The sequence below is a fragment of the Pelophylax lessonae genome (assembly GCF_965119305.1).
Source record: "Pelophylax lessonae genome assembly, chromosome: 4".
Taxonomy (NCBI): Eukaryota; Metazoa; Chordata; class Amphibia; order Anura; family Ranidae; genus Pelophylax; species Pelophylax lessonae.
The window spans coordinates 650205964-650268435 of NC_138771.1; the positions used below are offsets into that span (position 1 = coordinate 650205964).

At 44.7% G+C, this 62472-nt stretch overlaps 1 protein-coding gene across 1 annotated transcript; it reads left to right on the forward strand.

The window, feature by feature from the left end:
• The first annotated feature begins 32354 nt into the window (after positions 1-32354).
• On the forward strand, positions 32355-57862 carry ENO3 (enolase 3). The gene is made up of 12 exons (XM_082255524.1): positions 32355-32418; positions 35751-35840; positions 44505-44600; positions 46912-46970; positions 48996-49065; positions 49345-49478; positions 52973-53195; positions 54854-55051; positions 55149-55350; positions 55789-55897; positions 56889-56947; positions 57074-57862. The coding sequence occupies exons 2-12, from the start codon at positions 35756-35758 to the stop codon at positions 57141-57143; spliced, it is 1305 nt and encodes a 434-aa protein (XP_082111650.1). The 5' UTR covers positions 32355-32418; positions 35751-35755; the 3' UTR covers positions 57144-57862.
• The last annotated feature ends 4610 nt before the right edge of the window (positions 57863-62472 follow it).

Genomic DNA, 62472 nt, shown 5'->3' on the forward strand with positions numbered 1-62472 from the left:
TCACTTTCTGCTATATAACATTCCCAATAAAAGAAATTAGTGCCGGTTCACATTTGTGCGATGCGGGAACGCTGCGAATATGCAGCGTGATCCCGGATCGCATCCGCACCTCTGGCAGTTCACACTGCCATATGCGATACGCAGGGGGTGCCAATTAAATGTTAATGACACTCCCAGTTGCGATCGCATATCGCAGTGCGATCTGCAAGTTCACACAGAATCGGATCGCACAAGTATGAACCACCATGCGATCCGATTCTGCTGTGGATAAAAAAAGCCTCCTGTGCGAGTTTAGTGCGGATGCGGTGCGAATTCAGCCATACAAAGTGTATGGCTGAAATTTGCACCGCACATGAGATCGCATGTAATTTAAGAGCTGTGCGCTCCGAATTATATGCGATCTCCACGATCGAACTAATGTGAACCGGGGCTAAAAAATCATCATTTTTCATCATTTTAGAACAATTTGTTTTCTGCTACATATTTTTGACAAAAAAAAATCGCAATAAGCGTATTTTGATTGGTTTGCGCAAAAGTTATCACGTCTACAAACTAGGGGAAAGATTTATGTCATTTTTATTTATTTATTTATTTATTTCTACTAGTAATGGCGGCGATCAGTGATTTTTTTTTTTTTTGCGGGATTGCGACATTGCGGCAGGACAGATCGGACTCCTAACTGACATTTTTTACACTTTTGGGGGGACCGGTGACATTACTACAGTAATCAGTGCTAAAAATATGCACTGTTACTGTAATAATGACACTGGCAAGGAAGGGGTTAACTTAACACAGTGGTAATCAAAGGGTTAAGCGTGAGCCTAGGGGAGTGTTTTCTAACTGTGGGGGGGAGGGACTTGTGAAATGATCATAGAGATCTGTGTTCCTATATAGAAGGATCACAGGCGCTCTGTGATCATTCCAGAGAGAAGAACGGTCGGCTGTGTTTACAATAGGAGACTGTCCTTCTCTCTCAGCGGGGAGCAATCATGAGTGGCCGGCGGCAATCAGTGCCCGCCGGTCCCATGCATCGGCTTCCCCGCTGCCTCGTGGGGGACAGGAGCGCAGCCGAGCCAGCCTGTCGCAGTATATATGCGGTGGGCGGTCAGCAAGTCGTTAACCGCTTAAATACCGGGCACTATCACCTCACTCCTGCTCAGGCCATTTTTCAGACTTCACCAATATCACACTTTGAATGACAATTGCGCGGTCATGCTACACTGTATCCATATGACACTTTTAGCATTTTGTTCACACAAATAAAGATTTATTTTTTGATAGTATTTAATCCCTGCTGGGTTTTTATTTTTTGCTAAAGTACCAAAAAAAAAGACTGAAAATTTTGAAAAAACAAAAATCAAGTTTTTCCTTGTTTTCAGTTAAAAATTTGCAAATAAATAATTGTTCTTCATAATATTAGGCCAAAATGTAATCTGCTACATTTCTTTGATGAAAATAACCAAAATCAGTGTACAGGGCATCTGGAAAGTATTCGCAGCGCTTCACTTTTTCCACATTTTGTGATGTTACAGCCTTATTCCAAAATGGATTCAATTTATTATATTCCTCGAAATTCTACAAACAATTCCCCATAATGACAATGTGAAAGAAGTTTGTTTGAAATCTTTGCAAATTTATTTAAAATAAAAAACAGAAAATCCCATGTACATAAGTATTCACACCCTTTGATACTCAAACTTGGGCTCAGGTGCATCTTGTTTCCACTGATCATATATGAGATGTTTCTACAACTTGATTGGAGTCCACCTGTGGTAAATTCAGTTGATTGGACATGATTTGGAAAGGCACACACCTGTCTATATAAGGTCCCACGGTTAACAGTGCATGTCAGAGCACAAACCAAGCCATGAAGACCAAGGAATTGTCTGTAGACCTCCGAGACAGGATTGTATGGAGGCACAAATCTGGGAAAGGGTACAGAAAAGTTTCTGCAGCAATGGTCCCAATGAGCACAGTGGCCTCCATCATCCGTAAATAGAAGAGGTTTGGAACCACCAAGACTCTTCCTAGTGTGGGCCACCCAGCCAAACTGAACAATCGGGGGAGAAGGGCCTTAGCCAGGGAGGTGACCAAGAACCCCGATAGTCACTCTGAAAGAGATCCAGTGTTTCTCTGTGGATAAAAGAGAACTTTCCAGAAGAACAACCATCTCTGCAGCACTCCACCAATCAGGCCTGTATGGTAGAGTGGCCAGACGGAAGCCACTACTCATTAAAAGGCACATGACAGCCCCCCTGGAGTTTGCCAAAAGGCACCTGAAGGACTCTCAGACCATGAGAATCAAAATTCTCTGGTCTGATGAAACAAAGATTGAACTCTTTGGCCTGAATGGCAGGCATCATGTCTGGAGGAAACCAGGCACTGCTCATCAACTGGCCAATACCATCCCTACTGTGAAGCATGGTGGTGGCAGCATCATGCTGTGGGGATGTTTTTCAGTGGCAGGAGCTGGGAGACTAGTCAGGATCGAGGGAAAGATGAATGCAGCAATGTACAGAAACATCCTTGATGAAAACCTGATCCAGAGTGCTCTGGACCTCAGACTGGGACGAAGGTTCATCTTGGAACAGGACAACGACCTTAAGCACACAGCCAAGATAACAAAGGAGTGGCTACGGGACAACTCTGTGAATGTCCATGAGTGGCCCAGCCAGAGCCCAGACTTGAACCTGACTGAACATCTCTGGAGAGATCTGAAAATGGCTGTGCACCCACACTCCCCATCCAACCTGATGGAGCTTGAGAGGTCCTACAAAGAAGAATGGGAGAAACTGCCCAAAAATAGGTGTGCCAAGCTTGTAGCATCATACTCAAAAAGACTTGAGGCTGTAATTGGTGCCAAAGGTCCTTCAACAAAGTATTGAGCAAAGGGTGTGAATACTTCTGTCCATGGGATTTTTTTCATTTTTTATTTTTAATAAATTTCCAAGGATTTTAAACTTCTTTCACGTTGTCATTATGGGGGATTGTTTGTAGAATTTTGAGGAAAATAATGAATTTAATCCATTTTGGAATAAGGCTGTAACATAAAATGTGGAAAAAGTGAAACGCTGTGAATACTTTCCAGATGTATTATTTAGTCTGTAGGAAGGTTATGGAGTCTACAAAATATGGGATATATCTGAAAATCGATCAATCCTGGTGTACTGATGGCTTATCTAATTTCTTGAGGCCAGGACTGGAAAAAATACCCCCCAAATGACCCCTTTTTTGGAAAGTAGACAGTCCAATGTATTTAGTAAGAGGCATGGCGGGTTTTTTGAAGTTGTAATTTATATGTCACAATTTTTTTTTTTGGAAAATGAAGTAATTAAAAATGTTTTTTTTTTTCCCCCACAAATTTTTTAACATTTTTTACATACTGTCACCAGCGCAGTACAGCATTATAATATAACGGGTGTGATGGGGATCAGGGACACTGACTGGTGACAGTATGTAAAAAAAAAATCATTTTTTTCTCAATTTTTTATTTTTTTTTCTTTATTACATTTTTTTTTTTTTTTTTTTACACACTAACAGTAACACTGTACTACTCTGGGGAGGTGATCAGGATTGTAATATGTGTGATGAGCTTTCAGGATATACGTATAGAGATTGTACAATCTGATTGTGAACTGTATGGCCAGTCTAAAGCTCACCACATACCTTGCAATCACTCTGTGCAATCTCCTTTTGCTCAGTCTAGAATGTAGGAGATTGTAAAGTCAGATTGTAGTGTGTATGGTGACCTGTAAATCTGTAAGATGAAGACCTACCTAATCTATCCAATCAATCTGTCTCTGATCAGACTGGCCCTGGCACTACATAGTTGTTGGCAGATCTAAAGGATGTAGCACCCTCCTAGGTAGGTGCTAGAGAGTGAGTATAGTTTTGGCTCTGTCAGCCTATCAGAGGGGCAGTAGGGAAATCTATATTGCTTTCTGCCTACCAGAGAGCAGGATCTGTGAGTTTGGTCTGCCCATGTGAGGACTCCAGCGTTGCCACAATCCCCATAGGAAAGCATTGAATAATGCTTTCCTATAGGGAGATCTAATGCGCGTGCGCGGCCATTGCCGCGCATGCGCATTAGGTCTCCCCCGCCGACGTCAGCCAGCGGGGAGACCTAATGCGCATGCGCGGCAAAGGAGAGTAAGCGGAGCCTAACCCAGCACTGAGGTAAGTCACTGAAGGGGTTTTAACCCCTTCAGCGACTTGGGATGGGAGGTGGTAGGGAGAGGAGCACTACGGGGTCCTGCAGTGGCAGTAAAACTAATATGTTTTCCAGGGGACGGCAATTTTTATTTTGCCTAGGGCGGCAAAAATCCTTGCACTGGCCCTGATCGTGAGTAAAGGGGATCGTGTCTAGGGGCCTGACCTGAGGGGGGCCACCCGGTGTAGGATAGTCAGAGGATGGGTGTCAGCAGTGTCGAGTAAAAGGGGGTACTAGGGGTACTAGGAGGGTATCCCGAAGATAATTCATCCTAACAAGTCATCTACACAGAGACTTAATCTTAAATTCATCTAAGTGGCAAGGTGAATCAGCAGCCTGGCTGCATCTCCAGACAGGAGTCCTCATCTATTGTGAATAGTTAAATCTGGAGAATCCCACGCTTCCCTTCTCCCATCCCGAATTTAAATAAAACTACAAAAAAAAAACTACATCCCCTAGACCAGTGAGGGCGAACCTTGGCACCCAGATGTTTTGGAACTACATTTCCCATGATGCTCTTGCATTCTGTAGTATAGTTGAACATCATGGGAAATGAAGTTACAAAACATCTGGGGTGCCAAGGTTCGCCATCACTGCGACTGTTCATTGACTGAGCCAGAGAGTAAAGAGTTAAATTGTACATACTGCAGTTGCTATCGGTAACCCCGGGGGACCCCAGAGTGTATTATCCAGCAGCCCTCAAGGGGGCAGTGCTACAAGGAGATTGTACAATCAGATTGTAACTTATACAGAGAGCTTTGAATCTACCAACGCCTATGTAATGCAAGGGTCTTTCTGATTGGATCTGGATTATATGGATAGATTGGGTAGGTCCTCTTATTACAGACTATTGGTAAACCTGAAGCTGATTGTACAAAGATTGAAGGGTCAGATTGTAAAGTGTATGGTGACCCTAAAGGAGATTGTACAATCAGATTGTAGCGTAAGTGCTGAGCTTCATGGCTACCAATAACTATGTAACGCCTTCCTGATCAGATACAGATTGATTGGATCTGGTAGCTCCTTATATTACATAGTTTTGGTAAATCTAAAGTTGATTGTACACGGATTGTACGGTCAGACTATAAAGCATTGACTGTCAGGCTGGCCATACATTATACAATTTTCCTTTAGATTTACCAAAAATTATTTGTATAATGTATGGCCAGCCTAAGGCACCGTGCCAACCTAAGCGTTCCATGAATCGCTCATTTTCACCTATTGTAACATGTTGGCCGGGTGGAGACCCTATTATCAATGAAGTCAAATAATGCCCTCCCAGGATGGCGCAGGCCCCGTGGCGTGATCTGTTACCCGCTATGTCCACTGAACACGGCCGATGACTGATCAGTGTACCGGCCTGCTGTCAGCACCATGTGATCCCTCTGACCAATCACAGCAGGTCACATGACAGTTGTACACAATGGATGGCTTCCTTTCATGCCATTCATTGTGTACTATTGGGATGAGCTCTGTGATTGGTGACCGTGATCACATGGTACAGGCAGGGCCAATCACAGCTATCACAATAGTGAACACTGAATGTACAGTATCAATTTCCGTAAAACTGGTTGCTTATAACAGTGAAATTCACAGTTATAAGCAAAAAAAAATAGCAAAAAAAAAATAGATACCAAACATGTCAAAATCGCGCATGCTCGTGGAATGGCGACAAACCTTGGTACTTAAAAATCTCCATAGGCCATGCTTTAACATTTTTTACACGTTACCAGTTTAAAGTTACAGAGCAGGTACAGGGCTAGAGATATTGCTCACATGTGTGGTTTGAACACTGTTTACATATGTGGGCGCGACTTGTGTATGCGTTCACTTTTGCGTGCGAGCTCGGAGCGACGGGGAGCTTTACATTTTTTTAATTTTTTTTTATTTTACCTTTTTATTTTTTATTTTTACACTGTCCCTTTTAAAAAAAAATGTGACCACTTTTATTCCTATAACAAGGAATGTAAACTTCCTTTGTATTAGAAATAAGCAGGACAGGACCTCTTTAATGTGAGATCTGGGGTCAAAAAGACCTCACATCTCACATCTACACTAAAAAACAAAACAAAAAAAAGTAAATTTTTTTCATCATGAAGAAAATGGCCCCTTTATGGCCTTTGGGAGGAAGCGACATATGATGTTGCTCCGGTCCTCCAAGGCCATAGAGTGGAGTGGGGGCCAGCTTGCCCTCACTCGACTTCCTGCCTAGCAGGGTAGAGGACTGGATCGTTTTCCCCTCTACCAACAGCTCCGGTAGGCGGGGAAAACTACCGGGAAGCGGCAGGAGGAGGGAGGGGGTGAGGGGACCACTCCCACTGCCCATAAAGGTGATCCCGTGGCAAATCTGCCGCTGGGACCACTTTTATGAGAAACAGGACCGCCCGCACTGTAAGAAAATACAGGGGTTATGGTAGCTATCTGCTGTCATAACCCTGATATTTAACGCCAAAGTAGCAACGTATAACTGCAGTGGGCGGTCTGGAAGTGGTTAAAAGGGCTCAGGGGTCATCACCGACCACCAAGCAGGTATTAGACAGCTAGAAGCAGTAGATGCTCATAAAATAAAGTGGTTGATGCCGACGCGTTTCAAAGTCCATAGCTGCTTCATCAGGGAAACCATAAAGGGGTCATCTACAAATTTTAATGCCAAATTTGTATAATCTGCACAACCAGGGGGGACCAACCACATACAACCCCCTAAAAGAGACATGGGCATCAGACCACCCGGGGGGGGGGGAGGCCACGTGTAGCCACACCCCGGCCAAGGAGTATCAAACTGAATTACAGACAGCCGCATCCTTTCATTGTGTTACCCCACTTCTTATCACATAGCCCTTACAATCCTGTGACTAGTGTTTTTTTCTTCTTCTATGGTTTCTTTTGGGATGTGTACATGTATTCTCCAAGACTTGTGTATTATTGACATTTAGGAAATACATGGGTGTCACACACCTCGTGTCCTCATTGGAAGATTTTCCTTCTATTCCTGTTTTGGTGACAACCCAAAATGTTGGATTTTCTTTCAGTGATAACGGTCACCAGGACAAATCGAGAGGGTGAATCTTCGTAACGGGGGGCACAGACGTCAATAAAAACCTGACAAGGGTTCTAATCCCTCCACGCTCTATCCAAAATTCAAAAAAGAAAGTTCTACCTTTATACTTTTAGTTACAATTTAATTCACAACTTCTTCACACACAAAAAAATATCTTTGCATCTGATGGCTTATTAAAGTAACCTGATCATGAATAGAAGACCTCCGTAAGTTAGCCTCAGGAAAATGGCGAAATGCGTTGGAGGGGCGTGGCCTGGAAGGAGCTAGGCTGAGGCTGCTTTCAACCGGAATGACTGTTTGGTGTGATCCTTATGGACCTTGCTTTGTGCACTGGTCCGAATCATTTGGTGGAGGGGGGATTATGGTGTGGAGTTGTTTTTCAGGGGTTGGGGTTGGCCCCTTAGTTCCAGTGAAGGGAACTCTTAAGGCGTCAGCATACCAAGACATTTTGGACAATTTCATGCTCCCAACTTTGTGGGAACAGTTCGTGGATGGCCCCTTCCTGTTCCAACATGACTGCGCACCAGTGCACAAAGCAAGGTCTATAAAGACATGGATGAGGGAGTTTGGGGTGGAGGAACTTGACTGGCCTGCACAGAGTCCTGACCTCAACCCGATAGAACACCCTTGGGATGAATAAGAGCAAAGACTGCAAGCCAGGCCTTCTCATCCAACATACTGTAAGTGCTTGACCTCACAAATATGCTTCTAGAAGAATGATCCAACATTCCCATATACCCCTTATTATACTCCTTATAAAAACCCCTTATATGACCCCTTAATATACCCCTTTTATGACTCCTCATATGACCTCTTACATACAGTTGTGCTCATAAGTTTACACACCCTGGCAGAATTTATGATTTCTTGGCCATTTTTCAGAGAATATGAATGATAACACAAAAACTTTTCTTTCACTCATCGTTAGTGTTTGGTTGAAACCATTTGTTACCAATCAATGGTTTTTACTCTTTTAAAATCATAATGACATCAGAAACTACCCAAATAAAACTGATCAAAAGTTTACATACCCTGGTGATTTTGCCCTGATAACATGCACACAAGTTGACACAAAGAGGTTTGAATCAGGGCCATCTTTCTGAATGGGCACGCTGGGCAGTTGCCTGGGGGTCCCATGCAGGTAGCAATTTCCCCTGAACTGACCCCCCCCTGGTTTAATTTACCTGGTGGCTGGGCCGCAAGACCAGTGTGTTTCTCTGCCAGCCGCTTTTGTCTGCGCTAGACTGGTTGGTAGGATGGCCAGCCGACTGGCATCTAGCAACCGGTGACGTCCCAAGGACAAAAGCAAAGCCAAGGAGAGGACCCAGCATGCAGAGTGGAGTAGAATCTTCCTCATCCTCATCCTCACCCTCACCTATTGCAGAATGTCTGGCTCCACCCACCTCCTCCCTTCATCTGCACTGTGTGACCGCTGCAGAAGGGAAATTGCCTGACTTCTGCTTATATGGTCTACATCCTAAAAACAAAATCATATGGATCTCTCTCTTTTGCTCTCTCTCTTGTTCTTTCTTTCATCCTTTCTTTTTCCATCCCTCTTTCTCTATAACTCTTTCCCTCTCCCTCCATCCCTCTTTCTTTTTCTCTCCCTCCATCCAACTTTCTTTTTTTCTCACTCCATCCCTCTTTCTTTTTCTCTCCCTCCATCACACTTTCTTTTGTTCTTTCTTTCATCCTTTCTTTCTCCATCCCCCTTTCTCTATTACTCTCTTTCTCTCTCCCGCCATCCCCCTTTCTTTTTCTCTCCCTCCATCCTTTTCCCTCCATCCGTCTCTCTCCTTCCCTCTTTCTTTCTCTCTCTCGCCCTCCATCCCTCTTTCTTTTTCTCTCCCTCCATCCCTCTTTCTCTATTACTCTCTTTCCTTCCCCCTCCATCCGTATTTCTTTCTCTCTCTCTCCACCCATCTCTCTTTCTCTCTCCCTCCATCCCTCTTTCTTTTTCTCTCCCTCCATCTTTCTCCCTCCATCCGTCTCTCTCCTTCCCTCTTTCTTTCTCTCTCTCGCCCTCCATCCCTCTTTCTTTTTCTCTCCCTCCATCCCTCTTTCTCTATTACTCTCCCCCATCCCTCTTTCTCTATTACTCTCCCCCTCCATCCGTCTTTCTATCTCTCTCCCTTCATTCGTCTCTCTTTCTCTCTCCCTCCATCCCTCTTTCTTTTTCTCTCCCTCCATCCTTCTCCCTCTATCCCTCTTTCTTTTTCTCTCCCTCCATCCCACTTTCTTTTTCTCTCACTCCATCCCTCTTTCTTTTTCTCTCCCTCCATCCCACTTTCTTTTGTTCTTTCTTTCATCCTTTCTTTCTCCATCCCTCTTTCTCTATTACTCCCTTTCCCTCCACCTCCATCCATCTTTCTTTCTCTCTCCCTCCATCTCCCTTTCTTTTTCTCTTCCTCCATCCTTCTCCCTCCACCCGTCTCTCTCCTTCCCTCTTTCTTTCTCTCTCTCGCCCTCCATCCCTCTTTCTTTTTCTCTCCCTCCATCCCTCTTTCTCTATTACTCTCTTTCCCTCCCCCTCCATCCGTCTTTCTATCTCTTTCCCTCCATCCATCTCTCTTTCTCTCTCCCTCCATCCCTCTTTCTTTTTCTCTCCCTCCATCCTTCTCCCTCCATCCCTCTTTCTTTCTCTCTCTCGCCCTCCATCCCACTTTCTCTTTCTCTCCCTCCATCCCTCTTTCTCTATTACTCTCTTTCCCTCCCCCTCCATCCGTCTTTCTTTCTCACTCCCTCCATCCGTCTCTCTTTCTCTCTCCCTCCATCCCTCTTTTTTTTCTCTCCCTCCCTCCATCCTTCTCCCTCCATCCGTCTCTCTCCTTCCCTCTTTCTTTCTCTCTCTCACCCTCCATCCCTCTTTCTTTTTCTCTCCCTCCATCCCTCTTTCATTCTCTTTCTCTCTCTCTCTCCATCCATCCCTCATTCTCTCTTCCTCCACCCCTCCAAAGTATCGCAGATTTAATAAATAATTCATAGTGCTTTCGTACTGCGCCATTTCAGTCTGTAATTTCTTGTTTTTCAAGCTCGTGTTATACTGTCCAAACATTGTGTTAATGTTTAAACACTGATTTTGTTGGAGGTACCAATAAATATTGCCTTATCGATAATTTGCATTTTTATTCTCGTGGGTGATAGTGTAGGTGGGGCCCCAGTGCACTGCCTTGCCCAGGGGCCTATAATGCTCTTAAGATGGCACTAGTTTGAATGGCTATTCAAGGTATCCATCCTCACCTGTGATCTGGTGCTTGTAATTAGTGTGTGTGTATAAAAGGTCAATGAGTTTCTGGACTCCTGACAGACCCTTGCATCTTTCATCCAGTGCTTCACTGACGTTTCTGGATTCGGAGTCATGGGGAAAGCAAAAGAATTGTCAAAGGATCTGCGGGAAAAGGTAGTTGAACTGTATAAAACAGGAAAGGGATATAAAAAGTTATTCAAAGAATTGAGAATGCTAATCAGCAGTGTTCAAACTCTAATCAAGAAGTGGAAAATCAGGGGTTCTGTTGAAACCAAACCACGGTCAGGTAGACCAACTAACGTTTTAGCCACAACTGCCAGGAAAATTGTTCAGGATGCAAAGAAAAACCCACAAATATCTTCAGGTGAAATACAGGACTCTCTGCAAACATGTAGTGTGGCTGTTTCAAGATGTACAATAAGGAGGCACTTGAAGAAAGATGGGCTGCATGGTTGAGTTGCCAGAAGAAAGCCATTACTACGCAAAGGCCACAAAGTATCCCGCTTACAATACACCAAACAGCACAGAGACAAGCCTCAAACCTTCTGCCACAAAGTCATATGGAGCGATGAGACCAAAATTTAGTTTTTTGGCCACAACCATAAACTCTACATTTGGAGAGGAGTCAAAAAGACCTATGATGAAAGGTAAACCATTCCTACTGTGAAACACGGAGGTGGATCGCTGATGTTTTGGGGATGTGTGAGCTACAAAGGCACAGGAAATTTGGTCAGTATTGATGCCAAGATGAATGCAGTATGTTATCAAAAAATACCGGAGGAAAATTTACATTCAACAGCTCGGAAGCTGGGCATGGGACGTAGTTGGACATTCCAACATGACAATGATCCTAAACACAAGGCCAAGTCCACCTGACATTGGCTACAGAAGAATAAAGTGAAGGTTCTGGAGTGGACATCTCAGTCTCCTGACCTCAATATCATTGATCCACTCTGGGGAGATCTCAAACGTGCCATTCATGCAAGACAGCCCAAGAGTTTACAGGAACTGGAGGCTTTATGCCAGCAAGAATGGGCAGCTTTACCATCTGAGAAGATAAAGAGCCTCATCCACAAATACCACAAAAGACTTCAAGCTGTCATTGATGTTGAAGGGGGCAATACCCGGTATTAAGAACTGGGGTGTGTAAACTTTTGATCAGGGTCATTTGGGTAGTTTCTGTTGTCATTATGATTTATAAGGAGTAAACACAGTTGTTTGGTAATAAATGGCTTCAGCCAAACACTAACCATGGGTGAAAGATAAGTTTTTGTGTTATCATTCATATTCTTGGAAAAATGGCCAAAAAATCATAAATTCTGCCAGGGTGTGTAAACCTATGAGCACGACTGTATGACCCCTTATATGACCCCTTAATATACCCCCTTATTTAATCCCTTATATACAGTATCTCTTATATAAGTCCTCATATGACCCCTTAATATACCACTTATAAAACCCCTTATATAATTCCTTATTATAATCCTTATATAACTCCTCATATGACCCCATACATAATCCATCAACTGACCACTTTTTATACCCCTATATACAGTTACTCCTCATATGACCCATTATTATACTCCTTATATTACCCTTTCTCCAACCCCTTATTATACCTCTTATATGACCCCTCACATGACCCCTTATTATACCCCTTATATGACCCCCTATTATACTTTATTATCCCATTATATGACCCCGCAAAAATGCAACGTTTGAATGCAGTGCCTGAAAAAAAAAAATGCTTCAGAATCACCAGAAGTTCACTGTGCTCAGGTATGAATGCAGGCTACAGGGAGTGCCGCAATCTTCTGGGTTCTGATGAGTGGCTTCCCCTCTGCAAACTGACCTGGGGGGGGGGGGCGCTTTTTTTTGGCACCATTGCTATTTATAGAGCACCTTGTATTTTTACAATTAATACAAGGTATTCTCTAATTAGAGAAGAGGGGCTGTGACATCACAAATGCCTCAGCATTAGCACAGCTGTTGCACATAACCACCATAATTTGTGTAATATGTGCATTTCCTATGATCATCAGCTCCATCTAGTGGCGATAATGCAGTATTTTTCTAAAATATTTTAATCAGGAAGGTATTGCATAATTGCCACTAGAGGGAGCTGACCCTGTCAGGTTTAACCTGTTTTCTAGGGCTCGGTCAGGGTGGCTTCCCCTTAGTTCTGTCCTGGGGCAAGGTTTTACCCTACAGGAAGTGAGGAGAAATCTCTAACACCAACACATTTTGGCTTGATGTAGACATGAATACTTACCTCTCCAGGGGGCAGGGATTTGTTACTTCAATCTCTTCAAGAGCTGCCTACATCCTCTGGCAGAGTCTTCAGCATCCAACATCTCTGGGAGTGTCAAATGCCTGAGCCTTCCCACCACATGACAAAGGCAGAGACATTCAAAAATAGGACACGAGCAACAGAAATAGCACTGCCAGAGAATATTCAACCAGAGTGTGCATCTGGAGAATCTGCAAAGATTATTTGTAATTCAAACAAACAACTGAAGAACTTAATAATATTATTCTTATTTATAGCATAAAACTAATTTTGTAGTAATAGTTATCATTATTATTATTTGATTTAATAATTTTTTATTATTATTTATATCATTACAATTATTTTGCATTATTATTATTAATCTAGTTTTTTTTTTTTTTTTAATAATTGGTGTTATTAATATGCATATCATTACAATTATGTTTTATTATTATTATTGTTATTATATTATTATTATTTGTTTGAATAATATCATTTATAATACTTTTGTATTATTATTGTTATTAATTTTAATAATTTGTATTATTATATCATTACAATTATTTTGTATTATTACTGTATTTATTATTATTATTATTATTATTATGATTATGATTTGTTTTAATAATTTGTATTAATATTATTTATATAATTTCATTTATTTGTTATTATTATTGTTATTGTATTATTATAATTGTTTTAATAATTTGTATTAATATTATTGTTATTTATATAATTATAATAATTTTGTATTAATATTGTTACTAGTTTTTATAATTTATGTTAATATTATTATTTATATTATTACAATTACTTTGTATTATTATTGTAACCATATGACCAATTTCAATTGCTGTTAATTGTTCTTGATCCATTACTGTCGGTGTTATGTAATGTATTCAACCAATTTAACCTATTTTCAACTTGCTTTTATCCATTAATAAAGTTGTGTGTATTTTTTATACAAATGTGTGTGCTCACTTTTGCCATGCCCGATCCATTAAAGTCCTCCGCATGTTAATCCGCTGTAGTATTAGGTCCCATACACAGTGAGATTTCTTTTCTTTTTTGTATTATTATTGTAGTTATTATTTGTTTTTAAAAAAAATTGTATTATTATTATTTATATAATTACAATTATTTTTTTATTATGATTGTTATTGTATTATTATTATTATTATTATTATTATTATTTGTTTAAATAATTTGTATTCATATTATTGTTATTTATATCATTACAATAATGTTGTATTATTATTGCTGTTATTGTTATTAGTTCTAATAATTTGTGTTAATATTATTATTATTTATATCATTACAATTGTTTTGTATTATTATTGTAGTTATTATTATTTGTTTTAATAATTTGTATTATTATTATTCATATCATTACAATTATTTTGTATTATTAATGTTATTGTATTATTATTATTTGTTAGAATAATTTTTAATAATATTATCATTATTTATATAATTAAAATGATTTTGTTTTATTATTGTTGTTCTTATTATTAGTTTTAAAATTTGTATTAATGTCATTATTATTTATATCATATATTTTGTATTGTTGTTGTTATTATTATTATTCTTATTATTATTATTAATATGAATATTATTAGATTTCAATTTCTTGTCTGTCAAAAAAAAAGCATTATAAAGAGGCATTTAAAACAGCTCAGCCACACTAAGGGGTAATTCACAAGGCAGTGACTGTTGTGTGTTGCAGTCTGGCGGGACCACCGTGGTGCCGATGCGCTGATCTCTGCACATCACTATCAGAATAGAGGTACTCACCGAGGCCGAGATGCCGAGAGCGGTTCGCTGTTGCGACTAAGCGCACTCCGCCCCTCTGGAGGTGATACAGAGGGTGGATGGCACAAAGAGGCACAAGCTACCAGCAGGCAGGGTAGAGCTTGCGTGGAGGTCCTGTAGACCTGGAGCAGAGACTGATCAGGATCCAGCAGTAGAAGTCCGGAGCAGGCTGAGGGTCAAACACAGGTAAGCAGACAATCCAGGTCACAGGCTGAGGGTCAAGGCACTGGAGATAGGAGACAAGACTAGGTCACAAGCAGAAGGTCAAGGCACAGGAGACTGAAGGTAAATCCGGGTCGCAGGCAGAGGGTCAAACACAGGTAAGCAAAAGCAAAGTCCGTAAAACAAGCCAAGGTCGGGTCCAGGAGAAGAGCAGAGCAGGTCAGGGTCAATCCGGGTCACAGCAGGTAAACGATCACACAGGAAACAGGAACTCAGGTACAGGAAGCTGAAAGACAAACCAGCAATTCCTCTGAGCACTTGCTCAGCTTTTATAGGCAGCCAGGAAGTCATGTGGAAGTCATGTGGTGCTTGTCATGTGATGACCAGTCTGCAGCTGAAGGTTTCTCTGACAGTGCCCCCCCCCGAGGGGCGGCCTCCGGACGCCCAAACTGGACATCAACTCCGGGTGATTCACATGAAAAGCTCGGATCAAGCGAGGGGCGTGTATGTTTCTTGAGGGTTCCCAAGAGTTGTTTTCAGGTGGGTACCCCTTCCACTTGATTAGGTATTGGAGAAGTCTACCCCTCTTCCTGCAGTTCAGTATGGCTTCAACCTCAAATTCGTTTTCTCCATCCACCTGGACCGGTGGAGGAGGCGGCTCCTCTCTTCCCTGGAAGGGGCTAGGAATCACTGGTTTTAGTAAGGATGCATGAAAAACAGAATGAATCCTGTAAGAGCTGGGTAAGGCCAATTCAAAGGCCACAGGGTTAACCATCCTCTTGATTTTGAACGGCCCTATGAACTTTGGGCCCAACTTCCGTGAGGGAAAAGGTAATTTGAGGTTAGCTGAAGATAACCAAACTTCCTCACCGACCTTGAAAACCGGGTTCTCCTTCCTTCCCCTGTTGTAGTACTTCTTATAGTCATCCTGGGCCTTTTGCATGGTTTCCTGAATCCTTTGAAAGTTCTGTTGGATGGAGGCTATGCGATCTTGGACAGCAGGAACAGATAATTCAGGGGTAGCATTTGGAAGGAAAGAAGGGTGAAACCCAAAGTTAGACCAGAAGGGCGTTTGGTTGGTGGCTGAATGAACTGAATTATTATACGCGAACTCCGCGTAGGGTAGCAGAGAGGACCAGTCATCCTGGGAGCCAGAAGAGAAACAGCGGAGATACTGCTCCAGAGTTTGGTTCGTTCTCTCTGTTTGGCCATTGCTTTGAGGGTGATACGCAGAGGAGAGACAGACCTTTATTTGTAGTGCTTTACAAAGCTCTTTCCAAAATTTGGAGGTGAACTGAACCCCTCTGTCAGAAACAACACTGTCAGGTACTCCATGTAGCCTTATTATTTCTTTGATAAAAATGTTAGCTGTCTCCAAAGCAGAGGGGGTGCCCACCATGGGCAAGAAGTGTGCCATTTTGGAAAGGCGGTCGACAACAACCAGAATGGAGGTGAAACCTTCCGAGGGAGGAAGATCAACAATGAAGTCCATAGAAACTTCAGCCCATGGGCGTTCTGGAATGGGTAAAGGTCTAAGTAATCCCCAAGATTTGGTGTTAGTCACTTTACTGCGCTGGCAAGAAATACAAGAGAGAACATACTTTTTACAGTCCTGCCTCCAACCAGGCCACCAAAAAGAACGGGCAACCAATTCCAAAGTCTTTTGAGTCCCAAAGTGACCAGCCAGTTTATGGTCATGAAGCAACTTTAACGTCATGGGTCTAGCCTCCGGTGGGACAAAAATTCTTCCTTGGGACCAGAACAAGTCATCTCGTTTCTCCAAGGAGGATATTTCTGGGTCAGTACAATGGCTGGATGCCAACCTGATGGTGGTCATAAGATCAGTGTCTGTGAGCAGAAGGAAGTTTTGTGGAGATAAGATGGTGCTAGGTTCCGTTGACTGGAGAGATTCAGGGAACATCCGGGAGAGTGCGTCTGCTTTCCCATTCTTGAGGCCAGGTCTATAAGAGATATGAAAGTTGAACCTAGAAAAGAAGAGGGCCCACCGGGCTTGCCTGGGTCTTAAGCGTTTGGCTGTCCTGAGGTATTCTAGGTTTTTATGATCGGTGAAGATCATGATAGAATGGGAAGCACCCTCCAACAGATATCTCCACTCCTCCAAAGCGAACTTGATGGCCAACAGCTCCCGGTCTCCCACATCATAATTCCTTTCCGGGGAACTTAGTTTCCGAGATGCGAAAGCTACAGGATGGAGGAGAGCCTTGGGGCCCTGTCTCTGGGAGAGGATGGCTCCAGTGGCAGTTTCCGAGGCGTCTACCTCCAACACAAATGGCAGGGCTGGATCCGGATGCCGTAGGATTGGTGCAGAGGTGAACAGGGCTTTGAGCTTGGTAAAAGCTTCCTGGGCCTCTTGGGACCACTGAAAACGACTGTGTTGGCGGGTTAGTTGGGTGATGGGTGCAACAATGGATGAGAAGCCAACGATAAACCTCCGGTAAAAATTAGCGAATCCGATAAACCGCTGTACCCCCTTTTTGTCTACTGGAGCCGGCCACTCCTGAATTGCCTTGACCTTCTGTGGATCCATTGCGACCCCGTTGGTAGAAATGATAAAGCCTAGGAATTGCACAACAGATTTTTCGAATTCGCATTTCTCTGCTTTAAGGTACAATTTGTGTCTCCTGAGAATTGCAAGGACTGTCTTTACATGAACCCGGTGTAGCTCAATGGTGGCAGAAAAAATAAGAATGTCGTCCAGGTAAACAACTAGGAAATTGTCCAGATATTCTCGAAAAATGTCGTTTACCAGGTGCTGAAATGTGGCCGGGGCGTTACACAACCCAAAGGGCATTACCAAATATTCATAATGTCCAAACCTGGACCTGAAGGCAGTCTTCCATTCGTCTCCAGGCCTGATTCGGATGAGGTTATAGGCACCTCGCAGATCCAACTTAGAGAAAATTCGGGCAGACCGGAAACGCTGAAACAACTCTGGGATAAGTGGAAGAGGATAGCGATTTTTTATCGTTATTTTGTTTAGTTCTCTATAGTCTATGCATGGTCTTAGGGAACCATCTTTCTTTTCCACAAAGAAGATGCCGGCTCCGGCCGGTGAAGATGATGGACGAATGAAACCCTTATCCAAGTTCTCATCAATATACGTTTTAAGAGCCGCTAGTTCAGTCTCTGATAGTGGAAAGATGCGGCCAAAGGGTATTTCGGAACCGGGTAGCAAATCAATGGGGCAGTCGTAAGACCGATGAGGTGGTAGGCAATCAGCTTTTTGTTTATCAAAGACATCTCTAAATTCAAGATATACCGGAGGGACGTGCTGGAGATTGTCAGGTGTAGGTGCTACGGTTAAACAGGCGGCTGGAGCTGGAGGAAAGCAATGCTGGGAACAGTAGGGAGAGGAGAAGGAGACTTTCTTCTTGTTCCAATTGATGTCAGGTTCATGTGCCTGTAGCCAGGGGAGCCCCAAAATGATGGGGAACATGGGGGAGAAGATGATGTCAAAGCTTAAAAGCTCCTGATGGCCGGAGTCCGTGGTGACAAGGATGGGCCTTGTCTGTTGTGTGACAACTCCAGAGCGAGGGAGAGACCCATCAGCCAGGTAGACTTGGAGGCCTTGTTCTTTGGTTTGCAGTGGAATGTGTAGTTTTTGGGCCAGTGAAGTGTCTAGAAAACAACTACAGGCTCCGGAATCAATAATTGCTGGTAGATGAACTTCCTTTTCCATTAGCTGTAAGGAGACAGAGAGGGTGACATAAGTCTGGGATAAACCAGGGTTCTGAAAGTTCATGAAAAACTGCAAGCGTGACTTACTGGGTCTCACGGGGCAGGTACGCAGAAAATGTCCAGTTCCCCCACAGTACAGACAGAGATTGGCCTGTCGCCGTCGTTGCTTCTCTTCAGGGGTAAGAGGAGCTCGGACCAATCCAAGCTGCATGGGCTCAGCCTCTGGAGCAGAGGTGACAGGAGTCACTGGAAAGGATGGGTGAACGGGAGAAGGTTTAGGGAGCATCCAACTAGGTCGGGGACCCTGGGAGCGCTCAGAGCGCCGCTCGCGCATGCGCCTGTCTAGCTTGGTAGCGGATTGGATTAAATCCTCCAAAGTGGCAGGGGTTTCAATCCTGGCCAACTCATCTTTCAAAGCTTCTGACAGCCCCTGGCGGTACTGGTATTTAAGAGCGGGTTCGTTCCACCCTGTGTCAGCTGACCATTTTCGAAATTCAGCAGTGTAGTCCTCCACTGGTCTCTTTCCTTGAGACAGGGAGTGTAGCACGGCTTCTGCAGTAGCGGTGCGTTGAGGGTCGTCATATAGTTGAGACATACTTTCAAAGAAAAGGTCCAAAGAATTCAGAAGAGAGCTCCTCTGTTCCATCAGGCTGTGGGCCCAGGCCTGCGGCTCTTCGGTCAACAGGGAGATGACAAATCCCACCTTAACTACTTCGGACGAAAAAGTCCTGGGCTGAAGGGCTAAGTACAAGGAGCATGCATTTTTGAAGGCCCGGAACTTTTTGCGATCGCCTGAAAAACGCTCAGGTGTGGGAACCCTGGGCTCAGGGGTAGCCATGATCACTGTGGGGCTTGATGCAACTTGAGAAGAGGAGGCTCCGCTGGTGGGCGCAGGGGCTGCGGCTGTTGATGCAGGTGACCCTGAAAGTTGCTGGAGACGACCGTCAATCTGGGCATAGCCTTCCTGCAGTTTCTGGACTGCATCAATGAGGGTTGTGACCTGCTGGCACAGGATCTCAAGAGGAGAACGCGCTCTGTCGGCCTCTGACATGGCTGGTTTGTACTATCAGAATAGAGGTACTCACCGAGGCCGAGATGCCGAGAGCGGTTCGCTGTTGCGACTAAGCGCACTCCGCCCCTCTGGAGGTGATACAGAGGGTGGATGGCACAAAGAGGCACAAGCTACCAGCAGGCAGGGTAGAGCTTGCGTGGAGGTCCTGTAGACCTGGAGCAGAGACTGATCAGGATCCAGCAGTAGAAGTCCGGAGCAGGCTGAGGGTCAAACACAGGTAAGCAGACAATCCAGGTCACAGGCTGAGGGTCAAGGCACTGGAGATAGGAGACAAGACTAGGTCACAAGCAGAAGGTCAAGGCACAGGAGACTGAAGGTAAATCCGGGTCGCAGGCAGAGGGTCAAACACAGGTAAGCAAAAGCAAAGTCCGTAAAACAAGCCAAGGTCGGGTCCAGGAGAAGAGCAGAGCAGGTCAGGGTCAATCCGGGTCACAGCAGGTAAACGATCACACAGGAAACAGGAACTCAGGTACAGGAAGCTGAAAGACAAACCAGCAATTCCTCTGAGCACTTGCTCAGCTTTTATAGGCAGCCAGGAAGTCATGTGGAAGTCATGTGGTGCTTGTCATGTGATGACCAGTCTGCAGCTGAAGGTTTCTCTGACAATCACACTGTTCACTTTTCTTTTTTTCAACACACTTTATTGAAATATTACGCAGTGACATTTCATTAGGTTTAATTGGCTGCCATGGGGTACATGGCAGTAGATTGCCTTGGACTGCACTGCTCTGAAAAAAGTAAGGTCTGCCGTACTTTTTTTTCATGGCACCACCAGCACAACACCGCAATGAAGTGGTGGGAACTGGGCACACAGGAGACATTTTGCGTTGTCTTACGGAGAGATTGTGCTAAAATAGCCACCCAATGCAGTCCCATCGCACCTGGTATGAATGGACCCTGTTCGTTTATCCCACCATTTATTGTGAGTAAGAGAACAGACTAGAAGTGGAAGTCCAGACGTTCCAAGGCCATCAGGTCTATAAACCAGCTCACGGGACTGACCTTGAAGGCTTGCCTTGATCTTCTCTATAGTTAACAGATGAAATGTGATACATTCAGTTCTTATTTTGGCCAACAGTACAATAATTCTTGACCTATTCGAAAGGGAGCACTTTTGAACCCGGGCATGTCCATTTGTAGTGAATTTATACTGAAAAGCTTTAAAGCTTTACATTTTACATTTTTGTTCTGGAGTTCGGCCATAGACAGCTCAAAAATCGGCTGGTTCAGTAAGGATCGGTCGAATTTCAATCCGTCTATGGCCGTCTAATAATCAACTTTCTACAAAAAAAAATAATCGGCTTGTCTCGAACAAGAATGTTGTAAAATATTAATTTAATTAAGTTGATCAGTGGATTCCGAGTGAATGCACCCCCCGCTGTCAGAAAACTATACAAGTTCTTCATCCGCCTCGCTTGTGTGCATCCAGTAACCTGTTCAGTTTTTTTGATCAGCCTGCTGGCTGATTGATAAAAATAAAAAAAAGATCCATCTTTGGCCAGAAAAATCCATCCAGGTTATGGAGGTGGTTGGGTTGAAGCCCGGTCTCTGGGGTTTGATGTCTATAAAGTGACAGTGGTGCATTCCCGGAAGTGATGCAGGGAAATGGTGTGTGCGTTGACCATGTTGGTTCCAGCAGTAGGAAGACAATGCTTGTGGGTACTGGCTTTGATGTTGTCAGAAGTTGACCTGTAGTAACAAGGGAGGTTAACTGAGCATGGGACAAGCTTCCTGGGGTGACCAAAGTGGGGACAGTGTGCTGCCGGAGTGCCTTCATAGACTGAATCCATGTATTAATATTATTGTACAGGATTTATATAGCACCAACAGTTTGCACAGCGCTTTACAACATGAGGGCAGACAATACAGTTACAATAGAACTCAATACAGGAGGAATTAGAGGGCCCGGCTTGTTAGAACTTACAATCTAGAGGGGAGCATCAAGTGAAACAAAAGGCAATAACTGTGGGGTATGAGCTGATGGAGAAAATGAAAATACAGTTGTTGGGTGTGGGTGGGATAGGCTTCTCTGAAGAGGAGTGTTTTCAGGGATCGTCTAAAAGCTAATAGAGTCAGAGATAATCAGACAGATTGGGGTAGGGAGTTCCATAGGATGGGAGAGGCTCTGGAAAAGTCCTGAAGGCGAGCATGGGAGGAGGTGACGAGGGAGCTAGAGAGCAGGAGGTCTTGAGAGGAACGAAGAGAAGGATTAGGTTGGTATTCTGAGACTAGGCTAGTGATGTATCTGGGGGCTAAGCTGTGGATGGCTTTGTAAATTGGTATTAGTATTTTGAATTTAATTTGTTGGGTGACCGGGAGTCAGTGGAGGGATTGACAGAGAGGAGTAGCGGACACTAAGCTATTGGTAAGGTGGATGAGTCTGGCAGCAGCATTCATGATGAATTGAAGGACTGAAGGGGGAATAGCCTGTGTAGAGGTAAGCAAATGAGAAGGGAGTTGCAGTAGTCAGGGCGAGAGATGACCAAGGAGTGAACTAGGAGCTTTGTTGTGTCATTGATTAGAAAAGGGCGTAGTTGGAGATATTGCAGAGGTTGAGGCGGCAAGATTTGGACAGTGATTGGACGTGGGGCTTAAAGGAGAGGTCAGTGTCCAGGGCTACACCTAGGACCTTGGCATACGGGGATGGGCTGATAGTTGTGGAGTACGTGGTGCAGGAAAAATTATAAGTTCGGTTTTGGATAGATTGAGTTTGAGGAAGTGGTGTGACCTCCAGACTGATATATCTAATAGTAAATTAGTGATACATGAAGAGACTGAGGGAATGAGCTGAAGGGTAGAGAAATAGATTTGGGTGTCTTCAATGTAGAGATGGTATTGAAAGCTATGGGAGGCTATCAGCCAACCAAGAGAGGAGGTGTAGATTAAAAAACGCCAAGAAGAGAACCTTGGGGGACCCCAACAGCGAAAGGAAGAGGAGAGGAGGAAGTACAATTGTAAAGTAACGCTAAAGGTGCAGTTGGATGAGTAGGAAGAGAACCAGTGAAGAGTACAGTCACGGAGACCAAAGGCGTGGAGTTTGAGGAGGAGGGGGTGGTCAACCGTATCAAAGGCAGCTGGAAAGTTCCAGGAATAGGAGTACAGAATAGTGTCCATTGGTTTTGGCCATTAGTAGATCGGTTTTTAGTTTTAGGAGAGCAGTTTTTGTGGAGTGTTGAGGACGTAATCCTTACTGAAGGGGATCAAGAAAACTATTCTTGGCAAGGTGGTCACTTAGTCGGATGTAGACCAGACGTTCAAGGAGTTTGGATAAAAAGGGGATCAAGGAAATGGGGCGTAGGTTGTTAAGATTAGTTGGGTCCAGTGAGAGCCTTTTTAAGTATGGGGCTGACTAGTGCATGTTTTAGGGAATTGGGGAAGATGCCAGAGGAGAGGGAGAGATTGAAGATGTGGGTTAGAGAGTATAGAAGCAGATACAGTATACTGTATTTTCAGAGGCGTAGAAACAAACACCACATGGCCTGACCATCAGACCTACCTACACTGTATTGTCAAAAGTTTTGGGACGCTCGCCTTTACACGTACATGAAATTTAATGGCATCCCAGTCTTAGTCTGTAGGGTTCAATATTGAGTTGACCCACCCTTTGAAGCTGTTCACAAGGTTTAGGAGTGTGTCTATGGAAATGTTTGACTATTTTGTTTGTGAGGTCAAGCTTTGATGTTGGATCAGAAGGCCTGGCTCGCAGTCTCCGCTCTAAATCATCCCAAAGGTGTTCTATTGGGTTGAGGTCAGGTCTCTGTACAGGCCAGTCAAGTTACTCCACCCCAAACTCACTCATCCATGTCATTATGAACCTTGCTTTCTGCACTGGTCCAAATCATTTGGTGGCGAATGGAATTATGTTGTGGGGTTGTTATTCAGGGGTTGGGCTTGGCCCCTTAGTTCCAGTGAAGGGAACACTTAAGGTGTCAGCATACCAAGACATTTTGGAAATTTAATGCTCCCAACTTTGTGGGAACAGTTTGGGGATGGCCCCTTCCTGTTCCAACATGACTGCCCACCAGTGCACAAAGCAAGGTCCATAAAGACATGGATGAGTGAGTTTGGGGTGGAGGAAATGGACTGGCCTCAACCCAAAAGAACACCTTTGGGATGAATTAGAACGGAGACTGCGAGTCAGGCCATCCAACATCCAGTGCCTGACCTCACAAATGTGCTTCTGGAAGAATGGTCAAACATTCCCATAGACACACTCCTAAACCTTGTGGACAGCCTTTCCAGAAGAGTTGAAGCTGTTATAGCTGCAGACGGTGGGCCAACTCAATATTGGATCCTACAGACTAAGACTGGTATGCCATTAAAAATCATGTGCATGTAAAGGCAGGCGTCCCAATACTTTTGACAATATACGTATGTGAAATTCCCCCCAACCATTTATTCTGGCAGTGGACCTGAGCCAATCAGAGAGCAGGAGGGAGCTTGAGCCAATGGGAGCTTCAGAGGTCAGAGGAATTTCTCTGCAGCAATGGATTGTGGGATATGTAGTCCTTAAAGGGGCACACAATACAAGTTAATGGAAGCTAATGGCTGCAGAACTACAGGCACATGAGTCCCTGCATACAGAGGAGAGATACACTGTTTTTCCCTGGGAAAGCTGAGCTGAGGAAGAAGAGCATGGAGAATGAACAGAGGCAGACCTGTGCTGTGGTCTGTGCCTGGCCAGAGCCTGCAAGGACTAGAAAGTGAGACTAAGCCACAGCAAGAGCTGCTGTGCCTTGAGATCCAAGCTGTTGCTGTATGCCACCACCTCAGAGAGGACCTTATCATGAGGATCTCACCAAGAAGGGCCAATTGCGTGGACTGTGACAACTGTTTGCTAAACAGACTGGACCTGATCTGTTGCGTACCTGGTGAGCGGTGAGTGGAACTATCGAGCTTAAAGGGGTTGTAAAGTCTCATGGTTTTTCACCTTAATGCATTCTATGCATTAGGGGAAAAACCTTCTGTACTTCAGCTGCCACACAGACCCCCCTTTTTCTTACCTGAACCTGATCATTCCTGCAACGAGCACGAGCCCAGCGGCTCCAGCCGCTGTTTCAGTTCCTCATTGAATAGATTGATAGCAGCAGAAGCCATTGGCTCCCACTGCTGTCAATAAAATGCAGTGGCACTGGGGCCGGGCCGAGTCCTGCTGTCAGTGTCAATGGACGCAGCAGCGGGACTCGTGAGCATGCCTGCGCGGGTGCCCCCATGGAAAGCAGCTCTCCATGGGGCCACGCAATGAAGAGGAGGAGCGCCCCAGAAAAGGAGGATCGGGGCTGCTCTGTGCAAAACCCATGCACAAATCAGGTAAGTATACCATGTTTGTTATTTAAAAAAAAAAACCTTTAAAATCACTTTAACCCCTTGTTGCCCTCAGTTAATGCTTACTGAGATTGCCCATATTTAACAGCCCATTGGCCATCTTTTGTGTACAGTCTTAAAGAGACAGCTACTTGTGCACCATCGTCAGAAGGGCCCCAACGAAAGCCGGCCAACATTGACAATTAGTACTTAACAGTCATCTCCAGGAATACTCCATTTGCCAGTAACGCATACACACACACACTAGGGGGCCTGTATGTATAGAGTGTACTCAGGAACATCTATTGCAAAGAAATACAGTGAGCTTTCATTATGACATGCATGCTTTCACAGTTGATGCTATATTATGAATTATGAATACTGTGTGGATTAGTATGGATTAGTGCCTTATTGCAGCGTAAGGTAATGGTCGTAGGTGAGGCTAACCTGTGTACCATTCTAGAGTGGTCGAATATTAATGCTTAGGCTACACAGGTGTGAGTAACCTATAACCAGGTGTTTTGATGTGGACCAGATAGTGTCTTGACAGAGAACCGAGGACCTATCATACCAAGTGGCCCCTGCAGGCATAGCGCTACACTGGCCAAATCATGTCTTCATGGAGCTGGCTTTGTACACAGTCATGCTGAAACAGAAAAGGGCCTTTGCCAAACAGTTACCACAAGTTTGGAATTACACAGTGGTTTAAGGGTTAGCACTTACTGGCTTTTTCTCCTTGAATCCTGACCAGGATACTACCCACATGGAGTTTGCATGTTCTCCCTGTCTCTTGTATTGGTTTTCTCCCACATTCCAAAGGCATGCTGGTAGGTAAAGTCACCCCAGTATGTGTATGTAGGCATGTGAGATATTGTCAGGTACCTGACTGAAGTGATGAGAGGGCTCCCCGTGCAGAGCACCCCTGATGGTGGTGACAGAGGTTGCTGTGCCCCAAGATGCACGGGTTGCCTGCCGGTAATGCTGTCTGAAGAAACCAGATGCGAGGACACCCACGGGTAGAGATGGTGGTAACAGTCAAGGGTAATCTGGAGGTGCTGGTGGATCTTGCCAGTAGAGTAAGCGGAAGCAGGGTAGAAGCCAGGCCAAGGGTCAAACACAGCAGAGTCCAGAGCAGAGACAAGTAGAGTAGTTGAGATCAAGCCGGGGTCAAACACAGTAAATCAATCTGGAGTAGACAGGAGCAGGTCCGAGAAGCAAGCCGGATATAGAGCCAGGAGATAAGCCAGAGCAGGTCAGGGGTAAACTGGGTCGGTAACTGGTAATCCAAACAAAGGTACAAGGCACAGGAACACAGGATACAAGCTGAAGATAATCCAGCAATTTCCGAGAGCCACTGATGTCATTATATAGGCCAGTGAACACTGGGAATTAGCACGCTTTGCGTATGCCAATGCACCGTCGCGTACGCCAATGCGCCATTGCGTGCCTTTCGCTAATGCGCATGCGCGAATTAGCGCTGCCATATTGGGCATTGGCATATTTGCCAGTTCTTCTTGGAGTTCTTCCCTGACAGATATGGACCTTAGATTGTACTCTCCTTTGGGCAGAGGATTGTACTCTCCTTGGGGCAGGGGACTGTACTCTCCTTGGGGCAGGGGATTGTACTCTCCTTGGGGAAGGGGATTATACTCTCCTTGGGACAGGGGATTGTACTCTCCTTGGGGCAGGGGATTGTACTCTCCTTGGGGCAGGGGATTGTACTCTCCTTGGGGCAGGGGATTATACTCTCCTTGGGGCAGGGGACTGTACTCTCCTTGGGGCAGGGGATTGTACTCTCCTTGGGGAAGGGGATTATACTCTCCTTGGGACAGGGGATTGTACTCTCCTTGGGGCAGGGGATTGTACTCTCCTTGGGGCAGGGGACTGTACTCTCCTTGGGGCAGGGGACTGTACTCTCCTTGGGGCAGGGGATTGTACTCTCCTTGGGGCAGGGGATTGTACTCTCCTTGGGGCAGGGGTTTGTACTTTCCTTGGGGCAGGGGATTATACTCTCCTTGGGGCAGGGGATTATACTCTCCTTGGGGCAGGGGATTGTACTCTCCTTGGGGCAGGGGATTGTACTCTCCTTGGGGCAGGGGATTGTACTCTCCTTGGGACAGGGGGCTGATATAAATGTAAAATGTTGTGTGAAATTGAAAACACCTGAACCCCATCATTTGTAGGGGGTCTTCATACTTCTGTCCATATATAATGAATGTTATCTGCTGGAGCTGAACAGCTCTGGCTGTCTTAGATGGGAAACGGGCAAACATTTTAGTTCCAACATTTTTTGGTAAAGATTTAACACTTCTCATGCAAACCACTTCTGTAACTTATACCAGAAAAAAATAAATAAATTTTACACGATTGCTTGTTTAAAGTAGATATGTCATCACATACTGTATATTATTAATTGCATGCTCAATACCATGTCAGTGTAACCCATCCAGGTATGTATTACCTTCTACAGAGATTACACCCCCACAAATGCCTTCATCTGCCTTTCTCTCCAGAAGGACGGAGTCATCTTTGTTCAGGCATCCAGGGTCATCACTTACTTCCAGGACTGAGATCCTGTCTCATAAATGACACAATCATAGAAATCCGGATGTCTGCAGTCTCTCATCTTGTGATCTAGCCAGGTTTATTACCTGCCTGTCCCTGACTGCTATACTTTTTTAAGACACCCAACCAGAACATGCATTCAGACAAATGACATTGGAACATCTGATCTGTACATTTGCTCGAGGTTATTGACTTAAAAGCTGAAGATAGCCAGGCCAGGGATGTAAATGTCATCCATCATCCAACAGTAAGGCATACTGTACATCTTAACAATGGTCATGTGGGCTTTAAGGGTCAATTTAAATTGGCAGGTTTGAAGGGTACTGGGATTCCTTCTACTGTCATGTAAACGTGAACACTGAAAAATTCAACTTGGCTTTTGTTAATTTAGCTCCTGCTGCCCACATTTGCTATGTTCACAGATAAATCTACTGTCTGCTGCCTGACCTGACTTCTACTGAATTAACAAATTCATCTACTATTTGCCACTTGCCCTGACTTCTGCTATGCCCATGGATAGCTCAATTGTCTGCTGCTTGCCCTAACCTCTGCTATGCACAGGGATACCTTAAAGAGGAAGTAAACCCTCCTCAGGAAGTTGTACCTATAGGTAAGCCTATGATAAGGCTTACCTATAGGTACTGTAAATATCTCCTAAACATGTACGGTTTAGGAGATATTTACCTTTAATGCAGCCAGTGACGTCACTGGCGCATGCGCTCTGAAGGAACGGCTGATCGTGCCGTTCCTTCAGAGCCCCGTGCCGTGACCGTCGGCTCCCGCGCGCGTGCGCAGGAGTGACGTCACCGCGGCTCCGGCCAATCAGATGGCCGGATGCCGCGATCCCGGAAGACGGGCGAGTGAACATGTCGCTCGTCATACAGGTAAGAGAGCGGCACGGCGGGGGCTCGTTCTAAGGTAAGTATTTCATAATGAGCTAGTATGCGATGCATACTAGCTCATTATGTCTTTCTCTTGCAGGTTGCAAAAGAAAAAAAAAAACTTTTAACGAGTTTACAACCTCTTTAAAGTGTCTGCTGCCTCATGCCTGCCTGACCTTTGCTACATTAACAGATACCCCTACTGTCTGCTGCCTGCCCTGACTTCTGCTGAATCCACAAGTTCCTCTAATATTTGCCACCTGACCTGACCTCTTCTATGTCCTCAACTGTCTGCTTAGCTCCTGTTGCCCACATTTGCTATGTTTGCAGATACATCGACTGTCTGCTGCCTGACCTGACTTCTACTGAATTAACAAATTAATTTACTATTTGCCACTTGCCCTGACCTCTGCTATGCCCATGGATAGCTCAATTGTCTGCTGCTTGCACTAACCTCTGATATGCACAGGGATACCTTCAAGTGTCTGCTGCCTCCTGCCTGCCTGCCTGACTTTTGCTACATTAACAGATACCCCTACTGTCTGCTACCTGCCCTGACTTCTACTGAATTCACAAATTCCTCTACTATTTGCCACTTGCCCTGACCTCTTCTATGCCCATGGATAGCTCAATTGTCTGCTGCTTGCCCTGACCTATGCAAAGGGATACCTCTAGTGTCTGCTGACTGCCTGGCCTTTGCTACATTAACGGATACCTCTACTGTCTGCCACCTGCCCTGACTTTTACTACATTGAGGGATGCCTCTACTATTTGCCCTCTGCCCTGACCTTTGCTATGTTATCAGATAATTCTACTCTTTTCCATCTGCCCTGACGTTGCTATGTTCATGAACACTTCTACTGTCTGCTGCCTGCCTTGACCTTGGCTGTGTTGACAGATACCTTTACTGTCTACTGTCTGCTCTGACCTTTGCTACATTAACAGATACCTCTACTGTCTGCCCTGACCTTTACTATTTTACCAGATACCTCTACTGTTTGCCACCTGCCCTGACCTTTGGTACATTACCTGGTGCTTCTAATGTCTTCCACCTGCCCTGATCTTGATACGTTTATGGACACTTCTACTCTCTGCCACCTGCCTTGACCTTGGCTATGTTGGCAGATACCTCTACTGCCTGCCGCCTGCCCTTTTCTATGTTTACCGATACCACTACTGTCTGCTGCCTGGCCTGCCCTTTGCTAGGTTAACAGATACCTCTAGAGCAGTGGTTCTTAACCTTGTTGGAGGTACTGAACCCCACCAGTTTCATATGCGCCTTCACCGAACCTTCCTAAATTGGAAAAATAAAATATGATTTTTTCAAATTCAAAACATAGGTATATTTTATTTTAGGTATATATTTATACATAGGTGCACAAAATGAACAAAACCATTGTTTTTTTGATTTTCACACAAAAACATAATGAATATTTACTGCAAATTAGTGTGACTTCTGCTGTTGTCTTTCAGAGACCAGTTCAGAAATGCGCGGCTTTATCTTGGCAAGTGCCACTCTCATGTCATTATCATGTCTCATGTCACCTCACCCTGGCCTGCTGTAAGGGGGGATCTATATGGGGGACGGGACCTCACCTCACCCTGGCCTGCTGTAAGGGGGGAGATCTATATGGGGGACGGGACCTCACCTCACCCTGGCCTGCTGTAAGGGGGGATCTATATGGGGGACCTGCTGCCCCATATAGATCCCCCCTTACAGCAGGCCAGGGTGAGGTCCCCCATATAGATCCCCCCTTACAGCAGGCCAGGGTGAGGTGAGGTCCCGTCCCCCATATAGATCTCCCCCCTTACAGCAGGACAGGGTGAGGTGAGGTCCGGACCCTGGCCTGCTGTAGGGGGGGATCTATATGGGGGACCCCAGAGTGACCTAACCTCACCCTGGCCTGCTGTAAGGGGGGATCTATATGGGGGACCCCAGAGTGACCTAACCTCACCCTGGCCTGCTGTAGGGGGGGGGAATCTATATGGGGGACCTCATCTCACCCTGGCCTACTGTAAGGGGGGATCTATATGGGGGATAATGTCCCCCATATAGATCCCCCCTTACAGCAGGCCAGGGTGAGGTGAGGTCCCGTCCCCCATTTAGATCTCCCCCCTTACAGCAGGCCAGGTTCCCCATAAAATAGATCCCCTTTACATAGTCTTCTCTGTGTTCTCACACAGTCAGTCACTAGACTAGTACAGCCAGTACTACTCTAGTCCTACCTTTTTTTCACCTGTGTCCTGACTCCCGATCACAAGCTAGGTTTTCCTCCTGCAGGCTGCAGCACCACTGTCACCACTGGCTCTCTGGCCTCTCCCCTGCCGGCTTCTTCTGCTGCTGCGGCTGCCTGGCCTGGTGGTTCTCTCCCGCGCTGCGCTGGGCGGCCGCTGCACGGGTTAGTCCCTCCCCCAGACAGTCCCTCTCCGCACCGCACGTCTGGCCTGTCTCCAAACCCCCCCCCCCCCACCACCACTCCACAGTGGGCGACGCCTGCTCCGGCTGGATCGGATTCGGCCAGGAGCCGAGCTGCACAGCCAGCAGTGAGAGTGAGCCAGGGGCAGAGAGAGCTGCGAGTGCGAGCGGAGCGGGAGTGGAAGGACATGCCGAAATTGGAGAAATAGTCCCTGACAGCGAAGTGGTACTAGCGGAGGGTGTGCCGAACCCTTGAGACTGACCCACCGAACCCCTGGGGTTCGATCGAACCCAGGTTAAAAAACACTGCTCTAGAGTCTGTTGTCTGCTCTAACCCTAGGTATGTTCTTGGACTGTTCTACTGTCTGCCGCCTGCCTTGACTATTGCTATGTTCACAGAAAACCTCCACTGTTCCCCACTTGACCTGACATTTGCTACGTTCGCAGATTCTTCCATTGTCTGCTGCCTGCCTTGACCTTTGCTTTGTTCGCAGATAACATTACTGTCCACAACCTGCACCGAGCTTCTACATTCACAGAGATGAGATCACAGTCTGCCGCCAGCTCAGACCTTGGCTAAATCCACAGACTACTCCTGTTGTCTGCCACCTGGTCCTTGCTCTACCGTAGTGTCCTCCGCCATGTTTCCTCCATCAGTGTATGGTACATCTTACCTTTGTTACCTTGGAACTGCTTGCAACTCTACAGCCATCATTTCATTTATTTAGTCCTGGGGACAGCCTAGTACTGGTAGGCCTGCTGACAACAGGCCATTAGCAGGACCAGCGGTGTCAACTAGGGGGGTTGTTCACACAGAGCAATAGAATCCTGGTGTCCACACATGGCACACTGGTACATACTGCTTAGATGTTCACAGCAGGACATGGTAAGACACTGCTTCTGCTCACTCATGCTCACCTACTGAACAGTTTGATTGACACCACTTGTCATCTGTGTTGCTGCTTCCTGACATACAGTAAGTGCAAGCCATCTCAAGGACTCAGTGCGCAATGCATGCAGGGAAATGTAGTTCTCACACCAATGTTATGTGACGATAGGCAATCGCTAGACCAATAGCATAGTGATAAGCACTTCTTGCAACACTGGGGTCCATGGCTCATATGCCACCCAGGACACTGCCTACATGCAGTTTGCATGGGCTCTCCAAAGACATGCTGGTAGATTATTTGGCCCTAGTATGTGTATGTGATAGGGACCTTAGATTGTATGCTCCTTGAGGGCAGGGACTGATATGAATGACCAATATGAGGAGTGAGGAAATAAGCTTAAACAATAATTCAGTTTGAGAGTTTGGTTCTATTTGAAGTGCACAGGAATTGACAAGGACACTGCATTTCTGGCAGAATCAACAGGAATGTTTAGTACTTGCAGAAAATGTTCCTAAAGAATGAAAACGAATGCATCCACCACATCTAAGGTTCGGTGAGCTACAATGTATTACATTTTTTTTTCCTGGGTTAAGATTTCCTTTAAATGTGCGTCCCCAATAAAAACATTTTCCTGTGCCATCTGTGCCTTGTGTCCATGCGTAGACCTTGTGTCCGTGCTGTGTGTTCAGCTGTCACGCTGGTGTCACACCCCCTCCTCCCAACCCAGTCCACCCCAGCATCGTCTTCTCCGCGTTCTATATAAAGAGACGCAAAGCCCCAGCTGAGACTTCACTGCACTGTCCATCGTCCAGCCAGGAGCCAGGAGGAGCCAGGTACTGTGCTTTCCCCTATACACCACACACCATATCTACATCCCATAACCAGCCTTTCTCATAACTTTTTACCCCAGGGGAACCCCTAAAATAATTTTCAGGTCACAGGGCACCCTTACTAAAACCAGTTCATAAGGGGTCGGTCGGAAAAAAGTCCTTTACGTTGGTGATTAGTGGGAAGAATGCTCCTTTAATTGGTGATCAATGGGTGGGATTCTTCTTACATTGGTGGTCAATAGGAAGAATGCTCCTTACATTGGTGATCAGTGGGTAGAATTCTCTATACATTGGTAGTCACTGGCAAAATGCTCCCTACATTGGTGGTCAATTGGAAAAATGCCCCCTACATTGGTTAATGAGAAGAATGCCCCCTACATTGGTTAATGAGAAGAATGCCCCCTACATTGGTTAATGAGAAGAATGCCCCCTCATCCCCTTTTATTGTTGGTCAGTGGGCAGAATGCACCTTACATTGGTGGTCAGTGGGCAGAATGCTCCCTTATATTGGTGGTCAGTGGGAAGAATACTCCTTACATTTGTCAGTGAGAAAAATACTTTTAACATTGGTTGTAAGTGGAAGGAAATCTCCATACATTGGTGGTTAGTTGGAAGAATGCGCCCCTTAAGTTGGTGGTCAGTGGGGAGGATTCTCCTTACATTTGTCAGTGAGAAGAATATTCTTTACATTGGTTGTAAGTGGAAGGAAATCTCCATACATTGGTGGTTAGTTGGAAGAATGCGCCCCTTAAGTTGGTGGTCAGTGGGGAGGATTCTCCTTACATTGGTGGTCAGTAAGAAAAATGTGTTTTACATTGATGGTTAGTGGGAGGAAATCTCCATACATTGGTGGTCAGTGGGAAGAATGTCCCCCCTACATTGGTGGTCAGTGGGTTGGATTCTCCTTACATTAGTGGTCATTGGGAAGAATGCTCCTTACAGTGGTGATCAGTGGGTAGAATTCTCCATTCATTAGTGGTCAGTGGCAACATGCTTTCTACATTGGAGGTCAATGGAAAGAATGCCCCCTATATTGGTCAATTGGAAGAATGCCCCTCTTCCCCTTACATTGGTGGTCAGTGGGAGGATCAAGCCTTTATTTTAATGGGCAGTGGGAAGTGTGTTCCTTACATTGGTGGTCAGTGGGCAGAATGCTCCTTACATTGGTGATCAGTGGGCAGAATGTTCCTTACATTGGTGATCAGTGGGCAGAATGCTCCTTACATTGGTGATCAGTGGGCAGAATGTTCCTTACATTGGTGATCAGTGGGCAGAATGCTCCTTACATTGGTGGTCAGTGGGCAGAATGCTCCTTACATTGGTGATCAGTGGGCAGAATGCACCTTACATTGGTGGTCAGTGGGCAGAATGCACCTTACATTGGTGGTCAGTGGGCAGAATGCACCTTACATTGGTGGTCAGTGGGCAGAATGCACCTTACATTGGTGATCAGTGGGCAGAATGCTCCTTACATTGGTGGTCAGTGGGGTGAATGCTTCTTACATTGGTGATCAGTGGGCAGAATGCTCCTTACATTGGTGGTCAGTGGGGTGAATGCTTCTTACATTGGTGGTCAGTGGGCAGAATGCTCCTTACATTGGTGGTCAGTGGGAGGAATAACACCCTTACATTGGTGCTCAGGATGCTCCTCATTAAGGACAACCCAAAAGGTCATTGGTGTCATGCTTTTGGTTTTGCCAAGTAGTGTTGACCCTGGAACTATGCAGACACTATCAAATGAAAGGTCAATCACCCACAGCTCAAGAAACCCCTAACGAGGAACCCTGGTTAAGGATGACTGCCCCATACTATATATAGGTCTATGCGCTTCAATATCTGTGCATTGGGTCGATATCTGTTGGCTTGCAATGCATGGAGATCATAGACTAGGTCGATATTTGTTAGCATGCAGTGTATGAAGATCATGGATTGAGTCAATATCTGTTGGCTTGCAATGTATGGAGATCATAGACTGGGTCAATATCTGTTAGCGTGAAGTGTATGGAGATCATGAATTAGGTTGCTATCTGTTGGCTTGCAGTGTATGGAGATCATGAAGGAGGTTGATATCTGCTGGGTTGCAATGTATGGAGATCATGAATGAGGTTGATATCTGCTGGGTTGTAGTGTATGGAGATCATGGATTGGGTCAATGTCTGTTAGCATGCAGTGTATGGGAGTCATGAATTGGGTTGATATCTGTTGGCTTGCAGTTTATGGAGATCATAGTTTGGGTCAATATCTGTTGGCTTGTAGTTTACGTAGATCGAGGATTGGATTCAGGGCTGTCTTTAACACAGGGCAAAAGGGGCAGCTGCCCGGGTCTAGTCATTGTTGTGGGGCCCAAAGCAGCTGCCCCTTGAGCCCCCAAATAGTTGATAAGTGGATTCAAGAGGGCCCAAGAAATTTTTTACCCCGGGTCCAATCAAGAATAAAGACGGCCCTGATTGGATTGATATCTGTTGGCTTGCATTGTATGGAGATCATAGATTGGGTCAATATCTGTTGGCTTGTAGTTTACGTAGATCGTGGATTGGATTGATATCTGTTGGGTTGCAGTGTATGGAGATCATGGATTGGGTTGATATCTGTTGACTTGGATTGGATACCTTTATCTATGTTTATTCTTAAGGGTTTCCTTACCAGGGTCTGAGGGGGGACACTGCCAATGTCACGGCTCTGCTGACCTTTCCTGGATGCTATAACAGTCCTGACCTTTCGCCGTCCTCTCTGACCTTTACAGTGACTATTAATAGGCCGCCTAAGATAATTCCAGACCACAAATTAAATACCGCACAGACCCTGCAGAGACTTCACACCCTGCCAGTGTTATCTTACAGTACAGAGTGATTACTGTTATACAGTATGGTGTGATCATTATTACACAGTGCAATGTAACCAGTGTACACCAGGGTGCATTTACAAAAAACAAATCACAAAGTCGTTCATTCTGCAACTTTACAAGTATTCATTGTGTGCAAATCCTGGCAAAATCCAATGCTACTAGACCATTGTCTTCATTTATAAGAATAGTATGAATCGGGCAAATACCACATTATGTCCTGATAGGAAATAAATACATATTTACAATCAGCTCCATCTAGTGGCCACAATGTGATATTTTCCTGATCCCTTCTAATATGAGAGAAGAACATCTAACCTTGAGAGAAAATAGCCTAATAACATTCGTTTTTTGCTCCTATTCGCACAAAACAAATGTACATGCAGCCTCACAGGAGGAATAGCTCTGCATTCGTTTTTATTATTAATACACCCCTCAGTGTTTCTGTACAGGGCAATATGACACTGACACTATATGATGGTTCACCTTTCAGGCATCATGTCCATTCAGAAGATTCATGCTCGGGAGATCCTTGATTCCCGCGGGAACCCGACCGTGGAGGTAGACCTCTATACCGGCAAAGGTAAGTGATGCAACCTTCTACTGACAGATCTGCAGGGACAGCTATGGGTCCAGGCTGGGAAATGTCACAATCTTAAAGGGGATTGTTGGGGGGTAATTATACAGTATCTCTCAAAAGTTAGTACACCCCTCACTCATTTTTTTTTTATTATATCTTTTCATGTGACAACACTGAAGAAATGACACTTTGCTACAATGTAAAGTAGTGAGTGTACAGCTTGTATAACAGTGTAAATTTGATGTCCCCTCAAAATAACTCAACACACAGCCATTAATGTCTAAACCACTGGCAACAAAAGTGAGTACACCCCTAAGTGAAAATGTCCAAATTGGGCCCAAAGTGTAAATATTTTGTGTGCCCACCATTATTTTCCAGCAATGCCTTATCCCTCTTGGGCATGGAGTTCTCCAGAGCTTCACAGGTTGCCACTGGAGTCCTCTTCCACTCCTCCATGACGACATCACAGAGCTGGTGGATGTTAGAGACCTTGCGCTCCTCCACCTTCCGTTTCAGGATGGTTTAGACACTCGCGATCTCCTGGTGCAGAGGGAGAAAAGCAGACGGCTGATGTAAACACAGCCATCTGTCACTCTCCCTGATGTAACTGCAGAGATCATACGATCCTGCTATGTAGGATCGTATGTCTCTGTGGTTACATCACTAGCCACACCCCTTTACAGTTAGAAGCACGCCCCTAGGGACACACTTAACCCCTGCATCACCAATAAAGTTAACCCCTTCCCTGCCAGTGTCATTTTTACAGTAACAGTGCATATGTATAGCACTGATTACTGTAGTAATGTCACTGGTAAGCCCAAAAGTGTCAAAAATGTCAGTCAAGGGTCCGATCTGTCCGCCGCAATGTCACAGTCCTGCAAAAAAAATTGCAGATCACCGCCATTACTCGTTAAAAAAAAAAACAATAAAAATGACAAAAATCTTTCCCTTAGTAAACACAATAACTTTTGCGCAAACCAATCAAAATACGCTTATTGCAATTTTTTTTACCAAACATATGTAGCAGAAAACAAATTGGCCTAAAATGTTAAAAAATTTTGATTTTTACATTTTTTCTTTTGGGAATTTCATGTAAAAAATATTGTTATTTTTTCAAAATTGTCGCTCTTTTTTTGTTTATAGCTCAAAAAGTAAAAATCGCAACAGGTGATCAAATACCACCAAAAGAAAGCTTTGTTTGTGGGAAAAAAAGGACGTCAATTTTATTTGGGTACAGCGTCGCACGACCGCGCAATTGTCCGTTAAAGTCACGCAGTGCCGAATCACAAAATAGGGCCTGGTCTTTGAGCAGCCAAATCCTCCGGTGCTTAAGTGGTTAAAGTCACTAGGGGACGTTTTTGTATTGAGCTCAATGGGATGGAAGTTTGCATTGAAGTCAATGGGATGGGAGTTTGCATTGAACTCAATGGGATGAGAGTTTGCATTGAACTCAATGGTATGAGAGTTTGCATTGAACTCAATGGGATGGGAGTTTGCATTGAAGTCAATGGGATGGGAGTTTGCATTGAACTCAATGGGATGAGAGTTTGCATTGAACTCAATGGGATGGGAGTTTGCATTGAAGTCAATGGGATGGGAGTTTGCATTGAACTCAATGGGATGGGAGGTTGCATTGAAGTCAATGAGATGCAGCGTGCCATTTTGAATTGAATTTCAAAAGAGCCAATTTCCCAAAACTGCGCTCGCTGCTAGAAAATATCAATTGGGATAGAACCCTGGGAACAAAGAACACGGAGGAAAAATGGGAGTGCTTCAAGAGCATACTTAACAAGGGGATTGGCCAGTGCATTCCAAAGGGAAATACATTTAAAAGAGCAAAATTAAACCCTGGGTGGCTAAACTCCAACATAAAAATGCATATTAGTGCTAAAGAAAAGGCCTTCAAAAAATACAAGACTGAGGGGTCATTGGCAGCATTTAAGCATTACAAAGAGTGTAATAAGAAATGTAAAGACGAAATCAGGGCGGCTAAAATAGAACACAAGAGACATATAGCGGAGGAGAGTAAAAAAGAACCCCAAGAAGTTCTTTAAGTATATAAACAGTAAGAAAGCGAGGCCAGAACACATTGGCCCCATAAAAGATGATAAAGGAAAAATGGCCACTGAGGACAGAGAAAAGGCGGAAGTGTTAAATAATTTCTTCTCTTCAGTCTTCACAAAAGAATCGGGGGGCTACACGAACCCAGCTTGTAAGGCCGAACTAAATAATACACCTCAGGAAGTGCCGCCATGGCTAACAGAGGATAGACTTAGAGCTAAACTAGAGAAACTTAACATAAATAAATCACCGGGACCGGATGGCTTGCACCCGAGGGTTCTTAAAGAGCTCAGCCAGGTGATTGCCAGACCATTATTCTTGATCTTTAAGGATAGTTTACAGACGGGTATGGTGCCAGCTGATTGGAAAAAAGCCAACGTGGTACCAATATTTAAAAAGGGGCCGAGGTGTATCCCGGGTAACTATAGGCCAGTCAGCCTAACATCTGTAGTCTGCAAGATTTTGGAGGTGATGTTAAGGGACCATATACAAGACTTTAGTAATGAAAACGGTATTACAAGTAGTAATCAGCATGGATTTATGAAAAATCGTTCTTGCCAAACCAATCTATTAACCTTCTACGATGAAGTGAGCTGCCACCTAGATAAAGGGAAGCCTGTGGATGTGGTGTATCTGGACTTTGCAAAGGCCTTTGACACCGTTCCCCACAAACACTTACTGTACAAACTAAGGAAGGTAGGTATGGACCATAAGGTGAGTACCTGGATAGAGAACTGGCTCCAGGGGAGAGTTCAGAGGGTGGTGATTAATGGGGAGTACTCGGATTGGGCGGGTGTGGAAAGTGGGGTCCCCCAGGGTTCTGCCCTGGGACCAATCCTGTTTAATTTATTCATAAATGATCTAGAGGAGGGGATATCTAGTACAATCTCAGTATTTGCAGATGATACTAAACTAGGCATGCCAATATCTTCTATGCAGGATGTGGAAACCTTACAAGAGGACCTGAACAAAATAACGGGGTGGGCAACTACATGGCAGATGAGATTTAATGTTGAAAAATGTAAAGTAATGCACTTGGGGGCCAGAAACCAGAAAGCAAGCTACTCACTAGTGGGGTAGCCTCTGGGTGAGTCTAGGATGGAAAAGGACCTGGGGGCACTGGTAGACAACAGGCTTGGCAGTGGCATGCAATGCCAATCCGCTGCAAGCAAAGCCAACAGAATACTGGGATGTATAAAAAAGGGGATTCACTCCAGAAATAAAGAGATTATTCTCCCACTCTACAAGACTCTGGTCCGGCCACATCTGGAGTATGCTGTCCAGTTCTGGGCACCGGTCCTCAGGAAGGATGTGCTGGAACTGGAGAAAGTCCAGAGAAGGGCAACAAAAATAATTAGGGGAATGGAGGACATCAGCTATGAGGAAAGACTACAAGCACTGAACTTATTCTCTCTGGAGAAGAGACGATTGAGGGGGGATATGATATCAATGTACAAATACTGTACTGGTGACCCTAGCATAAGGAACAAACTATTCAGAGAAAGGAGATACAATAAGACACGTGGCCACTCACTAAAACTAGAGGAAAGGCGGTTTAACCTTAAAGTACGTAAGGGGTTCTTCACTGTAAGAGCGGTAAGGATGTGGAATTCTCTTCCACAAGCAGTCGTATCAGCAGGGAGCATTGATAGTTTCAAAAAACTATTAGATGGACACCTTAGAGACCACAACATACAGGGGTATACAATGTACGGTTAAAAGCAAACACACACACACATCATAGGTTGAACTGGATGGACTGGTGTCTTTTTTCAACCTCACTAACTATGTAACTATTATCGGCCCTTTTTTTTTTTTCTATCGGCAAAACGCAGATAACCCTATTTTCGGCTCATATACCGTCTATCCCTAACATTTTTCCAAGAAACACATTGGGAGAAAATCCGAATATGCAAGATTCTCTGTGATGTATAAAATAATGATGTCATTATGGATCTGTTCATGATCTTTGATCAACATAGTTTATAAATATTATTATTTTACAGGATTTATATAGCGCCAACATTTTGCGTAACGTTTTCTAATATAAAGGGAGACAGTACTGTTACAATACAATTCAATACGGAGGGTTGGGGGCCCTGCTCATAGGAGCTTACAATCTAATAGGGTGTGGCAAGTGATATGAAAGGTAATAATAATAAGGTATAATAAAGGTGGCGGCTGAGTTGATGGAGAAAGTAAAGTTTAGTAGTTAGGGGGAGGTGGGATAGGCTTCCCTAAAGAGATGAGTTTTCTGGGGTCACTAAGACTCGATTCACACTAGAGCGACTTGTCAGCCTGACAAGTCGCAGTCCCTCGCAGTCCATTGACCACTACAGGACCCGTTCTAATAGGAGCGACACAAGTCGCTCCGACTTAGAAAAAGGGTCCTGTACTACTTCGGGGCGACCTTGGAGCGACTTGCATAGACATTCATTATGTGAAGTCCGTGCAAGTCGCGCCGAAGTCGTGGTGCACGGGACTGCACAAGTCGCCCCGAAGTAGTACAGAGTCGTGCCGCCATAGTGTGAACCGACTCTTAAAGGTAGACAGAGTAGGAGATAGCTGGACAGATTGGGTTGAGGAGGTGATAAGGGAGCGAGAGATGAGGAGGTCTTGGGAGGAGAGGACAGTTTGGGTGGTATTTTGAGATGAGGTTGGTGATGTAGCTTGGGGGCAAAGTTGTGAATTTGTTTACACAGGGCAATTGAAAGCCAGTGCCGGGATTGTCAGAGAAGGGTGGAGGACACTGATAAGTTGGTGAGGTTGATGAGGCAAATGTGGAGGAAGCTCCTATAGTCAAGGTATGAAATTGAGTATCTTGGTGGTGTCATTGGTTAGGAAGAGGCCATTTTTTTGGAAATGTTATGGAGGTGAAGACAACGAGATTTGGACAGTGATTGGAAAGAGGAGGTCAGAGTCCAGGATTACACCTAGCCTAAAAGTAGACAAAGTAGGAGATCGCTGGACAGATTGGGATAGAGAGTTCCAGGGGATGTGAGAGGGTCTGGAGAAGTCCTAGGGGCAAGTATAGAAGATGGTGACAAGGGGGCCAGAGAGCAGAGGTCTGAGAGAAGGGACTGATAGTTGTGTAATTGATCTTGATGTAAAAGTTGGAGGAGGGGGTATGGGTGATTAGGGGTGTGTACCCAGTGTGTTTGGTCAAAAGATGAGGTTAAGATGAGAAGTTGAGATGTTGAACAGCTGAGCTATTAACATTGACAGGATTGTTAGTCCCCAAGAATGATAGTGGAGAAGGTAGATATTCGTCCTTTCGATTTGTCCTCATGACCATGGTCAACAAGACAGAAAGTCATGGGAAATTCAAACCAGGGCATGAAGTTATGGGAATCTTCCGGTGACAGCTGTCCTAATTGGGATGTCCCTTCACCTTGTGTTCCTGCTGGGGAGATTCCCTCCCTCCATTTGTCCTGCTGATCATTGTCACAGAAAACCCAACAGTGTGAGTTGTCATAAGAATAGATGAAGATTCTTCCAATTAGAGATGTGCACGATTTGTTTCAGATTCCATCATTAAGTTAATAATTTTTTTTCATCATATTCGTTATGGTAGAACGGTTAATTTTCAGAATTGGTTTTGTTTATTTAGACTTGTTTCGTGTTTGCGAATTTATTCGAAATTCGAATTTCGGAAGACAGCTATATTCATTCTATTTTATTCTTTTCTATTTTTTTTTCAATTCGATTCTTTTCTTTTTTATCTTCTATTCGATTTTATCCTATTCTATTTTATTATTTTCTATTCTATTCCAATTAATCTTTTCTTCTTATTTTCTATATTTAATTTCCTTCCTTTCTATTTTATTCTTTTCTATTCTATTCCAATATAATCTTTTCTTCTTATTTTCTATATTTGATTCTGTTCCATTCTATTTTATTATTTTCTTTTCTATTCTATTATATTCTTTTCTTTTTATTTTCTATATTTGATTTTATTCCATTCTATTTTATTCTTTTCTATTCTTTTCTATTATTTTCTTTTCTATTCTATTATATTGTTTTCTTTTTATTTTCTATATTTCATTTTATTCCATTCCATTTTATTATTTTCTATCCTATTCCTTTTTTTCTATTCTATTTTTTTTTCTATTCTATTCTAGTCTTTTCTAATCTTTTCAGTTTTTTTCTATTCTATACCATTTTATTCCTTTATATTCTTTTCTATTCTGTTTTATTTTATTCTGTTTTATAACATTCTTTTCTGTTCTATTCTATAGGAATAATCACCTTGTTTCACTTTTACAATATAACCAATAGGGTGTTGCGCTATCCAAATAAAGTACAAATGTGTAAAAGTATATAAAGAGATTCATGCGTCGCCAGGTATATGGTGACACATGAATTTATATAGGGACTTTTTGCACTGAGCACTTTTTCTGCCTATGAGGGGTTTCCTTTCGACTTTTTTCGTATTGTTTGCACATAATAAATATTGCTTCATCCGTTTCCAACACCAATTAGCTTGTTTTTGTATTTGATGAAATTCTGATATTTTACACTTTATTTGGATAGCGCAACACCCTATTGGGTATATTATTTATTTATTTTTTTTTTTTATTATTTTTATTTATGTGTATATTTAGTGAGTGCAGCTACCACTGAGAGATTACATATACACTTTTTTTGTTTTGACACTTAGCGCAACCATTTTTTTTAATATAATATTTCACTTTTATACCTTGCTGTATTTATTGCAATATGTTTACATCTCAAATTTGAATTCACTTTCAAAATCGAATTCGGATAGTTTGTTTTGTTATAATTTATTTTGGATTCGTTGAAATTCGTTACCAATGTGATTCAGAAATTCGGACTCATCCAAATCTCTGAATAAAGAAAATTTCATCCAAATTTTGATTTGCAGTGAAACAAATCACACAAGTCTACTTCCAATAGGGGCATCTGGTCTGGGGACAACCGTCTAAGGATTTCCTTCTTTCTGGAGAGATTTCCTCTGTTGTGTCCATGGGACAGGAAGTGATTTATTCTCCCCAAGGGGACACAAATGGGAGCATAGACCTTAACCACTTGCCGACCGCCGCACGACTATTTACTGCGGCGGTCAGCCCCGTACAGGCAAAGTGACGTAGTACTACGTCGCTAGCCTGTGAGCCTCTAGGGGGCGCGCTCCCGCCCCCGCTCGTTCCCTAACAAGACCGCGCGTTTTACCGGCGGACCCAATGTCCGTCGGCCACTCGCGATCTCCCGCTGGAGAGGGAGAAAGGCAGGCGGCTGATGAAAACAAAGCCGCCTGTCATTCTCCCTGATGTAAGAACAGAGATCATACGATCCTGCTATGTAGGATCGTATGTCTCTGTGCTTACATCACTAGCCACACCCCTTTACAGTTAGAAGCACGCCCCCTAGGGACACACTTAACCCCTGCATCACCAATAAAGTTAACCCCTTCCCTGCCAGTGTCATTTTTACAGTAACAGTGCATATGTATAGCACTGATTACTGTAGTAATGTCACTGGTACCCCCAAAAGTGTCAAAAATGTCAGTTAAGGGTCCGATCTGTCCGCCGCAGTGTTGCAGTACCGCAAAAAAAATCGCAGATCGCCGCCATTACTCGTTAAAAAAAACCACCAAAAATGACAAATCTTTCCCTTAGTTAGTAAACGCAATAACTTTTGTGCAACCCAATCAAAATACGCTTATTGCAATTTTTTTTTTTACCAAACATTTGTAGCAGAATACAAATTGGCCTAACATTTTTAAAAAATTTGATTTTTACATTTTTTTGGGGGGAATTTCATATAAAAAAATGTGAAAAATATTGTTATTTTTTCAAAATTGTCGCTCCTTTTTTTTTTTTATAGCGCAAAAAGTAAAAATCGCACAGGTGATCAAATACCACCAAAAGAAAGCTCTGTTTGTGGGAAAAAAAGGACGTCAATTTCATTTGGTACAGCGTCGCACGACCGCGCAATTTTCAGTTAAAGTCACGCAGTGCAGAATCGCAAAATAGGGCCTGGTCAGGAAGGGGGTAAAATCTTCCGGGGCTTAAGTGGTTAACAAGGGTTTAACCATTAACGTAAAAAAAAAAAAAAAAAAAAGAAAATAAGTGTGGTCACCAATTCTAATTCCTGGTAAGCTGCAAAAAAACATTTTTGCTCTTGGGTTGGATACATTTTAATTTACATGTGCTGTGCTTTGTGGGAGAAGTAAATTTCGGCACTGTCCCAATAATCCTCCTGCTCAATGACATAGGAAATGAGGAGCTTTATGGCCAGGACGGTAAGACGTACAGAAAAATATTCATAGATATACATAGTAAACAGGGCCGACTTGATTATTGATTGGACCCTGAGCAAACATTTTCTTGGGCCCTCCCAAATTCACTAATCAACTATTTCTGTGCAGTGCGGGCTCAAGGGGCAGCTGCTTTGGGCTCCACAACAATTAATGGGCCCGGGGCAGCTGCCCCTTTTGTCCTGTGTTAAAGACAGCCCTGATAGTAAAACATATGAATATTATGTTATATAACTATAAATATTTTTTTTTCCAAACATAACTATAAATATTAATATTGTTTCCATGCCTTAAGTGTCCTAAGCCCTTCAATCTTGTATTTATACCAGGTCTTTTCCGGGCGGCCGTACCCAGCGGAGCTTCCACAGGAATCTATGAGGCCCTGGAACTGAGGGATGGGGACAAATCTAGATACCTGGGCAAAGGTGAGCAATGGAGTCCAGTCCATTCCTTCTACTGGCTGCATGACCATGACCCTGCAGTCCACCATGCTTTAAATTTAGGTGCACGGATGTATCAATCATTTGTTGGCCAGGGAACTCCTTGACTCTGCCCACAGACGCCATTCGTAGGCCATCACCTGAAATTGAAAAACGGGAATATCCATTCACAGGAAGGCCCTTCCTGAATCTCATATGCAATCAGATAATCCCTGGATGGGCTACAATGTTATTTCCTATGAATATTAGCAATCATTGAGTATTTAGAAACACATTTCTACCCACTGAGAGGGCTAGAACCAGCTCTTGTGGAAGTCTCACAGCTTTTACATAAAAGATCCCTGTCTACATGCAGAAGTTAAACCTCCTCCACCAAGTGCAGAAAGTGCCTCTTTGTCCTTTGCAGATATTTATATGGCTCCGCCCAGGACTTTTTTTCTCAGAGAATAGGTGCAGGAACTCCCCCCTTCTGAATCACCCCTTGTCTCGGCCCCACCCACCTCCAAGCACTGTCCTTTGGTTCCACCTCCTACCCACCTCCCAGTACCGCCTATATTTAGAGAATACAGAAGCAAGTATCATTTTGTGGTGCTAAATAATTTGTATGGAATTTGTTAGTGATAACAAGAAAAGCAGTAAAATAGATCCCCCCCGCAGCCAGCAACAGCAGACCCCCCCCAGCAACAATAAATCCCCCACACAATAGACTCCTCCAGCAACAATGGACTCCATCCCAGCAACAATAGATCCCCTGCAGCAACAATAGACTCCCCACATAACAGTAGACCCCCAAGCAACAATAGATCCCATGTAGCAACAATAGATCCCACCCCACCAACAATAGACCGCACCCCACCAACAATAGATCCCCCACACAACAATTGATCCCCCCAGCAACAATAGATCCCCTGTAGCAACAAAAGAGCCCTCCACAGCAACACTAGATCCCACAAAACAATAGACCCCATCCCAGCATATATAGACTCCCCCACACAGCAAAAATGGAACACCCACAACTAAAGATACAGCCCAGCAACATTAGACCTCCCCCAGCAGCAAAAACAGATCTCTCGGCAGCCAGCATCATTAGACCCTACAGCAGCCAGAAACAACAGACCGCTCCCTCAACAGTAGATCCATACAAACAACATAAGACCCCCCCGGCAACAATAGATCCCTCACCAGCAAAAAGAGACCCTCACACAAAAACAGATCCCCACCAATGACAATAGTTCCCCCAGCAGCCAGCATCAATAGACCCTCCAGCACGTCCAACACCCCTTGCTATTACATACATTCAGTTGCTGGAGGTACCGGAACTGCGTTCCCCCGCGTTCCCGCTGAAAAAAAGCCCTGGCTCCGACTATTTATACAGCACCTTACACACCATGCATTCACATCAGTCCCTGCCCTCAAGGAGCTTACAATCTAGGGTCCCTATCTCACACGCATACACATACTAAGGCCAATTTTAGACAAGATCCACCTACCCCACTAGCATTCCATTGGATTTCTGGAAGGAAACGCACACAAGCACTGGGAGAACATGCAGACTCCATGCATAGTGTCTTGACTGGGTTTAGTAGCAGAGACCCATGTACTGCAAGGCAGAAATGCTAACTTATGCCTCGTACACACGCAACGATTATCGGCCGACCGATCGGCCGTCTTTTGTCCAGTGTTGTTGTGTTGGTTGAAATGTGCTCTAGACTGCACACGAATTTTATCGGCCAACAAAAACCAACTTCAGAAGTGATGTCATGTTCTGGTTTACTTTCCGTGTGTTTTTTCATCTCTGAGCATGCCCAGTCTTGCTCATCAGATTTTTGTCTGCCGAAATCTGTACTGACTGACGGAAAATTAGCCGTTCTGTTGACGGCCAACAAAAATTTTATAGCATGCACACCAGATTTTGTTCGGCCGAAAAGTCGGAGTCGGTTGTCGAAAGCATCATACTAACAAGCCGACAATCGGCCGATCGGACGTTGGCCGAAAATTCACGGCCAACTATCGATGCGTGTGTACAAGGCATAAGCCCCTGTGCTGCCCAAATGGCATGAGAAATTATCTCTGTCTTGGTGCTAGAATAAATTAGCAACCTCAGCGATATCATCTGTGTGCTTGCTGGAAAAAGTGTACCAAGAACCTCAATTGCCAGAATTCAGAGCATTTCAAACATCAACATTGGCAACAGATACTCTTTAAACGTCATGCAACCATCCAATCCAGGTCAGCTTCATAGAGACAAACAGCTGTATTAAACTACAATCATTATTCCTCCTCCTTCCCTTTCCAGGTGTCCAGAAGGCCGTGGACCATATCAACAAGACCATCGTGCCGGCTCTGCTCGAGAAGGTAAGTTGATTGGGAAGGACAGGGGGTGCCATAGTGGCTGATAATGGCAATGGGTGTAAAAAGAAAAAAGTTTAAAAAGTTTTTGGACCATGTTGTACATGAGGTGAAAGCATCTCAAGGCCCATTTCATTCCACTCGTTCTCAGTGATGTGCTATATTTGAGTTTTACAATAGGCCTTGTTGACCAGTTCAAGCCATGAACCAAACCATCTCAAGGGACAAGGGGTGGAAGAGATCTGGAATAGAGTGCAGGCTCTACAATGAGGGTTCTGTGTACCCCTTTACCGGTTCCTTCCAGTGGACATATGGCCTTTGAAGACACTTTTCAGGGCCAGAGTAGTCAGATCACTGATGGAGGGAATATTTAGAATGGTCTACTTGTTTTTGCAAAGTTACATTATATAGGCAATTTGAGTGATAAGAAACATTAAACTGCTGAGTTTGGGCTTTCCCACTTGTTCGGCTCACTGGAAGTCATAGCCAACCCCAAGTGGGAAAAATGACTCCCTGACCACTCAAGGGCAGTTGGATGAATTCCTTAGATCAGATTATTCCCAAAAGACGTTTTCTCTAATATTCAGGGCTTTTTTTCAGCGGGAACGCAGTTCTGGAACCTCCAGTCTGAATTAATGCAATGGCAAAGGGGTGCTGGGGTCAGTGGGGTGAGCTAAGGGGCCTATTGATGCTGGCTGCTGGGGGATCTATTGTTGCTGGAGGGCATTTTGTTGTGGGTGAGGCTTTTGTTGCAGTGGAGGATTTATTGTTGCTAGGGGGAACGATTGTTGCTGGGGAGTTATTGTTGTTGGAGGGGTCTATTGTTGCAGGGGAGGATTTATTGTGTGGGGGAGGGGGGGGGGGTGTTTGTTACACGGGAGAGTTTATTGTTACTGGGGGGTTATTGTTGTTGGGGGGGTCTATTGTTGCAGGGGAGGATTTATTGTGTGTGGGGGGGTGATTTTTGCAGTGGAGGATGTATTGTTGCTGGGGGGTTATTGTTGCTGGGGGGGTCTATTGTTGCAGGGGAGGATTTATTGTGGGGGGGGGGTGTTTGTTGCAGGGGAGAGTTTATTGTTGCTGGGGGGCTATTTTTGTTGTTGGGGGTCCATTGTTGCTGATTGCAGGGGATCTATTTTACTGTTTTTTTTTATTGTTGCTGGGGGGTTATTGTTGTTGGGGGGGTCTATTGTTGCAGGGGAGGATTTATTGTGGTGGGGGGGGTTGTTTGTTGCAGGGGAGAGTTTATTGTTGCTGGGGGGTTATTGTTGTTGGGGGGGTCTATTGTTGCAGGGGAGGATTTATTGTGGTGGGGGGGTTATTGTTGCAGGGGAGAGTTTATTGTTGCTGGGGGGCTATTTTTGTTGTTGGGGGTCCATTGTTGCTGATTGCAGGGGATCTATTTTACTGTTTTTTTTATTGTTGCTGGGGGGGGGTCTATTTTTGGGGGGGGGGGGGGTCTATTGTTGCTGATTCGAGGGGGATCTATTTTACTGCTTTTCTAGTTATCTTTAACAAATTCCACACAAATTACCTAGAACAACAACATGATACTTGGTTCTGTATTCTCTAAAGGGGGGGGGGGGTGCTGGGAGGTGGGTAGAGGGTGGGACCAAAGGACAGCGCTCAGAGGTGGGTAGAGGGTGGGACCAAAGGACAGCGCTCAGAGGTGGGTAGAGGGTGGGACCAAAGGACAGCACTCGAAGGTCGGTAGGGGGTGGAGACAAGGGGGGACTCAGTAGAGGGGAGTACCTGCACCTATTTTTGGAGAAAAAAAGCCCTGCTAATAATTATAGACACTATTCAAAAAACATCCCAGCCTTTATTAAATCATTATTGGTTTTGCCATGAATACATCAGGTTTTATTGCCTTTTCTAAAGAAAAACCCTTCCTATAGTGATGTTAAATTGTCTTGACATGCATCACAATCCAACCTGTTCCATTTGGTCTTCTGGTGGGCCCAAGTCTGGACCTGAGATAAATTTCCTTTCTGTAACCCTTTAGTAATACAGCTTTGTTTTCTCTCCTAGAAATACAGTGTGGTGGACCAGGAAAAGATCGACAAACTAATGCTGGATCTTGACGGGACCGAGAATAAATGTGAGTGCTGGGAAGCTTAAAGGGCAACAAAGTAATGAGAAGCTTCAGATAGAAGCTGCCATACTGTGACTTGGGGCAGCATTGGGATTCTTCACCCTCCCTTGAATTTACCTTGCCCTGTCCATCCCGTCAGAGTCTGGCAGTTTCCATTGAAGGCTTCTCATATAGGTACTCTTCATTGACTACTTTTTTTGTCAGTATTGACGGCAGCTGTATAATATGTCTGTGTCAGGGCTCCAGGGATGTTATCTGCCTTACTAGCATTTCCTTCTTCAACAGCAAAGTTTGGTGCTAATGCCATCCTGGGGGTGTCACTGGCTGTGTGCAAGGCCGGAGCCGCTGAGAAGGGTGTTCCACTCTACCGACACATTGCTGACCTGGCTGGAAATCCTGACGTCATTCTTCCCGTTCCTGTGAGTACATATTCTTCCTTCTTCTTACCTCTCTTCCTTCAAATTCTCCCTATCTTCTTTTATTACCTACCTTCCTTCGTCTCTTTCCTTTATTCCTTCCTTCCTCCTTCATATTTATCTACCTACCTACCGCCTTCCTTTCCTTCTTCTCCTCTTTCCTCTTACTTCTTTTCTTCCTTCTCTTCCCATTCTTTTCCCTCCCTTCTTCCGTCCTTCTCCTCCCCTTCCCTTCCTACCAACCTTTCTTCTTCTCTTCCCTTATCTCTTTTTCCTTCCTCCCTGTCTACCTTCTTTCCTCTTCTTTCCTTTTTCCTTTTTCTATCCTTTCAACCTACCTACTTGCCTTCCTTTTCTTCCTTTTCCCCTTTTTCTTCCTACCTACCTAATTTTCTTCCCTTTTCTCTTCTTTTCTTACCTTTATTCTTCCTACCTTTTTTTTTTTCCATTTTCTTACTTCTCTTCCATTCCCTGTATCTACCTTACTTCCTACGTTCTTTTCTTCCTTATAAAAAAAAATAATTATTACATGTTTTAACCACTTGCCGACCGCCGCACGGCGGTCAGCCCCGTACAGGCAAAGTGACGTAGTACTACGTCGCTCGCCTGAGAGCCTCTAGGGGGCGAGCGCGCGATGCGGGAGGCACGCTCCCGCCCCCGCTCATTCCCTGACAGGTCCGCGCGTGTGACCGGCGGACCCGATGTCCGCCGGTCACTCGCGATCTCCCGCCGGAGAGGGAGAAAGGCAGGCGGCTGATGTAAACAAAGCCGCCTGTCAGTCTCCCTGATCTAACTACAGAGATCATACGATCCTGCTATGTGGGATCGTATGTCTCTGTGGTTACATCACTAGCCACACCCCTTTACAGTTAGAAGCACGCCCCTAGAGACACACTTAACCCCTGCATCACCAATAAAAGTTAACCCCTTCCCTGCCAGTGTCATTTTTACAGTAACAGTGCATATGTATGATAAAAGAAAAGGAATTGGCAGCACTCCAGGTTGAGTCAAAATCCAGATTTATTGACTGGACATCCAAATTATGACAATCGTGACAAGGTAGACGCGTTTCACACACTGACTGTGTGCTTAATCATTACTGTAATGATTAAGCACACAGTCAGTGTGTGAAACGCGTCTACCTTGTCACGATTGTCATAATTTGTCATAATTTGGATGTCCAGTCAATAAATCTGGATTTTGACTCAACCTGGAGTGCTGCCAATTCCTTTTCTTTTATCAAGTTTTCACGGAGGCGAGCCGGGGCATGCACCGGTGTGAGTCATCAGGCAATTACACCACCTTGAGCAGTGAGTTCTTGTCTGTTCAAGCGCATATGTATAGCACTGATTACTGTAGTAATGTCACTGGTACCCCCAAAAGTGTCAAAAATGTCAGTCAAGGGTCCGATCTGTTCGCCGCAATGTCGCAGTCCCGCAAAAAAAATCGCAGATCACCGCCATTACTCGCTAAAAAAAAAAACAATAAAAATGACAAAAATCGTTCCCTTTAGTTAGTAATAACTTTTGCGCAAACCAATCAAAATACGCTTATTGCGATTTTTTTTTACCAAACATATGTAGCAGAAAACAAATTGGCCTAAAATGTTAAAAAATTTTGATTTTTACATTTTTTTGGGGGGGAATTTCATAGAAAAAAATGTGAAAAATATTGTTATTTTTTCAAAATGTACGCTCTTTTTTTGTTTATAGCGCAAAAAATAAAAAGCGCACAGGTGATCAAATACCACCAAAAGAAAGCTCTGTTTGTGGGGGAAAAAAGGACATCAATTTCATTTGGGTACAGCGTCGCACGACCGCGCAATTGTCCGTTAAAAAATCACGCAGTGCCGAATCGCAAAATAGGGCCCGGTCAGGAAGGGGGTAAAATCTTCCGGGGCTTAAGTGGTTAATGATTAAGGGTCCATTTACATGTTTGTATTGCAGCAATGCACGCATTACTACAACATGCATTACAGTTCATTCTGAATGGTGCCCCAACAGACTAAGGAAATGCACATGCATTGGCAGGGCTCCTCAAAACATCACCATAGGTCTGATTTTAAGGATTTTTTAAGTGCCTTGGCTACCTATTATTTTTAATGGGCTGCCTGAACACAATGCACAATATCGCACCAGAAAAATGTAAATGGGCCTAAAGGCCATTATTAAGTGCTTACCTATATGCTAATGCTAGGGTTTTTTTTTTATATAAGAACAAGTTTGCTTGCAGAGAAGGACATTGAAACAAATTGTTGTTCTCCCATCTAAATGGAATGTCTTGTTATGCAATATGGAGAGATAGTTAGTCCTATGTTCTACAATAAGATATTTCAGAGTCTGGGTCCAAGTCAAGCTAATAAGGTGTTCCAAATTAACAGATATAAATGTATATTGTTACATTGTTACATAGTTTTCACCCAAGGAAGCTGCCATCTTGGGCTCTGTTTAAACTTTAACTGCCATGATGCTGCACATGTGATCAGTTATGACACCAGCCATTGAATGGTTTGACAGCTTGGTTGAGGGCACAACCAATGTGACAGTTATATTCCCGACACGTTCTGGGAATATAACTGTTTTTTGAATCTGTTAAATCTATGGGTTTAAATAAATGATTTAACTTGTAAAAGGTTTACGTTAAGGAGGTCCTACATGCAGGGCCGGTGCTACCACTAGGCAAACTAGGCGGCCGCCTAGAGGGCACTGCCACCGCTAGGGAGCAGTTATGGCCAGTGCCACATTCCTCTCCTGTCACCTCCTCATCCCCGGTGGATGTCATCTCTAGAGAGGGGGGAACTTTGTATATGAAGGGGTGTGTAGGGTTAAAGAGGGGCAGTGTGTATATGAAGGGGAAGTGTAGGGTTAAAGGGGGGCAGTGTGTATAGGAAGGAGGGTGTAGGGTTAAAGGGGGGCAGTGTATATAGGAAGGGGGGTGTAGGGTTAAAGGGGGGCAGTGTGTGTAGGAAGGGGGTGTAACATTAAAGAAGGGCAGTGTGTGCAGGAAGGGAAGGTTGTGTGTACAAGAAGGGGGTGTAGGGTAAAGGGGGGCAGTGTGCATATGAAGGGGGCTAGGGTTAAAGGGGGCAGTGTGTATATGAAGGGGGTGTGGGGTTAAAGGGGGACAATGTTTGCAGAAAAGGGGTGTAGCATTAAAGAAGGGCAGTATGTGCAGGAAGGGGGGAGTGTGTACATGAAGGGGGTGTAGGATTAAAGGGGGCAGTGTATATAGGAAAGGGAGTGTAGGATTAAAAGGGGGGTATAGTTTTTTTTTGGGGGGTGCAAGTAGGTGGTCTTGCCTAGGGTGAAAAATAGTCTAGCACCGGCCCTGCCTACATGGCAATTGTCCAGGCAACTCCCCTTTGACCAAGAGGGCAGATCCCTGGTACACTTGCCTTTTTATCTGCCCCTTGCTCCCTCCTCTTTCTTCTCCTCCCCTGTCCTGCCCCTTACTCTTGTCCTCTGTGGGATATTACACAGATTTTTGTCTTCCCTCAGGCATTTAATGTGATAAATGGAGGTTCTCATGCCGGGAACAAGTTGGCTATGCAGGAATTCATGATCCTGCCGATCGGAGCCTCTACCTTCAGGGAGGCCATGAGGATTGGTGCAGAGGTCTACCACAACCTGAAAAACGTCATCAAGGCCAAGTATGGCAAGGACGCCACCAATGTTGGTGATGAGGGTGGCTTTGCTCCAAATATCCTGGAGAACAATGAAGGTGAGATGAGTCAGAGGCTACACACAGACACAAGGTCTCCCGCCAATTACATGTGCCAGGGTGGTAGTAGAGGGTTTCTGCTTATGTGCAGATTTACTCTATCCTCTACAACAGGGGTGGGGAACCTTTTTTCTGCCGAGGGCCATTTGGGTAAAAAAAAAATCATTTGGGGGCCGTACAAAATTATCAACTTAAATGTGCCTGTTATATTTGGTCAAACATTTAATTAACTCACCCCTAATGTGATGGCTGCAACTGCTTCTCTTTGGTGAGGTGTGTGAGGTTAGCTGGTAATGATGATGTTGCTACTCGCAACTGGTTTTCCAGGTTTGCGTCAGTTAGTCTGGAGCGCAGTCGACTCTTTGTGGTGGTAAGTTTTGAAAAGAACTGCTGGTGGGTATAGCTGCCTGGTACTGCTGGTGGGTACAGCTGGCTGGTACTGCTGGTGGGTACAGCTGGCTGGTACTGCTGGTGGGTACAGCTGGCTGGTACTGCTGTGTGTGCTGCTGGCGGGAAATGCTGGCTAGCAGCAGCGCCACGCTGGAGGAAGAGGTGATGTTTCCTGTATTGGTCACAGGGGGAGTGCATTTGAGATCACTCCGCCTGTAACTCACTCAGACGGTCAGAACGGAGTCAAAACTATACAGGAAGCATCGGCTCCATTCTGACAGATCAGCTGAGAGACACAGACTCAGCTGCACAGGGGGCCGGACCAAATGACTTTGAGGGCCGCATTAGGCCCCCCAGCCATAGGTTCCCCACCCCTGCTCTACAACCTTTTAATATGCCACATCATGCTGGATACAGGTTTTCATGCTATTACCAACTGTACCTGAGCCCCCTCCTATTCCTTATGTTTTATGCCCTTAACAGTTGGGGACACATAGGCTTGAGTTTGAATTTTTGAGTCTCCCCAGCAGTCCTCTGTTGCTCTGTGTCAGATTCATTGTAGAAGACTACAGTTACACTTCTACCCACTTTCAGTCAGCATGTACCAGCTATATTGTTTGTACATTAAGGGGCCATTTCTACAATATACATGTGGGGAGGTGCAGCACGGTGTGGCAGCGGTAAACAGGGCAGAGAACAGAACTTGTAATGATGTTGAAGTTCAACAATACTGTACACATCAAACCTGGCGGGAAGATGCCCAACTAGGAACACTCACAGAATGCAACAGCGATGTGTAGCAGAGCAAGTCTCAGATTTGCCGATAGCGTTGATCTTGAGGGGCAAAATGCGGCCTGGCTGGCCTGTGCCCAAATGGGAATTTTACAGGAAGTATGGTGTGTCCCTTTTCTTTCCCTACTCATCTGGAACATCTCCCTGCCGCTAATCACTGTCCCTACCAGACAGGTGACCTGTCCCTACACTACCCACATGTGAAATGCACCAGAGCCAGGGCCTTAAAGAGGCTCTGCCTGACCCAAGGTGGCTGCCAGAATTACATAGGGTGGCAGCATTCCATCAGATAGCTTCCCCAATGACCCAGGAAACCAAAGAGGAATTATGTTTCTCTTGACTTCTCCTCCAAGTGCAATGCCACTGTGGTTGTGCGCCACCTACAGTTAAGAAAATAAATTGCACCTGCTTACATACAAGGCTGGATTCATATATGCAATAAATAATGTAAAAAAAACCCTTGTGCATCCCCACAGCCCTGGAGCTCCTAAAGGCTGCCATTGAGAAGGCCGGATACCTGGATAAGATTGTCATTGGAATGGATGTGGCTGCATCAGAATTCTTCCGTAACGGGAAATACGACCTGGACTTCAAGTCCCCAGACGACCCAAACCGCTACATCACTGGACAGCAGCTTGGTGACCTCTACAAATCCTTCATCAAGAATTACCCAGGTGAGTCTGAGCAACCCTCAGGAGGTCCACAGCTGTGGAGGAGCTACCAATCTGTCCCTATACCTGCAGGATAACACACTGTCCTCTCTCTCTACAGTGGTCTCCATTGAGGATCCCTTTGACCAGGATGACTGGGATAACTGGAAGAGCTTCCTCTCCACTGTTGATATCCAGGTTGTCGGGGATGATTTGACAGTGACCAACCCAAAGAGAATCCAGAAGGCGGTGGAGGTGAAGGCCTGCAACTGTCTTCTTCTGAAAGTCAACCAGATCGGATCAGTCACAGAGTCCATCCAGGCGTGAGTGTCCACCAGTCACTACAGTATTGATCTGAATGCATGTTTTGGTTGTACTTTACCAATCTACCAAATTTTAGATGAGGTCCGAACCCATTCTAAAAACTGAATCAAGTTCTATGGAACAATTCTTGGATATCCTGAAGAATTTTCACAAACTCTATAGAAATTGTAGCATTCGTAAGCCAACTGTACAATAGATACTATTCTCTATGGACGACAGTCAGAACCTGTGTGTGCAGAGAGAAGCTTTATAATATGAGTTATACCAGCAGACTGAACAATATATTAATGTTGGGGGTCACATTGCATAGATACAATTTACAAAGTGTGTTGTGTGTGGATGGCTTCAAAGTCAAAGTACTTTTTGCAGATATTCTGATTTTGAAGAAATAATGTTCTTCTATCATTGTAGTAATAATGTGTTTCTGATCTGTGCAGATGTAAGCTGGCCCAGTCCAATGGCTGGGGTGTGATGGTCAGCCATCGTTCCGGAGAGACAGAAGATACTTTCATCGCGGACCTGGTGGTCGGACTGTGTACAGGACAGGTGAGTGAAGATAAAGGGACTGTGTACAGGACAGGTGACATAAGGGAGAGAACCGTGTACAGGACAGGTCAGAGAGGGAGGGACTGCGATAGGACAGGTGAGAGAGGGAAGGGACGGCGTACAGGACTGGTGAGTGATGGAAGGGACGGCGTACAGGACTGGTGAGAGATGGAAGGGACTGCGTACAGGACTGGTGAGAGATGGAAGGGACGGCATACAGGACAGGTGAGAGATGGAAGGGACTGCGTACAGGACAGGTGAGAGAGGAAGGGGGGCCGTGTACAGGACAGGTGAGAGAGGAAGGGGGGCCGTGTACAGGACAGGTGAGAGGAAGAGGGACTGTGTACAGAACAGGTGAGAGAGGAAGGGGGGCCGTGTACAGGACAGGTGAGAGAGGAAGGGGGGCCGTGTACAGGACAGGTGAGAGAGGAAGGAAGACAGGACATAAATCCTTCATATAAGATAGGGCCAGGGACTATTCATAGGATTCAGATATATTGGGCAGACTAGATGGGCCAAATGGTTCTGATCTGCCGACACATTCTATGTTTCTAAGACCGTGTACAGGACAGGTGAGAGAGGAAGGGGGGCTGTGTACAGGACAGGTGAGAGAGGAAGGGGGGCTGTGTACAGGACAGGTGAGAGAGGAAGAGGGGCCGTGTACAGGACAGGTGAGAGAGGAAGGGGGGCCGTGTACAGGACAGGTGAGAGAGGAAGGGGGGCCGTGTACAGGACAGGTGAGAGAGGAAGGGGGGTCGTGTACAGGACAGGTGAGAGAGGAAGGGGGGCCGTGTACAGGACAGGTGAATGTGGGAGGGGTCTGTGTTTGTAAAGTAATACAGACGGTGCTGGCTCATTAGAATGTAAGCCCTTCTGGTGCAGAAACTGACATGAATGGCTCAGTGATCCCTCTGCAAAGCAGTGGAATAGGTCATGTTTGTAATACATTGGTAATAAATTAAAAACGCTTTCCTTTTTTTGCCTTTCTCAGATCAAAACTGGCGCCCCCTGCAGGTCAGAGAGATTGGCCAAATACAACCAACTGATGAGGTAAGTGGATGGGATAAATCAATAAACATAGGGTAACCCCAACAATACAACATGTTGTGAGACATTGTATATGAGTGACAAGCGGCAGTGTGTGCTCATTTGCTCCTACTTTGGTTTCCTCCGCAGGATTGAGGAGGAGTTGGGAGACAAAGCCAAGTTTGCTGGAAAGAAGTTCAGGAACCCCAGAGGAAAGTAAACTGAGAACTTCTGAATCCATCGCAACACGATGCCACTGTCCCAGAATCCTTTCCATACAGACCTCCCCAGAGGTCCTCCACAAGCCCCATGTCCACCGCTGTGCCATAAAATGGAATCCCTCAGTGGCAGCCCAAATGCATATGGAGCCGGCGGAATTCTGATATTTCAGTTTGGTGACCCAAATCACTTGGCGGCTTCCTAAATCTCTCTGACCGTGAGGTTTCCCAGTTTAGCCCAGCTCCCTCTGGTGTCACCCTTCTCCTAAAGGGTTCTCCATAATGCCCAGGAAACAAAAAAAAAAATAATAGGAGAGTCCATTAATAGAGTGACACTTTTTGTAGCCTTAAGGAAGGGGCAAAGAACTGCGGTAAAATCTCATCATTGTGGGAAGAGCAGGGACACAAACTACTGCACCATGCTCACTATTGCAGGGTCCAAGGATTAAAGGAAGCCATCTTTTAATTGTAGTCACCAGTGCCCATCCAATACTGAAATACGACTTGATCTTAAAATTTCCTGGCTGGACTCTGCCCATTGCACTTCGCCCTGTCTTCTCTGACTGTAAATATATCTTCACGCTATGGACGAGCGTGCCTTTCCTTTTTCTCCGAGCAATAAAACAAAGCACCAGTCTTCTGCAGGCCCCCGATGCATTTTAAGGCTTAGCGGTGAGTTTCCAAATTCAATTGAAATAAAGATGAAATGAAAGATATAAAAGAGTGTGAGTTTTATTTCCAAGTCACCTACAATAGCGCGCTGATCTCTTCAAGGCCGCTTGTCGACATAATTTTGCTGAGCACAGCAGTGTGTTATGGAAAGATGGTAAGAAAACAATAAAATAGTTTATGGAAACCTTCCATGAGCTTCCAGCCATGAGTGGTAGAAATGGGAAAAAAAAGAAAAGGAAAATAGCCCATTATGTTATTGGTGTCAATGGAATAGTGGCCCCAAGGGGTAATAGCCCCTCCAATCATTGCAGTCAGTGGAAGAGTGGACCCAAGAGCTGAAAAGCCCCTTTAATCATTGGTCAGTAGTATTATGGCCCTTTGGGAAGAACAACCCTTCCAATCAATGCAGTAAGAGGTATTGTGGCCCTTTGGGAATAAATAGCCACTCAAATCATTGCAGGCAGGGGTATTGTGGACCCAAGGGCTGAATAGTCCCTCCAATTATTGCAGTCAGGGGTATTGTGGCCCTTTGGGAAGAACAGCCCTTCCAATCATTGCAGTCAGGGGTATTGTGGCCCTTTGGGAAGAACAGCCCTTCCAATCATTGCAGTCAGGGGTATTGTGGCCCTTTGGGAAGAACAGACCTTCCAATCATTGCAGTCAGGGGTATTGTGGCCCTTTGGGAAGAAAAGCCCTTCCAATCATTGCAGTCAGTCAGGGGTATTGTGGTACTTTGGGAAGAACAGCCCTTCCAATCATTGCAGTCAGTGGTATTTTGGCCCTATGATAAGAATAGCCCCTCCAATTAATGCATTCAGGGGTATTGTGGCCCTTTGTGACAAACATCCCCTCCAATCATTGCAGTCAGTGGTATTGTGGCTCTTGCATAGAACAGCCCCTCAAATCAATGGAGTCAGTGCAGTAGCGGGCCCCCAGGGGAGAATATCCCCTCACATCATGGGTGTCAGTGGGTTAATGGCTGCCAGGGGAGAACAGCCCCTCAAATTATTGGCGACAGTGAAATAGTCTCCCCCTAGGACAAACTAGTTGCTCAAATCATTGGAATAAGATCCGCTGGGAGAGAATAGCCTCAGTGTCCCTGAGTTAGTGACCCCCAGAGGAGAAAAGCCCCTCAAATCAGTGGTGTCAGGGGCACAGTGGTCCCTAAGGAAGTATACCCCCTCAAATCTTAGCTGTAAGTGGTACAGTGGCCCCCAGGAGTGAATATGCCCCTCAAATCATTGGGCACAGTGGGATCATGGTCCCAGGGGAGAGAATAGGTTTCAAAATTGATGGGGTCAGTGGCATAGTAGACCCAAGTGCAGAATATTGGTGTCAGTGGGATTGTTGCCCTTGGGAGGAATAGCCCCAAAATCATTGCTGTCAGAATAGATCCTGGCCTCAAAAGGAGAAGAGATCCTCAAATCAATGGTGCGAGTTGGATTGTGAGCCCAGGTATGAACAGCATTTAACATCATGGGTGTCAGTGGGATAGTGTCCCCCAGAGGAAAATAGCCCCTCAAATCATGGGCATCAGAAGGATAGTGACCCCCCCCCCCCCCCAGGACATAATCACACCTTACACTATTGAAGTCTGTAGCATAAGACCCTCCCAGAAGGGAATAGCCCCCAAAATAATTCTTAGTGGGCACCTGAGAAGAATAGCCTCTCAAGTCTGTGGTGTCAGAGACACAGTGGTCCCCAGTGTATAACTGCCCCTCGGATCATTGCTGTCAGTGATAGAGTGGTTTCCAGGAGAGAATAGCCCCTCAAACCATCAGAGACCATGTGCCCCAGGGAAGTCGAGCCATTTAAAATAACAGCAGTCAGTGGGATGATGGCCCCAGGGGAAAATAGGTCCCCAAATGGATGGTGTTGGTAACCCCCAAGAGAAAAACCCAAAAACCATTGGTGGCAGTGGGATTGGTGCCCTTGGGAAGAATAGCTACAAAATCATTGCTGTCAGTGGGATCCTGGCGTCAAAAAGGAGAATCGATCCTCAAATCAGTGGCATCAGTAGGATCGTGACCAAAAGGAAGAGTAGCCCCTCAAATCACTGGTAGCAGTAGAATAATGGTCCCCTAGAAGTGAACAGTCCCTCAAATCGTTTCTATCTATGGGATGTATGCCCCCAAGAGGACAACAGCGTCAGTAGAAGAAAAGCGGGGCTGCAGGGGAAAAGCAGACAGACAAAAACAATCAAAAATCCTTCAAAAATAAAGAAGGCCCACAATCAGATGTGTGCAATAATCTGATGCATGTAGCAAATCCAGCACTATCTAAATATTGGGGGGTGGGGGGTGGCAGAAGACACGAATAATAGTACATTATAGGCTGTATTAGAAATGGTTCACATTCCAGGGTCCATTGTTGATGGAAAGATGCACTTAACCACGCTCGTTAGCAAAAAATATCAGCAGCAATTTACAGTGAGATACCGCAAAACAAGAAGAAAGATTAAAAAGTTGCGCTACAAACTAATATAGATGTTCATTTTTTTTTTTTTTTAAGCAATATGCGATGATAAACATCAAACCAGTGATAAAATGAAACAAACCTAAAAATGTCAAACAATATACTGATAAAAATATTGGAGACAGGTGAATAAAGTCCCAAAATAATGACATAGAGATAAATCTATATCTCCATCTATCAATCACAGTATTGCTGCGCTACTACCACATATAAAAATAAATACACAGCGAAAAGTAGCCAACACAAATCCCGACTAAAATTGGATCAATAAGCAGTAATAGAAATGTGGCACTAATCTGGAACAATCACTCATAGACAGTCCATATATTGTGAGGGGAACCACAGTCCATATGTATTCAATACACACAAAAGGCGAAGAGTCCGTAAGCCCAGAGAGCCACCACCAAAGAACAGCTCACACTGTCTCTTACCGGAAATATATGACCCTCACTACAAAGGTCATATACAGCATACAAATCCAACAAGGATTTCCCACAGGAATGACAAACGATCACCTTCACCACCAAAGGTAGGCTCAAAAGATAAAAAAAAAAGAGCACTCCACATAGCGTAACACTGTTTGGTAGTTATATTTGCGCATATAGATAAAATTAGACTTACAAGATAGCAGGTCAAACGGAGCGTGGTATGTTTCCTCTCATATGATCGGTTACCGCCGGTTGACGTCGTCAGCCTATGACGGAACGCATCGGGTGGAGCTTACGGCGACGCACGCCACACGAGGAGACACTGCGGCCATTTTGTTGGTGGGTTACGGCGGTAACCGATCATATGAGAGGAAACATACCACGCTCTATTTGACCTGCTATCTTGTAAGTCTAACTTTATCTATATGCGCAAATAAAACTACCAAACAGTGTTACGCTATGTGGAGTGCTCTTTTTATCTTTTGAGCCTACTTTTGGTGGTGAAGGTGATCGTTTGTCATTCCTGTGGGAAGAGAGGAGGACCCTATCCTAGTTGGATTTGTATGCTGTATATGACCTTTGTAGTGAGGGTCATACATTTCCGGTAAGAGACAGTGTGAGCTGTTCCTTGGTGGTGGTTCTCTGGGCTTACGGACTCTTCACCTTTGTGTGTATTGAATACATATGGACTGGGGTTTCCCCTCACAATATATGGACTTTCTATGAGTGATTGTTCCAGATTAGCGCCACATTTCTATTACCCCAAAATAATGATTAAAATGTGAATCTCGTACCTTCATAAACACCACAAATGGCGATTGTTGTGAAAGGGATATCCTCATATGCAAAGCACACGTAATATGGCATGGCATCAGCCACCGCCAGTGATTATCCACCACCGTAAACAAGACCTGCGTACCAGATAGAAAAGACCCTTAAAAAAATGTCAACAACGCCACATGGAGGAATATAATGGAACTGATCCTCTGTGTATGCTAAATCCAACTTGCAGCCAAGGAAGCATCACCCACCAGTATATCTCCGAAAAGAATAGAAAGCTCCATAGTGTAAAACGTAAAAAAGCTTTATTACATTGTTAAAAGTTACACTTAGTGTCAGGAGGAAGGATCGCACAATGGTATAAAATTGTAGAAGTCGGCCGGCTCGCCGCTGCTCCCGTCCTTCCGGGTGACGTCACACAGGTGACGTTAGCACATCAGGACCCCAGAAGACGTCATATGTGACGAAACAAGTTGGGTCGCAACGAGCGGACGTCACCTGTGTGTTCGGAGAGCCGGCCAGCTGCTACAATTTATCCTATTGTGTGATACTTCCTCCTGACGCTACAAGTGTAACTTTCAATGATGTAATAAAACTTTACACTATGGAGCTTTCTATTCTTTTCGGAGATATACTGGTGGGTGATGCTTCCTTGGCCGCAAGATGGATTTAGCATACACAGAGGATCAGTTCCATTGTATTCCTCCATGTGGCATGGTTGACCTTTAAGGTCTTTTCTATCTGGTAAGCAGGTCTTGTTTACAGTGGTGGTGGATAGTCACTGGCGGTGGATGATACCATATCTCGTGTGCTTTGCATATGAGGATATCACTTTCACAACAATCACCATTGTTGATGGCACTCCATGATTCTCTACTCTGTACCGACCTTGTGAGAGGAGACAGACACCCACTTTCCTTTATCTCCGTAAACATGGGTGACACCATCTTTCCAGTTCTTTGATAGATTGCAAAAG

Coding starts and splice junctions, on each gene's coding strand:
- ENO3 (XM_082255524.1), top strand. CDS start 35,756: ATGTCCATTCAGAAGATTCATGCTCGGGAGATCCTTGATTCCCGCGGG. Junction 44,601..46,911: donor ATCTAGATACCTGGGCAAAG/GTGAGCAATGGA, acceptor TTCCCTTTCCAG/GTGTCCAGAAGGCCGTGGAC. Junction 49,479..52,972: donor ACGTCATTCTTCCCGTTCCT/GTGAGTACATAT, acceptor GTCTTCCCTCAG/GCATTTAATGTGATAAATGG.